This window comes from Poecilia mexicana, unplaced genomic scaffold (genome assembly GCF_051168715.1).
Source record: "Poecilia mexicana isolate PSO_F unplaced genomic scaffold, ASM5116871v1 scaffold_4, whole genome shotgun sequence".
Taxonomy (NCBI): Eukaryota; Metazoa; Chordata; class Actinopteri; order Cyprinodontiformes; family Poeciliidae; genus Poecilia; species Poecilia mexicana.
Genome location: NW_028263373.1, coordinates 5,895,013 through 5,967,101, shown reverse-complemented (window position 1 = coordinate 5,967,101; position 72,089 = coordinate 5,895,013). Strand labels below are relative to the sequence as shown.

General features: G+C 40.2%; 2 protein-coding genes across 4 annotated transcripts; both read right to left on the bottom strand.

Annotated features, from left to right (window-relative positions):
• Nucleotides 1-16,593: 16,593 nt before the first annotated feature.
• On the bottom strand, nt 16,594-48,406 carry LOC106919634 (protein-glutamine gamma-glutamyltransferase K-like). Its single transcript, XM_014990123.2, has 14 exons — nt 48,340-48,406; nt 34,194-34,483; nt 33,890-34,081; nt 23,473-23,724; nt 21,776-21,894; nt 21,597-21,704; nt 19,588-19,765; nt 19,371-19,509; nt 19,091-19,283; nt 18,847-19,000; nt 18,437-18,721; nt 17,637-17,797; nt 17,379-17,515; nt 16,594-17,261 (listed from the first exon to the last, which is right to left on the bottom strand). The coding sequence occupies exons 2-14, from the start codon at nt 34,480-34,482 to the stop codon at nt 17,102-17,104; spliced, it is 2,367 nt and encodes a 788-aa protein (XP_014845609.2). The 5' UTR covers nt 34,483; nt 48,340-48,406; the 3' UTR covers nt 16,594-17,101.
• A 5,316-nt stretch (nt 48,407-53,722) lies between these two features.
• rabggta (Rab geranylgeranyltransferase subunit alpha) lies at nt 53,723-69,741 on the bottom strand. 3 transcript variants are annotated; one of them, XR_015762647.1, is made up of 17 exons: nt 69,284-69,600; nt 67,985-68,095; nt 66,687-66,811; nt 66,388-66,575; nt 65,034-65,297; nt 64,869-64,952; nt 62,690-62,772; nt 60,926-61,021; nt 57,929-58,034; nt 57,777-57,828; nt 57,603-57,691; nt 56,226-56,314; nt 56,004-56,120; nt 55,794-55,907; nt 55,538-55,625; nt 54,521-54,719; nt 53,723-54,395 (listed from the first exon to the last, which is right to left on the bottom strand). XR_015762647.1 is itself a non-coding variant. In XM_014990125.2 (17 exons), the coding sequence occupies exons 2-17, from the start codon at nt 69,284-69,286 to the stop codon at nt 54,571-54,573; spliced, it is 1,758 nt and encodes a 585-aa protein (XP_014845611.2). In that variant the 5' UTR covers nt 69,287-69,322; nt 69,653-69,741; the 3' UTR covers nt 53,723-54,570. The 3 variants fall into 3 exon arrangements, 2 of the variants coding, with proteins under 2 accessions (XP_014845611.2, XP_014845610.2); XM_014990125.2 differs by adding an exon at nt 69,653-69,741 and having other exon boundaries at nt 53,723-54,719; nt 69,284-69,322; XM_014990124.2 differs by having other exon boundaries at nt 53,723-54,719.
• Between the last annotated feature and the right edge of the window lie 2,348 nt (nt 69,742-72,089).

The window sequence follows — 72,089 nt, the reverse complement described above, 5'->3', positions numbered from 1 at the left end:
ATTTTAAAAGTGTCGCTCCTCTGGCTGTGTCGGGTATCCAGAATAACATCAGCGTTGCTCAAAATGATGGGTTTTTTTTTCGTGTTTTAATGGGAGCCAATGCGCATGGCTAATTCTGAGGGAACAAGTCATTACTTGCAAATATTGCAACGTCTTGCATCATGGTATTTGTTCTGTAGGAAAAATACGATGTTGATTAAAGAAATCGTGAACTTCTTGTTTTCAGGTTTTGGGAAGAAAAAAGCTGTTAAAATAGTGAGGAAAAGGTAAAAAAAATATTACAAGGTCAAAAAGAATTAAATTATTAAATCAATTCAATTAAATTGAAACTGCTAAACCAAATCAATGCTTGTAATGCCTTTTGTGAATGAGTGAGTAACTGTACGCCATGTCACAACTCTGGATTGTTCGGTTTATGTTTTGTATGGAGGACCAAAACTGACATAGTTAAAAATAAAAGCAGAAATATATGTATTTTCTTTTTCCTTATTCATGCATTTTCATACAAACATTTGTACTTTTTATTTTATTTTTACATGCGTTGTCATCCAGAAATGCATGTATTTTGCTTTTCCTTTTCCTTATAATTGCATTGTTGTTTTTCCATTTTCTTATCTCCTCTTTTTACGTTGCCATATGCATTTCTGGCTCATTATGCAAACGAGGAGGGGCGGCATCTTACCAAAGTATACCAACTTGTGTCTACTGGTTGGTCAGCGTTGTGCTCTGCTGGCTTCAACAAAGATGGCGGCCTATGATCAGCTTATCAGAGAACGTCAAGTTTATATAATGCCTGTAAACATGACTCCGGACTATCGCACAATGCCTAACGTTGCCTCTGGTTCACGAATGCGACATTTGGTATTCATCTTCTGGGATTGACAATCCTGTCGAGGCTGCAGGTTCTCCTTGTTGCTGGGGAACCTTTTCCTACCACACTTCTTTCTTCCTTCCACTCAATTTTGTGTCGATATGCGTGGATAAAGAACTCTGTGATGACCTTTTGTGGCTTAGTGAGTTTACTGACCTTAATCTACTTTTACTTTTATCTTTTGTTTGTTTTTATGATTGGTAAAGTTGACCTAAATGACTAGTCTTTGGCGTTTTTTTAGTCCTGAACTAAATGTATAGCTACTAGCTACTAGCCAGACCAGACCAGACCAATGGATGGATGGTTAAAAGTCACTTCATTACATGTGCTATTGAACTTCATGCTTTCACTGTCAAATGAACGGTGAGTGGCATTGAAAAGTCGAAGAATGTGACAGGAAAAGATCACTTTAGGGACTCTAACAGAACCTGAAGCAGAATGCAATGAGAGCAACGAAGGACAAAGTAAAACAAACAATCGTTGGGCAATAAAAGGCCGTTCTGCTTCCCCTCCACTGTAATAAATTCCACCTCAAGTTATCAGGTTCTAACATTTACAGTTTTATTACCTTTCGAGTCCAACGAAATCAACCTTTTTCCTCCGGGTTGCAACAATGAGAAATATATTTCTTCATTCAAACCTCGAAACAATCTCCATGTGATCGACTTTCTTTTTTTTATTTTTTATTTTTATTCCTGCTGTATGTCACAGTGGGTTGACAACCTGTAATGTTTTTGTAATATGTGTGACCAATTAGCCACCTGCTATTCTTGATTGCTTCACTCAGCTTTACGTTCAGTAGTGACCCAGGCAGGCTGTGTGAACGTTCAGTTCATAAATCACCATGAAGCCATGAAGAAGGATAAATAATAGACTGCGGTCAAAGAACGTAAACAGATTTTAAAAAATGACTTCTAGCCTACATTGCGTTTGCTTTTCTATATGTATCCTCATCTTCTATTCTGACTCTTTTTTTTTTTTTTTTTTACCAAATTTGCAGTTCCAGTGAGTCGGTGTGTTGATGTTGTTAAGCAACTGGACTGGCTCGACTTTTCTCAAAGCAGCAAGTGTTGCACAATACTCAAAACACGACTGCTGCTGTCAATCAAAGTTAGTCGATTACAAACAGTGACAGTCGTGTTACATTGGTTTCAAATGGTTCATTTAAAAAAAAAATCTGAAAAAAGTAAAATTGCGCATTGATTTTGATCAGATATCAACAATGATGGCCTCAGTTGCTGCTGTTAGAGCGATTGATTCCTCTGACAGTTTGCCTTCCCGCTGCTACCTCTCCTCTCCCCCCCTCAGATCGTCTCGGTCCCACCGAGCCTTTGTGGCGAGAATAAACCAATAACTTTCCTTTCAGCTGAAGAAGAAGTGGATGTTGGGTTCATGTGCAAATCGATCATGGAGGAGAGGGTGGGGTGGGATTCAGGAACGCTATAGCGTAGCGAGCAGCGAGTGAACCAATCAATCAAATTTGCGTGGCAAAGCCCCGTAAAACCTGGAAGGGCTGAAGGCGGAGGGAGTCGGCACATTCACATGGCGAACGTGTTGTATGATACATCCTGCAGCCAACTGAGGTTTCCTGTCTGAAGGCTTCTGAATCATTACAAGCTGAGAAACTGGGCTTTGGTCTTATTGACTGCTGTGTGACGAGCGTCTGCCACTAATAAACACAACCTTTCCACAAACACTGCCGGGGTCAGGCTGAGGGTACTTACTGAAAATGGAAAGAAACAGACCGTCTTACAAGTATCAGTGACGGATGAGTCCCAACTCATCTGGGCCACGAAACATTTTAATGTCTCCTTCCAAGTGTTTTGAAGGGCACCCTTAAACTGTGTTTCTTTTTTATTAATTTAAACAGAAAAATTCAGTGCCTGACAGAGAACAAGATGGGAAAAGACAAATAAAACTCCACAAAGAGAGTGAGGTTTGAATAAATCCAGCATCTCTCATCTCTATAATTTCAGTTCAGGTCTGACAAGTCCATATAGACTCTGACATTTATGCTTATCTAATGTAAACAGAAAGCATGAGGGTTTCTTAAATCCCAAACTTTGTTTTGACAAATCGCTGCTCGGTGCACAATCACGTTTGATCCGCCCAAGAGTGGGAACTGGAGATAAACAAAATGCATTTCAGACTCATAAATGAACAAGAGAACATCACTGTAGTTTGGTGCTGACTGGAAGATTTAGGTTTAAAGTTATCTTTTATTTTCGCTGACATGTTTCATTGGAGCAAAAGTGGTATAAGGAGGGAAATTTCCAACTCGAACATGACAATCTGTGACAGGAGATAAAGATTAGGGTGATTGTGAGGAGTCCTTCCAGCCTCAGAGGGTTGGAAATATGACAAAAAAATAAACGGTCAAAACAGCAGAAAACATGACAAAACTCTCTGCTCAGCAGTTACTGGACGGGTTTGATGGCTACAGTGCAAACGGTTTCCTAATTTGATACTGAGATGTACAACACGCTATGGAAATGGAAACAAATAAGATCTAGTCTTTTCATACTAGATCCTCAATTTGCCATCTCAGAGAAGCTTCATTCCCTTTTAGACTCAACTTTAAATAAAAAAGTAACTTTTTTCTTTTGTTTTTGTCATAACTTCAACAGGGGGCCTCGCATGGCGCGGCTACCATGTGCTGGTTCTCGCTGCGACCATCCACAGTCTGACTCCTAACCTTGGGACCTTTTGCTCCTGTTCTCTCTCCTGACTGTTTCCTGTCTGATTGCTACATCTCATCTAACCCAGAGTTTAGTGTGTGTGTGTGTGTGTGCGTGTGTGTGTGTGTGTGTGTGTGTGTGTGTGTGTGTGTGTGTGTGTGTGTGTGTGTGTGTGTGTGTGTGTGTGGATGCTTCAGTCTCACAGTTGAAAGGAGCTGAGATGTTTCTGCCTTTCAGGGGTTTTTTCTACCAGACCCCAGGACAGTGTGGGGTTTCACTCCTGCAGCTGATCTTTGACTCGATCTCACACAACCAGATAATAATGAAGAACGGAAAGAAGGTCTGCAAGAAAATAGCTCTGTTTTCAGTATGAATGCATTGCTTTTTGGTGGCAATTTAATTCAGTTTTAATATTTAAAGTGGCAGCATTATGAATTTTCCAGGCATCTGGTGCCATTTAATAGCACAGTCATGTAACTACGATACCTTAAGTTGCTGTATATATCAAACATGGCTTGAAAGAAATTTGATTTCCCAATTAGACACCATGAAATTGGCCTCTGTCTCTTTAAGAAGCTCCTACTCTTTCCAACACTCCACCTTTAACACGTCATCACAACAGATTCAAGGATTTGTCAAACTTGGATCAAAGCAACGCTCCAGGTATGTATTTGATTCTGGAATAACATAACATGATATGAATACCGCCCCTTTAAGTTCTTATTTCCAAAGTGCTTTGTGATTCTCTCGTTATTCTTATCTATGCGGCAGGTTAAGCTGGCCCATATTTGCAGTTCCTCCATAAAGCTCCTCTGCTTCTTTTGGAAAGGAGCTGAAACTAAAAAGGAGCTTGGAGGGTTTTAAAAGTCTAGTCGATATCTGGGACGACTTTTCTACTTGTGGAAAGAAGGGCAAGTGGATAAAAGTGCTGCACAGACAGACAGACAGACAGACAGAGGAGCAGCTGGCTGCTTGGTCTTCAATCAGCATATAATTTAAGAACGAATTTAAAGGACGTCACCGACTCTCCTCCTGACCTTACTTTCTCAAGCAAGTCGCTCCTCTACTTACTCCACTCCTTCCCCCCTTCAGCCTGCCCACCATCTTGTTCGACATTCCAGCGCCGTTCATGCCAGCTCCGCCTGTGCTTTCCCACACGAGTCAACACACCGAGGGCGACGTCGACTGCGGGCTTCCTGTCTGATGAGAATGCAGTGAGGCGCCACAACAAGTGGCTCTTGGCTGCTCTCTGCTCCAACTGTGTTCACTGAGCTGATCAAACAAATCCCTGTGTGCTTGCAGGAGAACCTCTGCAGGAAAACCGCCTGGGGGTCGGGATGGTGTGCGGCATCTTGAATACAAACCTCCACTCCCCCCTGTCGAGTCACCTTTTGTTTCTTGTCATGAACCGATGGAGCAAGCGCATTGCGTTTGAAGAGCATGTTTCCCCGAGACGAGGCAACCGGCTGAGAGACGGGGAGCTTTTTTTTTTTTTTTTTGTCGATTAAAAACATCCGTCTGGAGGTAGAGAGTGGAGCTCATGACACAGGTAATCCTGAGGAAAAATAAAAACAAGGTCAATAGAAGGCGAGCATTCATAGAGCTGTGGAGAGGAGAGCTATAGCATCTCTGACGGATCTGCATCGATTGTTAAACTTGTTGAAACACGAATGATGCTGTTCGGCTGTCAAAACGTTATATCAATGCAGCACAGGAAGGATGTTTATTGTCTGTAAAAATCAGCAGAACTAAGATATCTGCAAATCAGACTATCTATCTATCTATCTATCTATCTATCTATCTATCTATCTATCTATCTATCTATCTATCTATCTATCTATCTATCTATCTATCTATCTTGTTTTGTTTTGTGACATTTTTGTTAGTTTTACTTCTAAAAAAGTTTTTGTGAGAAGGCTTTACTTGCAGAGTTTTCAGGTGGGAACGGAGATGACGCTCAGCCGCTCCCAACCAGCACGGCAACCCTCCAGGAAAACTTCCAGAAAACCGCAAAACTGCTGAAACACAGAGTTCCTTTAAACTAAGAATAAAACCCCATCTACTTGGAGTTGCTTTGGATTTCTTGCAACTGAAACATTGATCTGTACAGTTGGTTGATAATTTTGCTGATGACATTTGACAAAATGTGACGTTTGTTGCCGTATCGTGTTTTTATAGTATAGAGCACATTGAACTGCCTCGTTGCTGAAATGTCTTATATCAATATACGTGACTAGAAGTGGTAAAGTTTCTACATTTTTTTGGATTTGATTTTCTTCCATTAACATTTACATTTGCTGTCCTGTTTCAGATCTCAGGGTGCATTGTGGGTACAGTAGTCCCTCCGATGAACAGAGGGTGATATTTCTCAATGCAGCTCACCTGGATTTGACTCTCTGTCTGGGCCATTCGTGCATATTGTCCATTTCTTTTTCTGCCCCCTTTTCAGTCTGCACAGACTGTCAAATAAAGCTTTAAAAGCAGTATGCATTAGCCAGAGGCATCCCTAGCAGAACACTGTAAGTTATACAACCAGAGATCTTTTTCACTCTGAGCTACAAAAAAAATGTTGTAGCACAAAAATGGGAAAAAAAAGGCTTTAAGGAAAGAAAGAAGGCTAGCTCAAAGAAAACGCTCCTCCTGGACCACTTGAATGGATTTTTCAGACTTGTAGCTTTTCTTCTCCAGGTTTGTCCGCGCCGGCAGCCTGGCCTCCCTCTGTAACGAGTCAATGAGGTGGCTACCTGATCCGAGTCGAAGACGTGGAGGAGTGAACAACCTACGGGAATAATTAATGAAGGCTTTTGGTAATTGCTATCATTACACTGCTCACAGTTGTGGGGTTTTTAATTTAACTAGATTTGACAGCGATTTCATTGGAGGTAACAAACTGTAAAAACCTGCAGCTGCCAGGCTGATGGCTCAATCCTCCACCAGCGCGTCGGAGAAACCGAACGGAAGTGATTACGCAGTCATGACCGGAAGGTTTTGGCAGGGACACGAATATTGTGGCTTAATCTCCAGTTTTATCGTTTTCAGTCGTCACATTAATATGCGGAGCGATTAGATATTTACAAACTAACTGCAATAACATTTATGCTTGCTTAATTTATTTATTTATTTTTTAAATAGATCCACAGTCTTTTCACCCTGGCACTCAGTTGTATGGAGTCCTCACCTCGGGATATTTATATCATCAGCATCTTTGAATACCTGACAGAGTTCAATTGAAATCAGTCTGTTAGCCTAATTAGCAGACGATGAAAGCTATAAATCTAATTAGCGGACTATGGATGCCAAAAGAACGGTGAATGTGCCTGAAATCGGTGTCTTGTGTCAGCAGCAATTGCTTTCAGAAGAAGAATAGTGTTCTGCCATCACTGATTTGCATCAGAAAAGCCTCACATGGCAGAAAATTGCTGCTAAGAACATTGCACCTGAACAAACAGCTTCTTGTGACATAAAACTTCACAGTGAGGCCGGTGAAAGCGCATCTGGCTTCCAGACGAATTCACGACTTACGACTGTGTTCTCCTGAAAGATCTGCCGCAGAACCGAAAGGCTGTTTTGTGGCTCCATCCGCATTCCTAATGGACATCGACTTAAAATAGGAAGGAAAGCAAAGACTCTTCTTTCGAAGAACCAAAGATGGACTGAAATCATTTGAAAAGTGCAGGGGATGAATAGCAGTAGAGCGATTTAAGCCTCCCGTTTAATACGCCCCCTGATTATTTGGAACATGTCGAAAATTATTTATCCAGACAAGATTAGCAGAACTTCAGTTCAGTTCTCTGTCTTGGCAGCCAGTGGAGGGAGGATAAAACCTCACTGAGGAGTTAAAATCTACCGCCAACACAGAGAGCGATGCAGTAATCAGTTCTATAGCTGGTCAAAGTGTGCATATCGTAAAAAAGGCTTAACCTTAGCTGGAAGGCAAATGTAATGAAAGCTTGATTTGAGAACTGATGTCGATGGTGGCATCCTCACCAAACAAGATGTACCAAGTCTTTTATTTAATCAGAAACAACACATAATGGTTGAACCACTGTTCCACTGTACAGATACAATGTTACTATTAGCAGGTGTTTGAGATGGGTAGATCTGAAGATCATCTGCGTAAAAGAGAAAGGAAAGATGACCTGTACGTTTCTCTTTCTCTACCATTTGTGGCAAATGTTCCTGTTTAGGTCCTGAACTTCCTGTTTAGATGCTCTGATTCTGGATCTTGACAGCAGCACAGCCGCTGAACTGAGTGGCTGTGCACCACAGTAGGATTACTGCTATTTGCTTTGTGAATCAGGTAGCAAACAGGTTACAGGAATAAAAGCTGTGGAAAACACCGGCACAAATCCACATGTAGAGCGACGCTAGTGACTTTGAGAGAAGTTAAACAAGAACAAACTTTAACATTTCTGAGATTTTATTCCAAAAGTGCAACCATTTTTTGTTTTTGTTTTTTCCTTTGGCTTAGATGTTCTTCCACGAGTCGATGCCGCCGTGTTGACACGTCCAAACATTTTAGCCATTTCCAATAAGCACCAAGAACAAAATAAACCATCTATCTCTGTGGGAAAAGTTGAACGACTAACTCTGAAATCGCATGGCTCGTTTTAAATCACAGAAATACAAATAAGCTGACCTTTCCGGGGAGGCTGCATGTGAAGGCCACAGAGAGAGACAGAGAGAACCATCCGGCAGCTCATTAACAGCACCACACTGGTTCTGCAAAAGCTCCGAGGCAATCTTTTATCTACAACTGGTTTGGTAAATAACACAGAAAATAATCAAAAAAAAAAAAAAAAAAAGGTCAGGACTGTCAATGCCAGTATGAAAATCCAAATCCTCCCAAATCATGGAAGACAGGATAAAGTAGATTTGCAAAAGTGACTCTGTTCCAGAAAAGCAAACAAACAAACAAGTATGTCAAAATGTAATTGCTTTATTACAGCAGAGAAACATCAGACATAAAGATTTGCTTTGTTGTGTAAAAGTATACAAGTAAAAACCTTGATCAAAGTGCAATCATCTCTCTTCATATCTTGCCTCAGTCTGCAGTCGACAGCTTCTCGCATCAGATCAACGCGCGAGCTTTCAGCACACAAACAGATTAATACATCAACAGACTGCAGCCAAGACCAACCAAAGGTCCAAATCGTGCCTGAGAGTTGGGAGGGACTCTTCCAGCGTCTGCTCATCTGGACAGAGTGAGATATTACAAAAACGAAAACTTTGGGAGGAAAAGGCTCGGATCATTTTCACAGCGGAACAGCGTTCCTGTTATCGCAGGCGACAATTTGCAATGCACAAAGTCGACTAAAAACAGTTGTGACACCCTGCTGAGCAAACCCGTATGCCGTCAGAATCAGGGAACGTTTTCCTACGAGGGGAGTGGCAGAATCAATTTATCCCAGCTTGACTCACTGTCAGTGTTGTGACATTATTCTTACCCTTATTAGCTCTTGCTTTTGACAACTTGTCCTGAAAGATTACTGCCTGGAAGGAGAGCAGGAGCAATTAAAATCCAGCAACACTTGGGAAAAAAAAAGAAAAAAGGTTGTTTATTTGCCTTGTGACGCAATGACAGAACCGGAGTCGTCTTCATGAACCGAAACACAGCGAGTAATTTGTTATCTGAATTCTTTATCATCTAAAATTGAGGAAATATCATCAAAAGCATGATAATTTAAAACTCAGCATCCGCCTTTCCGTTGTTTTACGAAGCGGACAATCAACTTTAAAGCACTTTTCTGACGTTAAAGCAGCTCTTAAAGCCACACTTTTCTCAAAGCCCCCCCCCCATGTATGGATGGATAAGTAGCAGAGGGTTACAACCTTTTATCTTTGTAAACAGAAAACAATGAGATTTTCAAGAGCAGCTTCTTTATGGCAGCACAGAAAAGAGCATAGTGACTAAATTTACTGTTTCAGAAGATGAGTGGAAGAAAAAAATCGGTAAGATTTGTGAACGTAAAGCGGACAGATTTCACCTCAATCTCAACCGGAATCAAATTTTTAACTTTTTCTTTGAGAGACAACTGCTCTACACACCGGACTCCAGTCACGCTCTCCAAATATTTCCCCCAGACAGAAACCCAGGACAATTAGCTGCATCAACTACTCGTCGTATCAGAGGGCAATCAAAAAGCAGATTAGATATCATCATATCCACTTAATGACTTCCTACTAGATCAAAATGACTCTTTAGGGCAAAAATAACACATAAGAAAACAGATGGAAAAACATGTCCTTGAAATCCCGTTCCAACACCAAACACAAGTAAATCTTGGACTAAGAGATTTTCAGCTGCTTCCATTCACCTTCATTAACCAGAAACATTGTTAATGCTTGTTTGCATGGCAGAATGAATTATGATTTAAAGGCAAATCAGTTTTATCAGCGAGCTTTAAAATTCCTGAATCCAGAAAGGTCTCTAGTTTGTCCAACTCTCCTGCTCTCACATTCAGTCTGGGAACTTTGCTCTCACCATTTTTGTCTTGACCACTGTCTTATGCACTGATGTCCGAGTTTATCGTTTCACTCTTTTGCAAATTTTGCATTCCCACCTGCCCTAAACTTTGATTTTTTTGTTTTACTTTTTTTTTATTAGTTTGGCATGGATGTAGTATAAATCTCATCAGCTACAAGCCAAGACACAATTATGAATACAAAGCTCCAAAGACAGTAAAAAAAAGCCTTTAAAAAAATTGTGTTATTTTTTGAGTATTTCTACATGTGCCTGGCTGCTTTTGAAGAAAGCCAGGGATTTGATGTGAAACACAACGTGAAGCCTAATTAAGCGCAACAAAATGAGACAACTCTCGACAGCAGACCAAAATGTAGGCTCCATTAAATTTCAGTATCAAGTTCTAAAAAAAAAAAAAAAAAATCGTGCTTCATTATGTTAAACGCCAAACTGGATCGCACATCACCGCAGGAGAAGCCACTCAAAATAATAATCAGCGCGCGGGACGGCTGTATGTATGTCAGACCGGAGAGCTCAGGATGAAAGGCCCGACTCAAGAGCTCCTCGAGAGACTTCACTGACACTTCCAGGTCGATTTAGGGAAAAGGCCAGAGTCAGAGCTCGTTGATAGCGCCCCCATGTGTCATCTCAAAGCGCATCTCACTGGGAGTTAACTGTTCTTTTCTTTTTTCTTTTTTCTTTTTAAAAAAAATCAAATTTGATTTACATCTAAGCTCACTAAAAATGGTTTCCAATGTCTGCAACGTCCAAAGTGTAGCTCGGTTTTACACGGCGAACAATACGGACGCATTCAGCCGCCGCCACATTAATTAGACTCATTCAGACAGATTATTTCTGAGTAATCCTGCGACGTTTATTCTTCTGATCCGTGGGTGGCGCGGCGCTGTTGATTCTTAATGGCTCTTACGCAGTTGTTATACGTTCATGTATGTTCTAAACATCTCACATTTAAACGTCGGCAGCCTCCAGACGGCGGCCATGCTTTCAGCCTAATGATATGCAGATTGCTTTTCTCTTTGAAGCGCTTGTAGGGTGTGTTGCCCACAGACCGCCTGGCCGTCAGCACCGGCGTGTTCCTGACCTACATTAATAAATCCAGTTTGATTTCAGACAGTATTTAACGTGGTGTGCGATTTAAAAATAATGAAAATAGAGCTCCTTTTTTTATTTTTTTACTTACTGATGATATACATCTTGACAACCTCAAGTGTGTCCATTTTATGTAGACAACACAACGAGCTTTTAAAACTTCTAGTGGATGTTCATTCAGAAAACTGTGAGACAAATGTATGTCCTTTAAAACAGTGTAGCTCTGCCTGAAAAAGAATAGCGTGAATTCAGCAGCTCTCTGTGAGATTACCTATGACCAGACAAAGGATTGACATGAGAATGAGTGAAACATTCAGGAATCTGTTTGACTGATGTCAGAGGAACTGTTGCTGTACTTCAGGTAAAGCAGGTACAGAAGATGATTGGGGCCATTAAGACCACTGAAAAAAAAGAAAAGAATTCTGACTTTCTTCTCAGAATTTTGACTTTTTTTTTCCTGAAAATTTTTCTTTAATTTTCTGAGATCAAGTCAGGATTTTTTTCTTTTTTTCAGTGACTCTAAACCTTTTCCCAAGGCATGAGATGCCGTGTCTCCAGTATGTCTTTATACCCTCATTGTGTAATTGTATTATTTACCTTTTGTTTTAATGGAGTAGGAAGAAGTTGAACCTTAATAAAAAAATAAAAAATAAAAATACACCATTGCCTTCCTTTGATTTTGACATAGTTTTACTAATTTTCTTCCCTGAAAATAATTCAGTGGCAACTCTACTTTTTTTTTATCAGCCCTGAGATTTAAATGTTGCAGGTCTGACCCAGTGCTGGCTTTACTTGATCTCATTCCATGCTATGCAGACATTCTGTCTGCACTAATGAAGATTGGCTCACTTGAACATGTGGAATGGCTGAATCTGATCTACTATCACTTTAATTTGTCTAACATTTGTGATGTTATTTGGGAGAAGTCTTTGACATTTCACTTCCTGATTGTAAGCCAACTCTTGCATCTGCAAAAAATAAACAAAGTCGGACACCTACACCAGAGTTATATACAATATGCGAGCATCTATGGTAAAATGTTCTGTTGTTAGAACATGTTGCCTATTTTTACATGGTAAGCAACGTGTTACTTATTGCATAACCTACAGAGACGTGTAAAAGGCAAACTTTTTGTTGTCAATATAAACCAGTAGAGGAGACTGTAACCTCCTGCAGACTGTGAGCACTGTAAAGTTACTGCCTTTTCAGTACTTTCATTTTATATTTTATATAAATGGGTAATAACTAATCAGATAATGACTATTCCCTTCTGTTCCCCAATGTCAAAGTTCCAATCGGACAATAAATCATGCCAATAATGGGCTAACAGTCATGCCTCCAACTGTAAATGCACATTCAGTTTTTTGACACTCTTTTCCATCCTTCCAATGAAAACTTTTTTTTTGTTAATATTGCTCTTTTTTCTGTATGAATGTGTCTTGCCTCAGATCAAACGGCATCAAAGCCTTTCTTCAGGTTAGGCCCACAAGCTCAGTGTCACAAACAGCTGGTGGTCCCGAAATGTTCTGCTAGAAATGAAAAGAAAACAATGAGTGACGCTCCATGGCAAGAATATTGTTCCTGTAGAAATTGATCTGCTCTGTTATTTAGCTGTAAAGTTCACGCACACGAAACCCCAAGGCGAGAGGAGATGAAAGGGAAACGAGGCACAGGAGTAAATGCAACAAATGCTTTCTTCATTTTTGTTTTACTTTCTTTTTGTTGGGACAAGTCGAAGGAACATCCCGGGTGGAAAGGCGACGCCGTGCTTCCCACTAGGAATTGGACTTTGCAGCGTGTCCTTCAAAGAAGCAGGTGTGTGATGACTCAACACGAGCCAACGCAGAGCTCCTTGAACAATACACAAACTGTACATCGGCCTCTGTTCTTGCACCAGTCGACGTTTGGCACCGCAAAAACTCAAGGACGTCGTTTATCAAGGTCGTTTGTTGATTGTATGTGTGCTTCTCTTCCATGCCGACATCTATCCTTCTCAGTCTTTTAAAACGAGTCAGACCTGTCACCAGCTTCATTTCTCCTAGCATGCAAAACATGATGTAAAGAGAGATGAGAGCAGCTGTGAAGAAGAAGACGTAAAAACATAACGAACATAATCGCACACATTTATACGCCAGAAAGACGTAACCTAAGAAAACGCAGTCAGCGGCTTTAAAATGATGATCTGTTATTAGGGGAAACAAGCCGCTCTGACCAACCCTGCCCTGTGTGTAGAAGTAATTTCCCTCTAAACCTAATAACTGCTTCTGTCACCCTTCAAACAGCCACAATTACGGATTCGTGAGAACTGACAATGAGTCCTTTTTACATCTCTGTGGAAGAATCTCCTGTGCAGAGAGACGCCTTATTTCAGCCGCAGCGTAGAGTTTTCAGAGCGTGAACAGTTTTGTGGGGTTTTTTTTAATAGAAAATTTCAACTGGATTCCGAATCGGGGTAAATATGTCTTCACGGCACAGAAATATTTACCCATTTGCTGCCAGAGGTTTTGCAACAACCTCTTCCATCTGTGAAGGAGAGGAGTTAGGGCAAAAAGATAAATAAATAAATAAACATAAAAAATGTCAGAGGCAGCTGGAAGCTTAACAGAGGCTTGAACCTGTTATTTTTTATCTGCCCATCACTTGTCAGTGGCAGGTAGAGTAACAAACACACCCACGTGTGGAATTGTAGTAGCAGACTTCCCACCCACCTTATTTCGATGATGGGAAGAAAAACATAACATAAAAAAAATACAAGCCTTTTCATGCATACAAGTGTGGACCAGTGCGAAATGACTTTTGGCAGACGTTTCTGTTTCCATCTGGGTGTATTATGCCCACAGCGCATACAAACACCCCGCATGATTACAAAGCCACGACTGACACTAAAAGGAGTTATTGCCACAGATAACACCACACTCAGATTGTTTTTAAGCACCTTATTTGTGTATGTGGATTTTCTCCAGTTGCTCAACTGTATACATATTTAAGTATCTTGCTGTCTAGTTCAACTCATTCCTTCCTCTTGACTGTTTAATTTGCCATTTTGGAAAGAATCATCTCAAAAAGAGTCACAAAACCTGTTATTTTCCACTGATAGACAAATCCTACCTTCGCTCCGCTCGGCTCCGGCGCTGCTGCTGCTTAAGTTCTTCTAATATAAGGAAAGGAATGCAGGACGACATCGATTTGACTGAACCTCAGACTTTATGTACCATTTCTGCAGCTATGGTTACAGTGCTGGAGAAGGAGTCAACAGTCAACTTTGTCGAGACTTGAATAGAAGCTGTCTGACAAGAAGATCATGGTTCAAGAAGGGCATCCTCTGTGCCAATAGGAGGAGAATGAATTTAAATTGCAGACAGTCCCACTTTGGCTTTTTTTTTTTTTTTTTGGTCATGTCAAAACTGCAAACTTCAATGTATTTCTTTGGAATTTAATGTTATAAACCATCGCCATTCTCCGTTCATCAGTAATGGATTTTTGATCAAGGAGCTGTCTCGACATGGCAAGGTGATGTCACCCATTGAGAAAGTCCCATCAGGGTGAAAGTCACCACTATTGAAACATGTCGTCTCTCACAGGAGACAACTTTTCACGTCATTAAATCAACGTGACGAGGAGCTTAATTTGTGCTTTCATGTGAGAATAGATGAGCTTGATTACATCTTGTTTGCAGCATCCTCAAACATGTATATCTATATATAGATATGTTAGCCTACCCTTCAAATATCACCATCAGCCGCCACTGACAAGGGGGTATCAGGTTTTACAGATCAGGAAGTCTTAAACCAACATCCAGCGCTTTGAAATAACGATCCGTCGCTTTGCGGTTGTGCCAGAGCCTCTGAGTCGACATTTGAAAGACAACACAACACGAAGCTTTTGCTGAAGACTTGGCCTCTTTCTGTCAATGAGGCGAAGGCGGAAGCTGTGGGCTGTCATAAAGAAATCACACAGGGAGGGAAAGTGTCGTGTGCTCTATGTGGGAGCAAAGGGTTTTATTAAAGGTTGGGAAATTGCTTCAGCTGCGAGGTGAAATCGTATTTAACCTACATAAAACTAGCCTTTTTGTCCCCTCCCTCGCATTCCAGTTAGTTTTTATAGAGATATGACATAATGAGTGCTTTTTAGACTTTTTCTTTTTAACCCTTTCGACTTTGAATGTTTACACTGTGTTTTTTTTTTTTACAGGAATAATCACTTTTGTACTATACAGTCTTAAAACATACATTCATATCAACAGTTGTGTCAAAGACCAACACAATTTGCTGGAAATTCAGATGGAGTGGATTTTCTCCGAGACGTGAAAAGAATGAGGACACTTTGTTTTGTTGCTCGTCTTTTAATTGGACAAATAGTTACTGACTCTGAAAAGTGAAGTGACATAAATCAAATATAGGGTTGGGATATTTGTGTTTTGTTTTTTCTTTTATGTTCACCTGCCTGTGTTCATTGTTAGAGTATTTGGTGACAGGCATTACCAAATGAGTTAATTCCTTTGTGTTTAGTTTCTTTGTTTACTCTCTTCTTATCTTTGTGTGTTTAGATTTATGTGTCTTATCCGTATTTTTCTTTTCCATTGGTTTTTTCACTTCCTTTGCGTTAGCTCTCTCTCTCCTGTTCCCCTGCTCTCAGTCGGCCGCAGCTGTTCCACATCTCCTCTGATTAGCTCCTCTGTCACTTTCCACCACAGTGTTTAAGTTGTTTTCTTCTGCCCACCACAACCTGCTCTCTGCTGCTCCTCTATTATTACCTTGTCGTTCAACATTAAACGATCGTGTTGCCACAGTCGGTCTCTGAACTTGGAAACAAACTGATGAAAACACCTTTTAAAGTTTTCCTTAAGATGCAATTAAGGAAATCAGCTTCAGCTGAGGAATAAATTAAGCCGCACCCCATTTTCATGTCACTTAAAACGAATACAACCAAACGTTGCATCAGGTAACAACTACTCACTCAACATTGTGAAGGATGTTTGCTACGTTTCAACCTCAGACATTTAATTTGGTGCTCCTGACTGTTGAAGAGAGTCGACGCCAAATGTGTGTATCAAATGTGCGGAAGATGCTCTGCAGGTGGAAAACGTTCAGGGCAACTGCCTCAGTCTGGTTGTCTAAGCAAATGTAGTTAAAGAAACGAGATTCAGGTCCTGATGCCGCTGAGATGCTAAGGGGAGACTTGAAACAGGCTGTAAATCCCCTCAGAGAGGGGCAAGCTTTCTTCAGACTGCTGTCAGGCTCTGACAGATGGCTACAAGTAGCTTCTCACTGAAGTTATTTCAGTAAAAGGGGGTAACACTGACAAATACATGGGTGGAGGGAGGGGCATCCTTGTCTTTGAGATAAACAAGTCTTTGCATGTAGGACATCTTGTGACCCGGTCCCTTTGTGGATGAAGATACAGAACGTTTTTTTGCTCATAGTTGCCCTCAATGACGCGGAAATCTATAGTTAAATCTCCAAACTCAAGTCTGTAATCTATTGCTCTTTTATTAACACAAATAAATTTGAAACAGTGAGTACTGTAGATGTTGTTTTTCAGGAATGGTAAATTAACTAAATAAATAGATTGCATAGATGAATCATAAAACAAGACATAAATACAGATCTTGTTTTAGCTAAAGCACATTTCCTTCATTAGAGTTACTCTACCGGTCCAACCTCCGCTGGTCACGTCAGCTGCATTTATTATGGTTCCTTATATGTTGCGTCGCCCATATAAGGAGTGACGCAAGCTTCACACTGGGCTTCATCCGATATTAAAAGCGTCCGCTCTTTGTGGACACGTATCAGATTTCCGCCAGAAATCCTTAAATTTGCAATTCTTGTGCAAATTTAATCGGCGCTGCGGGTGGAATACATTGCGAGATCTGAATACTGGCTTCACATATAAATAAAATGGAGAGAGGAGTTCACGGGTTGGCGATAGGAATCAGCCCACAGTACGCCGGGTAATTGACTGTCAGAACTTGGCAGGTCCCTACGAAGTCGCGCTGCTTTTGTCCTCCACGTTGATGTCGCTCACGCCGTGGACCTGTGTGAGCTGCTGGCAGTCCAGAGAAGCCAGTAATTTCCTCGGTCCGGGAAGGGTGGGGACGAAGTGCTCCGTGAAGGAGACGGAGGCATGTCCGCCGATATCTCTGCAGGGAGAACAGGAAATGACAGTAGCAGACACAAAAGGGGGAAGAGGCACCAGGTCATTAAAAAAAAAAAAACACCTCAGGACCGATATTAAGTTTATGTTTCTCTTGACTCACGCATAGGGAATCTTTTTCCCATGTAGGAGGCCTGTTCCTTCCAGGTGAAAAATCACTGCTTTCAGCACCACAGGTAGAGGGTTTGTGAAAGAAATCTCCACTTTCATCTTCTGCCCCACAACCGCCTTCCCAACCGGCTGTGTGACGGTGAAACAGAAAATACGACAAAATCAGAGCTGGAACTCCATCTCCTGCTGCTTTGGTATAATTTCCTGGCTTTCTGTGAAGTTTTTTTTTATTTTTGTTGTTGTTTTTTACCTTTATAACGAGGTCTGGGGTCCTGAGTCGGAAGCCGAACTGGGTCGCCAGGACTTGTTGTGTTTCTCTAACCCTGGCAGAAAGCGTTAGCATCAGGGCAGCCTGATCTACCAGCTGGTTCTTGTACGTGTCATAATTCAATTCCCAAGCCAATTCGTTCACTGTATGCAAAAAAAAAAAAAAAAGAAAGAAAATAGGGCAGATATTAGAGAATGTTTAGGTTGGCAGGCATCGGCGTCTCAAGATGGTGGAATTAGTTGTTTTTGGATGAGGAAGTTTAAATGATTTATTCCATCAGTCCTGTTTGTGTAGAGCTAGCGAGACGACAGACGGTGGTTTTAACTTTTCGCTGCCTTGCAGAGATATTCAAACATCTTAAACTTTTTTTGCATCATGTCTCATTGTAAACCAACACTAATTAGTGGTTATATATATATATATATATATATTTTTTTTTTTTTTACAAAAAATAATCAGGAAAGTGCGGTGTTGCATATTCAGCCTCTTTGGCTCATACTCTGCCGAAACGCTTTTGCTTCAATTCCACGTATGTCTGTACCACGTTTGTCTTAGCGCTGTAGTATTTAACTTTTATAAAAAATTCTGTTTTCTTCAGGTTCTTATTTTACAACATAACATATTACGGCCTTTCTTCAATTTCTACTTGTGTTGGGATATTGTGCATACAAACAAATGAAATGAAATAAGTTAAAGTTTTTTTTGGTTGCAATGTGCAAAAATATGAAAAAGTTCAAAGAATACTTTAGTGAGGCCGTTTGCGAGGAGCCCCAGCTGCTCACCCTCATTGGGCAGAATCTCCTCGTCTACTGTGTCCTTCTTCACCGTGTCCTTGTGGACTCCGGTGTAGTACATGACGGCCAGCTGGCTGTGCAACGTAACGGTGCGCAGCTCCGAGCTGACATTCCTCAGCCTGATGGTCAGCTCTGCATTCTCCCCCATTCTGGGACCGTCGCCCTCCATGACCACTTCTAAAGAGACGTCTTCCGCTGTTGGAGACGAGTAGGCGGCTGCTTTGGAGCCGTAGCTGCAGGCGGTTTCCACGGCAATACGTTCCTCCTCTGAGCCTGAAAAAAACACACACAAACAGTCATTTAGAGCAAATTCAAAATAAACTGATTATGTGCCGTGACAGCTTTGGAAGTTGCTGGAGTTATTGCATAAGATTGTGTCATAATTTTTTTGGTTTTACCTTCTGGGTGTTTGTAAAGGTGTGTGATGTCCTGGCGTTCGTCTGAGCCCACGGCCTTGGTGCTGATGGAGCGACCCACAGTGTTCTTCTCGCTGTAGATCTGACTGAAGGTGCCATCTTTCTTCTTCTGCCAGTATATTTTATCACTATTCACCTGGAAGAGGCGTGGGACCAGGTCAGTCTTTCAGTCATTCCTAAAATATTACCAGACAAAATTCCTCTGCTGACTGAGAATCCGACAAACCTCAGCGAACACAAAGGCGCAGTCGTGCTTGAGGTAGACCTGACCATTGCGGATCGCGCTGAGGGAAGCCGGGCCGCAGCGAAATACGCCCTGGCTGGTTTCCTGCGGTGTGGCATCGACGGTTTGCCAGCCTCCGTTGCCAGGAGGCAAGTCTGGACGAGACATCCAACAATCGGTCCAAACGTGGAAGTTCCTACGGAAAAAAGAAACGGGAAATGGTCTAAACTTAGAGGCTTTTGTTGTTTTCTTGAACCCCTGTATGTCATGAACTCTGGCGTACCAGATAGAGTCTGCATTAAGGTGTTCTATCGGCTCCATTTCCTCGTCCAGGTAGATGTCAGTTGTCAAGGAGACGTCGGTATCGTGCGCAGAGCTAAAGTTGGTAACCGTTCGAGCAGGAATGCCTAGACAACGTAACACTGAAATGGCACACCGATGGTTAGCGTCTGTTAAAGACGGTCTTGTTGGAACATCAAACCAAAGACGCATCAGCTGACCTGTAGTGAAGACACCAGCAAAGACCCAGCACTGGCCGTACTTAACGGGCGTTCCCCTGCTTTCATAGTACTGCTTCAGGATCTCCACACTTCCACTCCACACGGTGGGGGACGTTCCCTGTGAATAGTCTCCTGACCAGTTTCCTTCCAAAACACCGAGGTCATCGGGAGAGTTTACCTAGAAACCAAGACATAATTACGATTTATTACGATGCAGTGCGAGTTGCGCACAAACCATCACAAGTGCTTCTTTGAGAACTTTATCTAAACGGTGCCGTTTTTCTTTACAGGAGAAACAGAAGTGAGCGCAGCTCCATATTGATGTCTTTGAAAACACTCCATTTTGGGAGTGAAAGAAAGATAGATGTACACAAGGTTTTTCTTCAGAGGTAAACCTTTGATATTTTTTGATGAAAAAAGAAAGATGAGAGCTGGCTGACTGCTGTTTCACTTTTAAGTACACACAGAAAGTCTTTGTGGGGATCCATTATTGATAACGCCTGCCTTTCCAATGCCTCTAAACATGACTGTGATATGCAATTTGCTTTAAGCATAATATAAACTGAAATCCCCAAAACCAAAAGATTAAATAGAGTTTTGTTGTTTTTAGGCGATTTTTCAACTCCAACAAAGAGGCCGATTGATAAGGCTGCAACTAAATGCGTTTGTTCACTTCTAATTTTTTGTTCAGAACGAAACATTAGCTTAGCAACTAAAATAACAAGCTCAGATGTTGTCTGCAATTTAAATCTGCTTACCAGCACACAGAGTTAGCGCAATGAGAAGAAAGTGGAAGTACGAAGCATTTTTTGCAAGGAGTTGATATCTAAGCAAAGCAGCGCAGCGACACAATTGCTGTAACTAATGTCATGTTTTGCTGTCGGACTAAATGACAAAAAAAATGTTTTGATTGTTAGCATGAAGAACAGAAGCAACGTTGTTTACCGCTAAAAAACAAAAAGAAATTAAATTATATGAGATTCAGAAACGCTCAAAAGGTAATGTTGTAATTCATTATTAAAATAGCTGTGATGCACAAGAAAGGTAAAGCTTATTTACCAGAATTACATGATCGTTTGCCGTTGACTGCTTAATCAATATGCACCGCCGGAAGCAGCAGCACTTTGATGTGCAAACTTGTTCACGAGCTAACACGAGGATGTTTGGGACTTATATTTTTACATGAATTTGATGTTGCACACTAACAGGCTGAGCTTGTTGATCAAAGTAAACATTCTGAAAATTAATACGAATGTCATAAAAAATTAAGAGTTTTCACATGAAAATGTGTTTTAAAGAAGCTGAGATGTGGATTTGGCGTAAAACTGGAACAACGCCATTTTAAACCCAGATACTTCAATCTGAAGCATAGCAAATTAAAAAAATTAACAGAAACTGAGCATATCAATCCCTTATGGAGGTGCTGAAGAGAGACTTTTATTGTCCTATAGTCTAAGTTAAATTGTAGAGTAGCACATTTAACATTAAAGTATTCAGATCATTGGGAGAAACATCTCTCCACAGGAGACAAGGCTGCAAAAAAAAAAAAAAACTATTCCAGGCTTGGATCTTTCAGCCCTCGGGCAACCTCGCTTTAAAAGGAGACAGGATTGTGAAGTGGAAATCACTCCTCAGGCTCAGAAACACTTCTAGAAACCCGGGGGAGTGAATCTCACTGTTATTTTCAACCGCATGTTAAATCTCTGCCCTGCAAAGTACAAAAACTGGCAAAAAAAAAACCCCACCCCTCACATGTACACTGTTTCTATATTGTTTCTGATTTATGTCGACGATGTTGTGACGTTGCTCTGTGCAGCAAAGAGAAGATTTTGTAATTCTTCACCCAATTCTTCAATTTAGGCCTTCACACAATGAGCCAAAGCTTAAATACATACTTAGAAGGAATTTTCCACTTTAAAGCAAGCAGATTTATTTTTGCATAAAACGGAAATGGTTGTTGGTTTGGTTGGAAGATGAAGGAGAGAACAGGTGATCGGCTCCTTCCTCACCATGGCTGAGATGATCCGCGTCACATTAACTGGGTCGCCCCAACCGGAGTTTGGGGTTCGACTCCGATCCAACACGAAGAGGCACGCGGCAAGGATCCCGTTGTTAAACTGGGAGAAGGAGAGCAGAGGTTAGTTTTGATGGATTCCGCTCAACGGGGATGCTGCGTCGTCTTCCTCACCTGGCCGTAGTTCCACGTCCTCTCTCCGATCTGAAGATCTGTGCCGTAGTAGATCCGTCCAACGTCGTTGAGGACGTACTCCTGCCTCTCCTCCTCAGAGTCCAGGAAGACGGAGTCATCTGGGAGAGCAAGTGGGGACAGTCGTCCAAAAACCGACGTTAAAATAAAAAATGACCAGAAGCCATTTTAGTTTTTATTTGGCCAGGAAGTAGCAAATATGGTAACAACTCCCTCCCAACCACGTTGCCTCGCGTCCGGGCAGATTAAAAGCATCATTTTTTTTTTCTTGTTCAATCTGAAGGCGCCGCATTTTACGCTCCAGTTCGACTGGGAGCTTTTGTTTGAATTATTGCCGAGCAGATGTCCTAATCATGCATAAAAAAAAAAACATCGCCTCCTACATGTTTGTTCAGAGATGTAGTGCTGTGACTGAGATAACATGAAAAGCTTTTAAGATGCGAGGCACAAAACAGATGTTATTTTTGCGAACATTTTTTTTATTTATTTATTGACAAATTTAAATTTCTGACCAACTAATGAGTTTTATTGGGATTTTATGTAGTAGAGTCTGAACTTGCAAAGTGGAAGGAAGAGGATTCATGGTTCTTAAGTGGATTAAGGTCTAGACTTTGACTGGGCCACTCAGAACACACAAGTGTGTATTGATCTTATCTATTGATTTTTAACTTCTGGATAAATGTTAAAGGTGTTCGTCCTGCCGGAAGGTGAGCTAAAATGTTCTCTCAAAATGTCAGCCTGTATTTTACCCTTTCAATTTTTCGTTGTAAGAAAAGCATCCCAGCTGCATGATGCTGCCACCACTATGTTTCAACATATTGTCTTCATGTTAATCCACAGTCCCGATGTTTTCTCTACAGTAGTTTTTGGCGTAATGCTGAAAAGTGACATTTTGATCCTATATCTAATAGGTAAAAGAACAGCTGCTTTTATAATATGGCCGTCAACGACAACGCATTTAACGCATTAATATCACATTATGCAGATTAATCGCATTACATATCTTGAGCTAAAAGCCTCTTTCCTGCTGAGGGTCACTAGGTCACAGTCAGTCTTGTACTGCGGTCAGAAACATGAGTGAAGAGATGAGAGAGGAGAATCAAACTGTTGAGCCCTGCAGCGAATTTCACTTTAAAAAAAACACAGTGGTGGAAACTTGCATAACACCAAGGTAGCATGTAGCCACATGTTATAGCCGACATTTCAAAATTAACGTTTAAAGCAAAATGACTTCTTTTAAAAACTTCCTTGACTATGAAATGTTTTCTTGAATATTTTTTTAAAATGTGTATATTTACATTTTAAGCTTAAAAAAAAAAGCTTAAAAAGTTACCGCATAATGATTAATTGTGATTAATCACAGCCCTGGAGTGTGATTAGTCAGATTAAATGTTTTAATCCATTTACAGCCGTTGTTTATCCTGAACTAAAGTAAGCATGATGCTGATGCCACAACTTCTAGGCAACTTCCTGAAGCAGTCAGATCCACTAGATTTCATTTAGAACCGTCACAGTCAAGGAGAATGAACACAAAAGAGTTTTCAAAATATGTTTGTGAAATGTTCTGAAAGCCAAGCTGATATGGTTAGTTTATCACAATACAGGAATTAGTGGTACATGGACTGAACCCGGAGGGTTTGGAGTCACTTCATTCACCAAGTCCGTCTGTCATAGATTACCTTCACACCAGGGGTTGAACAACATGTAGATGTCATTGGCGGGGTCGTGTTTGGAGGTGGCTGGGCCGTTGGCGCAGCTCGTTTCCACGGTGAGCTGGTACCTGCCCACGACGGCTGTGGGAGGCGAATTCACAGACAGCTTTAACCTCTTGTCGTCCCGCTGGATGACCGCGGCCTCCCAGCGACCGTCCTCCAGGTCCTCCACCAGAGGGACGATGATGTGGGTTCCGTTCGACACCGCAGGGAGGGGACCTGAGCAGAAAACAGCAAACACACATACATGTGAATGGTGTGAGGGACCGAGTGACATGTTGGAACAGAATCTGAGCTTTTGTTTGGCTCAGGAAGGCTGCTTTTGCTTTTGCACCCCGACTGAAGCCACACCTGAATACCTGCTGGGTTTGAATCAACAGAAACCAAACAGGCAGGAAACTGAACACACACACACACACACCTGATGAGACAGTTTTACCTCAGACCTGCTCTGCCAAAGTTCACAGAAGACATTAGTTTTGTCCGTGTTGGTGTCATTGGAGATTATTGATCTGTTAAAGCTAATTCCTCTTCTCCTTTGACATTAAATTATGTAATGCTGCATTGACAGCTTATAGAAACGTAGCGTTTCTTCCTCTTCTCTAACAAATCCCCTCACAGGCTGCAGGTGCAGAGTGTGAAAAAGCTGCAGCTTCCTGTGATTTCCGTCCTGTGGCCTCGTCTTAATTTGCTGTTCTCAAATACCAAAACAAAACCTGTTTGCCGCTCCGGTCAGGAAACGCCACATTTCTCCTCGGCTCCGGTCATGACCAGACGGGCGACCGATCGGACGTCAGGAATCGGGAGACTGCTCACAGTAGCACGAATAAAAAAAACAAAAACAAAGGGAGCATCCACTGTGTCTGAAAACACATCGAGCTGCCGACTCGCATCGAAGCGGCAGCTGGCTGTGCACCGCCGGGCTCGGCACCAGAGATGGGCTCTCTGGTGGAAAAATCTTTAAAACGGACACTGGATACTGTAGAGAAGCAAGCCGGTCGATGCCACGGCCCAGTCAGCATGGTCTGAATACGCAGAATATAAAAGGTCAGAGTTTCCCTGCAGCATCTGAACAGGGCTCTGAAATCCAAACGTATTCAGTGCCCCAGGAAAAACTTGCACACTCCCTTAAACTTTAGCATGACTTCTGAACCGCACAAAATATTTCCCTATCTGTATTTTAATTAAAATTTTTCTTGGTTAAAAAAAAATGTAGAAAGAAAGTTATTTTCTTCTGTTTCACAATAATAATGCATTATGATATGTGTAACGTGTTATCTTTATTATTATTTTTTTATTACCGTTGGTTGATCCAATTTTATTTGTAAAAAAAAATACAGTTGTCAAGAAGGTTAAAAATGCACAAGGTGTTGAAAGAAGAAAATTCAAAATTCTTTGAAGATGAGAGGAAAATGTGATTTAAAGTCTGTGCACGAGTTTGTGGAGGGATTTAGATGATGAAATGTCTGAAAAGTAAAACAGTGCCCATTTAAAGAGAAAAGTATAACAAGTAAGGTGTGTAAAAATGAATGAGAGGGAGGCAGGGTGGGTGCTGAGCGGCGTACACACAGGCATGACTGACAGCGCTAAGACCCTCCTCTTGGCCCTGATTGGTTGTTTCCGGCTGGCACTGAGGGAAGGCAGAGGTGTTCACGTTTTTCACTGCTCATCTGTCTCATATTAGGTTGTCACGACATAGTGACAATTTCAACAAAAACGTAAAAAAAAATATTTTTATAAAAGTTACTGCAGCTTTAAGCTCTGATCTGTAGATGAAACAGCAGATTTGTTGGTGCATTGATGTACATTTACATATCTATATGTATATGTTATTATGCATGTGTTGAATTTGTAGTTTCATTCAAAGCTTTCATGAAGACTTGGGACGGAACCGGAGAAGCCTCTTCGATCGCCTTTTGGTTTTGTTTTACAAAATATGTTGCTGGAAATTTTGCTACTAATGTTTTTTCTCCCATGTGGAAAAAAAGGTAGTTCAAATACCACAGTGGCTTCTCAGTAAACCAGGTGCTGCATGGTTAAAATCTCAAAGTGTTGATGGGAGACGTGCCATCAGACCATTCCTCCTGACTTTCAGCAGTGCTTTCCTGATAGCAGCTGAAGGCTACAGACGATTACTTATCCCATCTATCGAGCAAAACTGTAAATAAACTACAGCCAGTAAGCTTTCTTCACACACACACACACACGCACCCACACACACACACACACACACACACACACACACACACACACACACACACACACACACCTCTAAAGCCCAAATGCCAGCTTTGCATACAGCTATACCTCATATCTTCACTTCCCGTCTCATAATCCACTGACGCCACCATCGAAAGATTCAGAGCCGCGTTTATCTTCCCCAGGGCTGGTGGGTCCATTTTGTCCATGGCAATTTGTTTAAGACTCTGTAAGAGTGCAATCACAGCTCTCTCTCTCTCTCTCTCTCTCTCTCTCTCTCTCTCTCTCTCTCTCTCTCTTTCTCGCTTAAACCATGTCAGATATTAAGTGAAATTTAGAGCCACTCTGAGCTGTTAATGGGGGGTTTTCAGGCCTCTGAAAGCAGAACAGAACCAGGCGAACATTTAGCTGTCAGAGGCTTTCACCTGGGTTTTTACAAATAACTGTTTGTTTTCGACTCGGCCGGCTTTCTGCCTTCCTGCAGGGCGGCTTGTTTTCCAGAGCTGAAAGTGCTTGGAGTGAGTCCGGTCCGCAGCGGGTACAAGCAGGGAACAGAGTTGTGGTTGAAGAAAAACCTGGTTGAATGAAGAGCTTTTTTTTTTTTTGTCTTTTTTTTCTTTAATCACTTAACGTGGTCGATTTTGTACAAAGAAGTCCTGCACTTAGCTAATTGGGATGATATTATCAATTTGTTTTATTTTATTTTTTTATCTCATTCACTGGATTAATATGAATAGTTAATACAACAACTAGAAGAAATCATGGATGAAAAGAAGCAGAAATGTATAAACTTATAACAGCTGCTGTCCCGTATTCACAAAAAGAATATTAGCTGTTCGATTCAGAAAACGATTATTTCAATTACACAAAAACATACACAACATAACATCGGCTTAGTCTATGCCATGTCGCTCCGTCATAACGAATTTCACATTTCCTTTAAATGTGGAAAGAGATATAAATTTCACTGTCAGTATTGTTCCATAAACAGACACCTTGAGCTGAAATGCATCTTTACGTCTTTGATGTTTTTTTTTTTAAATCTCACTTCCTTTTAAGCGAAAACCCAAGAAATGAAATAATCTACTTAAGTATATTTTGAACAGGCTGCATTTTTCTTAAATAAAATTGTACTTTTATATGAAATATAAAAATAAAATAAAATATATATATTTAAAAAAGATATATAGTATGTTTAAAAACGTATATTTACAATGCACACTTTAAAAATCTACCACAAATATACATAAATATATATAAAATACTTTTCTGAAGTTGTACTGTAGGTAGCATTTTCAGATAGACCTAATATATATATATATATATATATATATTTTTTTTTTTTTTAACTTTAGTGTTTAGTTTGTTTTTTTTCTGTTATCTCACACGTACTGTATATTTGATGTTGTCTGCTTATGACACTCTTCACGACATGCTGCTAGCGACTGCAGGCTCTCAGCAATATGTCAGCACTCCTGCATGTTGTTTCAAGAAAGTTCTGTAAATAAGAACTAAGGGCTAAAATAAATGCGTAATCATGTCAGAGGGGAAAATGCAATGCATAATCTGTCCACTGAACTGAGCAGCACAGCTGTTTCTGCAGTAACAAACACATTCAATAAATGAAAATGTTATGGGAAAGTCAGGAAGTTTATCCCATTATGTAGATTAATTACACGCAGCTGAAGGTTTGAAAGCCTTTATTCCTGCTAATTATGGTGATTTTCTGCATACTGCTAATAAAAGCATGACAATTTAAATTAGAATATCAGATCAAACCAATTTCTACAAACAGAAATGTGGGCTTGATGAGTAAAGTATGTTTAATTCCTGGTTAAAAACCGGCATGCTCAAATGCTTTTTAAATATTTTCAGGTACCTGACAAACGAGACTTCAAGCTTATTATGATAAACTTTGTAATTACTTACAGTCAGACGCACCAGAATGAACAAATGGCTCGTTAGCAGATCTCTGCAGAACCTTATGACACTCTGTTTGGTTTGGACAATTTATTTTACTTATTTCACTTCTTCTACTTGATAATCCATCATTTAAAAACATCTCTTTGTGTTTACTCGTGTTTTCTTTGTCTCATAGATTTGCTTATACACCAGGAAAAAAGTTTTCCACAATTACCTGAACACCAGTCCGGACTGAGAACAAAACCAGCATCAGCACGTTTGTTAAAACTCAACGCACAGCGATTAGCAGAACAGGCATGTCGGCGCCAGGCGCAGAAATTAGGATAATGTTTTATTTTTGCTTTTTCAAAGCAAACAATGACCACACACACACACACACACACACACACCCCCACACACACACGCACACACACGCACACACACACGCACACACACGCACACACACACACACACACACACACACACACACTCACTTACATGAGTCAGCTGGTTAAACCAAGCTTCCCAAATACGTAGGAGCTTAATTTTTTTTAAAAACATTATACAGGTAAGAAAGCATAAGCGACATAAAATTGGTCGTAGGTGAGTTCACCGGATTGGAACAAAAATAGATGGAAGGAGGGGGAAATGAGAGAGAGAGAGAGAGAGAGAGAGAGAGAGAGAGAGAGAGAGCTCCAGACGTGAGAGGCAGAAGACTAAATAGACAACAGGCAGGAAGAAACAACTTCACTAAATTAAATCTGACTGGCCGTACAGATCGGCTAATTGCGTGAAATGCTTTGGGGAAAGAAAAAAGGAAGATTCGTTTTTCAAAAGCATTGCAAAAAGTAGCTTTATCAGCAGTTTTTATCAGAGGTTTGTTTATCGCCGGATTCATTGACATTTTTAACTCCAGTGTAAATCCACAAACAATGTCATTTCCTATAAATAAAGAATTCAACGGGGGAAGCAGGAGGCGTCCGAGAAATGAGAAATGAGGAGCTGAATGAGGGACGGATGAGACTGAGAACTCACCAACAAGGACTTTTTATATATATATATATATATATATATATATATATATATATATATATATATATATATATATATATATATATATATATATATATATATATAGCTATATATGTATACTGCTCAAAAAAATAAAGGGAACATTTCACTTTAATTTTGTGTGTGGCTCCAAATCCAGGCCTCCATTGGTTAATACATTTGATTTCCATTGATGATTTTGTGTAATTTTGTTGTCAGCACATTCAACTTTGTACAGAACAAAGTATTCAATGAGAATATTTCATTCATTCAGATCTAAGATGTGTTATTTGAGTGTTCCCTTTATTTTTTTGAGCAGTGTATATATAGCTATATAAAGTAAAATTGGCAAACAGGAAAATCAGTGGCTGTGTTATTTATTTATTATTATTCTTTACATTAGTTTGTCACATGTTATTTACTAAACATGTCTTATCCTTAAAGGTACTTTTTTTTTCTTTCTGCCTGATCATGACAGAGGACACTTCCTGAGTGACGTCATAATTTACGTATAAAAGAGCAAAATTTAACAGAATCATTGTAATACATTTCTTCTGTTTTTTCTGAAAAACTAAACAAGAGAATGTTGCCATCTTTGGACAGATCCTTCCTTACAGTAGAAGACATGGTGTAATTACTCCCATCCAGCGCTCTGGCTGTAATTGAGAGCTCTATATCTGTCTGCAGTCAACACCAGGCAGAGGGAGGGTTAAAAAAAAAAAACACGAGCAGCTAGGTCTGCAACACCTGCTACTGGGAGCATTTTGAGCAGACATTTGAGATTCTTGGGTCTGCAACACACCAAACAACTGTATCTTTAAAACCCAGGAGCATAGCAACAGAGCCGTTACCAATGGTAACCAAAAGTCCCCCTTCCTTCCTCTGCCTCTTCCCCTTTTATGTAAATTTACTGTATGTGGCAGAGTGTAGGTCCTTCTCCCTTTGTGCTGAAAACGTTCGATGTGCTGCAGGAATCGCGGCGACAAGCGTTTAATTCTCCCGCCGGTTTGTCAGAAGCCTTCTAAGTCGTGATGCAGCGTGTGTTGTGCAGCCATGTTTGTTGGTAGCGTCACGAATGCAAACAAGTTGATGAAAACTTTATGTGGTTTGGGACGATTAATCGTCGTGGATTGATTATTGACATGATCGTCAACTGATTTAGTAATAGAGTAATCGCTAACAGGAGTATACAGAGGCTCAAACATGGCCAAAAACAACATGACTGATTTGTAATTAAGCCAAAACTGATAGATTATAATTATAAGTAAAATTATAATTATTTACAGCCTTTTTTTTTTTTTAGTTGTTCCTTCTTACATATTCAAATCAAACTTTTCCTTTGATGGTTTACTTATGATCTGGAGAGAAACAAAAAGTTTATTTTACATTAAATGGAAGCCATCCTGCCATAAATCACTGAAGTTTCTACATCTGGATGAACACACAGGTCAGGCTGCGGCTGGATTGAACGCTTTTCGACGTCGTTTTGTCAGATTAAGATCTCGTCTCGGATTTTCCCAGAAACTTTTGTACTTGTCATCGTCCGTTTTGGTGAACGGTAGCCTGCCCTCTGAAGGCGTTTTGTCTTTTCATCCCCGCAACCTACACGGCTCAAAACCAGGCCGATGATCGGATTATTACAGGCGAACCTTAAACGTGGCGCTCAGCGTTTAGGGATTCAGATTGTTTTCTTCTTCTTCTCCAAAGGATGGGGTTTGTTTAATTAACCCCGGGTTGAAATTACCTTTTGTGACCAACCGTCCCACATTTATCTGTTTGAGATAACGATCCATAATCTTCCTCCTGAGCTCCTTAAGCAGCTCTCGTCTGCCTTTGCTCAGGTTTGTGTTCAGTGTGCCGCGCGCCACGATGCCAGATGACCCAGCAGGAAGCTTGTTCCTTTTAAATGTCCTGAATCACTGATGAAAAGCTCGACGGTACCTGTGATACTAATTAATGTTAAACACTTAGTCTGAAACGTGGTTGGAATGCAAAGGCCGATACATCCGACCCGTTTATTAGCCTGTCTTTGTAAAATAAGCAAGGAGATGAAACTATGAAACTTTAAAGACGTGAAGGTAAGCAAGTCTTTTTCTTTGAGCGTCGGTTCGGCTTTTTTTTTAAAGTGACGACCTCAAACAAAGTCATCTAGTTAAAAACGAAGGGTTGATATTGCCATTTTGAGTAAATGCATATTTTTTCCATCATAAATTTCACTTACTCCTTTAATGAAGTGCAGCTTACTCAGGCTTCCATATTTAACATGAAACCGAAAAAGATTATTTATTTACAGGGAGTGGCATGATGCACATACTGATGTGTTTATCCATCTGACAGGGCCGGCCCAAGGTGGTGTGGGGGGCCTCGGGCTGAAGTTCATTATGGGGCCCCTCTTTGCCAACTTTATTTAAATGATGCAAACAAGTGATACAACTTAAACATATCATGTTAACTTGTCACAATGAATCAAATTAAATTTATCCAAGTAAATTTATCAAGTTGTCATGTTAGACATGACAACTTAATAAAGTTGTCATGTTTGTCACACTTATAAAGTAAGTGTGACAAACTTTATTTGATTACTTGTGACTAATTAACACTATTTTTTTAAGTTGGAGCCTCATTCTCTTTTTTTTTAAGTTTCTATTTCCAAGCTCCAATACAAATAAAATATGAAACGTATTGTATCCAATTGATCAGGAGATTATTATTCTTTGAACTTTTACAAGGTAAATTTGCCAAATTCCTAAATTAAAAAAAAAGAAACAAGTTAAAATATTTTAATTCATTCACGCTGAAATGTGAAATAAAATGAAAATATTATTTAACAAGTCTAAAAAAAATTAGACCTATAGATCTAGTAGTAGTTCACTTATTCTTTGGGCCGGCTCTGCGTCTGTCTCCACCACAGTAAATTATGATTATCTTATATTCTGTTCTAAATTACTAGATTAATTAATCGGTTGATGACATTGAGCGTCCAGCCAACCAGAGGTTGTGGTTTACATCAAAGCACACTCTTGTTTTTGGGAAGAAGAATGAGAAAAACAATAAATCAATAATTACAGCCGAGGGTGGTTCTACAAAATTATGACTCCCGGGGTGGAATATAAAAGCACTTTAACACTTTTTAAATTTGTATTTGTGAAAAACATGGGAAAACCATTTCCCTTTGTTTTGCACTTGTTTGTGTTGTTCTGTTGCATAAAATCCCAACGATCAATGTCGTTATTCGATGAATACGGTGACGTTTGACGTTTTAATGTGACAATAGTAACAAAAAAGAAAAAAAGTTAAATTAATAGTTTTGCGCACTATTAGCAGAAAGCATCTCGGATTGTTTATTATTTCCCGCAATTAACCGCAAAAAAACAAAAGCAATTCTGACTCCCTCATTTAAGACCCTCTTAAATCTGACAGGGTTAGAAAATCACATCACAGATTTCTGAGCCTCAAGAATCATTATGGGGAGGAAAAATGTGTCTGCACCACTTCCTGCTTTGACTCTAAAACAGAGGAATTAACTGCGGAGCAATTGTAAGTGTACATTTTGTCAAAAAATTTATAAAAAAAAAATCAACTTTATGTCCATGAAAGTAATGAGCTGTTCAGTTGAAAAACTTTTTTTTTTTTCTGTTAATGTTTCATCGTTTTCTTTGTCTCAGATAAAACACAAAGCAGTCAAGTTCATTTATGCCTCCACCGCAAATTAATTCATTTCTTGCTGCTGAGAGCCCGATCAGGGAGACATCTTTCATGTTTTGTATTGGGACGACAGTAACATTTTTCCGATTCTTGTTGGGGAGACGGCATTTCTTACACAATCACCTCTTCTTGTCAACATCTCATTTGATTAATATATAAATTGCTTTGCATCCATGCTTTACGTTGTCCTCTGATAAAACCTGATGTGGCTCAGCTGGCTCCAGTAGTCGCCACGTTGAGAATTTGCGTCCAAACCGTAGGACGCATCCTCATGAAAGGTTTTAAAGAATCCTCTTTATTCGAATAGTGCAAACACTTTAACGTGCTGCGGTCTGCTTTAACGCCACCCAGATTATTAAGCAGTCATGAGATTCTTCCATTTATGTAAAGCCTGACTTTTTTTTTTATGAAAATGATACTTGAGCTTCTTTCTAATCTGACCCTCCCCTGCCTGCTGTCAGCAGAAACCTCAGCAGTCGCGTGTTGCTGTGCAGCACCAGCCAAGTTTCACATATGGCTTTTGAAGAGTCAAGTTTAAGGGTGGAGAACGCGGCTAATTAGCAAGCAGGGGGAGGGGGTTGTTTCTAACAGGGATGTCATTTTTAGACCGTTTTCCTTTTGTGAAATCCTTTTGCTGGTATGATCACATATGTATTTATGAACCTTGAGTTATTTCTTCTTGAATGTCTTTTTTTATTTGGGATTTCGTGCGATTGACAAGCAGAAAGACTAAAATAACTGGAAGTGGAGAATATTAGGATGTACGGTTTTAGATGTTTTCTTTACAAATTGATATTTGAAAAGTGTGTGGTGCATTCCCTTTAGAGAACCAATGTTGTCCAATCAAATCCTTCACAAGTTACCAAACCAGAGAACGGAGTCTATCTAGACAGTAGAAATCTACATAATAATAAAAAAACCACATATACAAGGTTGAACATAGAAAGCAAAACGGTTCAACTTCTAGTAGCACCAAACTATTTTGTCAAAAAAATAAAAGGGAAATAATTTCATTCTGTAGTTGGTGGAGACACGAAAAGTAGCTTTGGGTAGTTCTGTCTCGGGAGATGATTGACACACTTCTCAGATTTTCATTGGTGGAAAATTCAAAACCATATTTTCTTTTTTCTTCCACGTTTCAAATTATGCATCATTTACTAAATAGGTGAAGCAAATGGTTGTATTAGATTTAACTTAGAGGTATCAGAGTAAAGAAGGGTTGAACATTAGCACATAAAATTCAGTGTGCTACAGATCTGTTGCTACAATGTCGTAAAACAAAACAAAAAGTCCAAGTGGCTCAGTCGGTGGAGCTCAGGCACCAGGTGCAGAGAGTCAGACACGGTTGTCCTTGGTTTGACTCCCGGTCTCAGGCCGTTTTAATCAGGGCCGGTAGCGCCAAAAAAAATCTTTTAGAAAAAGCCCTGAGTGACATAAATGCTTTAGACAAGGCGCTGCAAAAATCCCAAGTTCCCTTTGGGATCCGTGTCGTGGTTTTGAATTTAGAGTTTGGATTTATTCCACCAACCTGTTTTCAGCTCCAGATGAAGCTTGTCTGTGTTGGGGTCAAAAGGTCGAGATAAGGTTATCCACATCTGGAAGGTCTGCCCTCTGCGGATGACGAACTTGTCGCTCTGGTAGAGGTTGGTGTGATGCTCCAGCAGGTTCGCTCCCGTCTTGCTTTTCATCAGATCTATCGATCGGACGTTCAGAAGGAGTTCTGTGAAAAGCACACACACACACAAAAAAAAACTTTGAAAGTTAAACTTGTGGCTGTGTATAAATTTTACTTTTTTTTTCATTTTAACTTGAGACGTGTTTTCTCATATTACCATTTAGATTGCCTTCCTCAGTGGTTGGCTTCTCTCCATTTCCCTCGTTCTCTTTATCTGGATCATCCACCCCGGTGACCACGGTCTCCGTGGCGTCGTCGTCATCTGCCCGTTTATAACAGCACGGACACGCCTTACGCAGCCACCGCAGACAGGCGCTCTTCTTGTTAACGTCATTCTCTGCCGGTTCCTCTTTTTCCACCTCCACGTCTTCCACAAACGGCAAAGTGACAGTTGGGAACCGACCGACGGCGGAGCGGTCTCTGACTGAGTGAATCACTGGTGGCATCCTGAGAAGAAGAACAAGAAGAAGAAAAACTCAGAACAATTAGGTTTCTCTGAATAGATACTGCTGAGCATAATTCTCTTAGTGGTTCCAGGCGCAGCTGATGCTCAAAAAGAAGAAAAAAATCATCACATCTAATTAAACTACAGCAGCTAACTATTCTAATTTATTGTCCAATTAATTTCTGCAGAGAGGAAATTGGCTTTCCTTCGGAGCTGCAGCTGAGTTTCGCTTCATTTTTAATTCTTTGAATCAACACATTATCCTCTGATGTGGACTGACAGCTTTATTACAGAAGACTCCCATGCAAAATGTTTTCTCTGAGCCGAAGAAATTATAGTTAGATGCAATTGTGTTTTTTTTTTTGGGGGGGGTGGTGTGAATATCTGTCACCTGAAATGGTCATGACAAAGCAAACATACAGACACATTTTTGTAGCTATACATAAACTAAATGTGAAAAACAAATAAACAAAATAGATGAATTCTGCCTGGTTATGCCTTTTGTGCCTTGGCCAGACATTGTTTTTTTTTATCCATGTGAAGCATCAGTTTATTTGAAAGTGGGGAAGGGGACGTCGTAAAGCCCCGACTGTCTCTCTAATCGCTTTTTCACAGAAAGCCTCAGATTCATCTATTGACTTCCTGTCCTCTGTTTGTCCACAGCTTGTTTTCGTCCTCTGTGTGGATGAAAGATGTGCTCCACTTTTACCTCTTTCCTGAGCTGCTGTCACACGGTCTCTTTTTGTTTCATCTTTGTTTACCTTCCCACACGTTTGGCGTGTCTAAAAATGCTGAAGTCCAAAAGTGGAGAACTGAAGCACATTTTGTGGACCATCAACTCTGGAGCCTCGGTTCTGATCACTGCCTGTCCTGAATGTTGTGTAATTTGGGATACAGAGTGTAAAAACAAACAGCTTTTTTGTTTTCTCCCCTCTGCAGGATGATTATTCTACCCACTGAGCCACACTTGTCCAAATTCTCACCTTCATTTTCTGGGACTGAAATTTATGAACAGTCTAAGCTCTAATCCAAGTGGTAAAAATAATTATAAAACAAATAATTAGTCGTGTAAAACAGAAAACAGCCCAGTCTGCCCTCTTGTTGGGGCCACTTTCAGAAATAAGCATGCTGAGGCGAGTTAATCTTCATCAGCGCAGATGGAGCACCAGCTTAGCATATAGTGGGAGATAAGGTTGTGTTATAGAGCTCTACTTTTCTTAATTTCTGCCAGCGCATGCAGAAATCATGCAGACCTGCCAGTAAATGAGGTAGAAAGGCTCTAGGCTTGCCACAGCTATGCCTGAATAAGACGCCAACTTTTCCTCTGGTGGCTGATGACGAGCGCTAGCGCCGTGTCTGAAACACAAATGTGTGAGTTTAAATCTGTCGCCGCCATGAGTTTTAATGACGTTTTACCCGCTCAGACGCATTCATGTGTGATTTTAATTTAATTTCCTATTTAGTGGAAACACCACAGTTGCGAAACTGTGTTTTTTCTGACATTAGCGAAAAAGTTTACCACACATTTGTAAAGAAAATGCAGCTTGTGACATCGGTAAGACCATCTTCTGACTCTGACTGATTGTTTCTGTGTATTTCTGCAGATGGCAGTAGGACCACAGTGAGGAGAAAAAGGAGTTTGATTTTATTTTCAGACTATCTGTCTTGTATTATACTGTCAGGACATAGAGAAAGTTTTAAGAAATAAATATATGTGACATACATATATTTATAAAACTCACCTACTGCAGCTTTAAGGTATTTTTAAGTTAATTTTATGAGATTGAAAACAAGTGCAGTGTTAAATTGAACTAAATAAAATCCTATTCCACAGACTGCACAAATGTAACCACTGCACAATTGATTGGATAAAAATCTTTAACTATTTAAAATGCCAAGGAGCTGAAAGGGAGCTGAACATTTTAAGTATTTGGTTTGGTTTAGATAAACACCTCTAAATATTAAGAAAGCTAAACTTATTCTGCTTGGATATCAAAAATAAATGCAAGATAACAATGAATTAACTGGGCTTGAAACTGATAACACAAAATACGGAAATGGAAATGAACTATAAAGACTAATTTATTACATCAGCACGTAAATCCAGGGATGTACTAAGACTTTGCATATAATTTACTTCTCGCTGATGCCACATTACAAACCTCATGAACTTTGGGGGCTGAACCTTTAAAACATCTTCAGAATCAATCAGTTGTTTTTTGAAAGTGTGCTATTGGAGATGCAAATGAAACGGTTTCTATGCTCACACAAAGTCACAATTTTTAATTTAAAGCAAGAAAGTTTGTGTGATCACCAGCAGGGCCTGAATAAATAACTTTAGAGAATAAATTGAAAAGAATAAACATGTAGAAGTGTTCATATTTAACATTCTCTTTGGAGATATTTAGATATGATGCATAAAAACGTGATATATTTTACTGAGAATGTTGCGTATGCATCGTGGGTAAACTTCAGTGAGACATTCATGAACTAATCTCACTGCAACAGAAAGAAGGCAGTGGAGCTGAAAGAGCAGCTATGGTCCAGAAGGGGCGTTGCCCTGGTTTTAGATGAGTCTACCGATAATATTTATGTTATTTCATATTTTTCCACTCAGTCATTTGTTCCTTAATATTTTCCTCTTCAGTGGGGAAGTAAAAAGTCCTTGAAGAATATGTGATTAAATAAATACATGACTTTTATCCTGTCTGAAGAGGATAAACGATGAGATCGTAGCCGGTGCATGAAGTTGAAGGGTTCAAGTCACAAACTCGTTCGACATGTCGGGCTGCAAAAGCATCTGTGGTATCCAAACTTAGCTGGAGGTGAAAGAATGTGCAACAGTTTCACATGCGTAGAGATTTTGACTGTTTCCAGCTGCAGTGTTTGTCATTTAAACTCGAGGCGGGTTTGCAGCAGAGAGACGGAGGAGACGGCCGAGTCTGACTAAATGGCACAAAGCTCATCTCGCTGTTACGTAATGTCAGAACGGATTCGTGAAACTTTGGGTCATTCTTGGGATGAAGGCGCCACGATTCGCATGCAGATCGCCATGGCGATCACTGGGTGCAAAACATCAAACCGTGGATCGGATCACGCGCGTATCGGGGTCGAGAATTTTCGTCGGTGTGAAAACCTCCAGTGGGTTTTCTCAAACATCGAGGAGTGCAGCTTTTAAAATCAAACTGGTCTGTTCTTGTTTCTTGGATATTTCTGAGAAATTTCCTTTTGAAGGATAAAAAAAAACTGTTATTTTCAAATAGTAAATGAGGAAAAACAAAGACAAAATGAAAAGAAGTTTAGATCTCCAGGGTTCCCATGACTCGCTTCATTACAGCCAGGCACTTTACAACTTTACAACAAATAAATAAATAAACTTCTGCAGCCTTGTAATGAAGAATGAAAATAAAGTCGAACTCAATAGATTTAAATATGATGATTTTCCACTACTTTGTAAGAACAGTAAGCATAGTTCTCCTTAGCATATATTCTCCTTGTCACCCTTACTTAATGAACAATAAACTGTTATTAATGATTTATAAAACGTTTATAGATGACATATTTATAAACTACTTATTAGCCATCTATGAAGCCCTGCTGGAAAGTGGCACCAAAGATTTCAACACAGGAATGTGAGACTAGTTAAAAGTATTTCTCTCATCTGCTTCAAGGTTCTTGTATGAAGGTAATTTTAGTCTCCAAGCCTCATTGGAAAGCATATTTCACTTCATTCAACGTGACTTCAGCACGACGTGTTGGAAGAAAGGGGAACTGTGCGAACCGCACGGCGTTGTCAATCAGCGTGTCACAGATATTTTTCATTCATTATGCAACACCTTCCGTGTCCCAGAAAGGAGAAAGACAAACAGAAATCGTGTTCAACTAGTAAAACAAACAGCTGCTTGGTTTTCTAGTAATGGTGCTGTTGTGGCAGGTGCAACAAGATTCACAGCAGACATTACGTCACAAGAAACTTAAAGCATTTCTTGCTTTTTACATGTGAATTACTTTGTTTTGTTGTTTTTTTTGTCAAACAGGACCCCTTTTTTTTTACGACTCAGCTTTTTTTCTGGTGACTGACCCGTGCAGAGGGGAAGTTAAACACAAACTGTCTTTATACGAGCACCAAAGCATTTTGTCTTCCCGTGTCGTGACCAATCCTTGAACCGACCGAAACCGTTTCCCACACACGATGAGAACATTCCTCTCTGGGAATGTGACACCCAACCAGGTTGAGACGAAGCAACGGAAGTGACAGTGAGTTCACGGCTTATTCACATACCAATAAATCTGTGTCAGGCGGGAGAATCAGCAGGCGTGCGCCGTAGCCGGGAGGAGGAAGTCCCCCTCCCAGCTCAGGATTGTGGCGTTCTGGTGACAGACGAGCTGAGAACGAACCTGACAAAACAGCAATCTTCCAATCCGACAACGTCATACGGTTTATGAAACAGACGAGAGCAGACAGTCCAAAGAAACAGAACTGACACTGCTGATTATAGTACATTGTTGTTTTTTCCTTCAGGAATCATAAATTAAAAGTAATCCTACACACCGAAAATGTAAAATAGACTCCAATTTGCTCATCTGGTACCCAGTCGCAAAGCTCTTTGCTGCTGTTTGTTTTTAACACAGACACGCCAGTGAAGAAGCAGCAAAAATGTTTAAAAGGTGAATCTTGTCCCCCAACATCTTAAAGCTGGTATTAGCTGCTGTGAACAATAGCTCTATTGAATTTGATTTAATGCGCTGCATGGTTTACTCACAATGCCCTGCAGATATGCTGACTCCCCTGGTGAAGGTGTGTAAAAAGCTCTAAATTATTTTTTCCTTTTTCTGCAGTTGGCTCATCTCACACTGTCCACCTTATTCCTGCTTGTTCTGCTGGGTGAATGAACACGTTATCGACGGGGAGCGGCACCAGAGTGGATGGTTTCGGGTTGGAAGATGTAAAAACTGAGGCCATTTGCACGTGTTGGTGAGACGCTGTTTACATGTAAAAATGTAGGACTGGTAGTTGCTCACAGGTTTCACTCTATCTGTCACAAGACTAGAAATAATATCTATTTGTATAAGAAGAGGCTAATTTAGTCAAGACAAGAGACTTATTGAAATAAGTCAGGAAATTGCTGCAATAAAATATAACTCCTCAAAAAAAAAAAAAACAACTATAGTAAGTGCAATAATCAAAAGTTTAAAGGGGTGTTCTAAAGTTATTCTTTGAACAAAAATACGCTTGTGTGTTGCTTTAAATTTTCACAAATGTTTGAGAAATCCTTGAATCTCCCGTGGCAACCATTCAGGCATGACGAAACGCTTGCTCCTTGGACTCCAGGCTAATCTCCGCTCCACAGAGGAGGCCTCTCCATGTGCCTCCTCCACTCTGCTCCTCCAGACTAGCGGCAGCAGGAGTCAACAAACACCTGGTGGAACTTTGCATCTGCTGAGCTCATTATATGAACTTCTCGTCAGTCCAACGTTCCTAAGAACAGTTCTAAGCAGTGTTATGCTGTCAGTGCTAAAGGCGGGGTGTCTGAAAGAGCAGGAGCTTCTTAAAGAGACAGATGCCCAATTTCAGGGCGTCAAATTAGGACTTCAAATTTCCTTTAGGTCATGTTTAATACAGCATTTTTATAAAAACTGAAGGTGATTGTGCTATAAAATGGAACTCTGAGCCTGGAAAATACATAATGCCTTTAAAAGAGGGAAAACTGTGACAGTAAAAGCTGGAGATAGAAGCTCGTCTGGGTTCACTGATCAATAAAGCAGCCCTCCTTCAAAGACAGTCTCAGTGGCCTGACTTATAAATCCTGAAAGGCTGGGATTAGTTGAATGGAAGAGTGCAGTGATTATTTATTGATCCGCAAAAGGTTCTATGAAATTTTCAGATAACATTGGAGAAAGCGGGGCACGGATACTCTGCCTAGGTAATGTGAGCGCATGTGTGGAGTGTGAATTGATCCAGACAGAAAAATGGATTTAAATAAGATCCACAGCACTGTTAACCAACAGATCGGCTTCCTGTAGCGTAATTCTTGTAAAAGTTTAAGTTAAAATGTCCAATTAACCTAGATGGGGCTGTTTCTCCCTGAGTGATGTTAGAAACACAGACGAAGTTTGATGATCTGTTACTGGTGGCTGAACTAAAACTGGGTTTACATTTTCTTATTCTTTGGTGCTGGTTGTCTCTGTCGTCGTTTTTTTTTTTTATGGGGATCCAAAAGTGCCACAGTTTGAAAACTAAATACAGTTAACACTTAATCAATTTAATCAGTACAATTGTTCTTTTATTGGCTCGATGGGCCAAGTTAACCAATCAGATGTCAGGGTATTTTTCATGCAGATATGGGATTAGCTGAAGTAGTTTTAGTGTACACAACACAGAAATAAATGGTTACATGCAGACATAACTGTACAATATTTATACGTATTTAAATATGCACTTAATTGTTGACATATTTTAACATTTCTGAATAGAATGACCTGTTTTTTGTTAAATGTCAATATAATTGTAATAACGTCATGTGACAAAATATGTTTTAGTCATTTATTACATAAATTATATTCATGTATACATAAAAAACTCAAGGAATTTTTACTTCCTTCTTTTTTTTTTTTTTGCCAGAAAGTTATCTTGGATCTACTCCAGGATGTTCTCATCAGCTAAGTCTTACTAATATTGTTGGTATTATTTACTCTATTTTTGCTCTACAATTTGTAAGCTTTTTCTTTTGGGCTTTATAATCCTGATGAAACATCTTTTGTTTTTGTTTTATTTTTTTCATGAGGGATTTCTTAAAGCTGCCGTTTACCGATTCTGGATCCAGACATTGTTTGATCATCGTACCTCTCTGATGGCTCTTTGATCCCGTGGTCTGACTCATTTTCTGGCTCTAAATCTTTTATCTTCAAGTGTGATTAGTATTTCTCTGCCTGATTCCCGCGGCACTGATGTGGAGATTTCTGGATGACATGTTGTTACCATAAGGAATCTCCCTTTTTTCTTTTATCAAAATGATAAATTACTGCTTCTCTCGATCTGACGAAGGATTCATTTTAGTTGTGCGCTCGTTCTGAGAGCGGATTCGACGACTGTTCTTGTGTTTTGTTCTACAAGAGAGGCTGCTTCTTATGAGAAGACGGTCAATCGTCGGGGCAAAGATTAATCCCCTATTGAACGTTTATCTCTTTCCGTTGGACTCTGAAAGCTTACCGAACGGTTAAGTGTAAAATGAAAGCTTTTTTTATTCTGCCTCTGTGATCTGAAGCACAGCTTTTAAAGATAACAGTTGACTTATTCCTATGATTTCTTTCCACCATCTGTGCAGCATTTGTTAGAACATTTTTCCTTATCAGTTGACTGTGTTGGCCGTACGGAGAGCTGTCCATGCTGAAAATTGTTTGACTAAACATCGCCTGGCCTTTAGAGTTAAATTAAGTCGGCGGGGTGGATCCTCTGCGCAGCACTCGCCTCGGCGCCAGACGTGTGAGATTGATGAGAAATTCAGCATGGAATGAAGCTGCATCCACAGGCTGCGATTAGTCTGCTCACTGGGCACCTTACATCCAAAAAAAAAAAAAAAACTCCTCAACTGTACCTCAAATAATCTGCCCGGTGAATGCTGAACTGTGTGTGTGACGAGGATGAAGAGGACGCACAGCGGCGAGGAGTGGGACTGTGTGACGGGAGATGAGAGTCGCATCAGTCTGTCATCTGCTGTGTTACAGGCCAACTAAAGAGGGCACCGTTTCTATGGCTCCCAGGGGGCTGCGGCACATGAGCCTGTAACTGTATCGCTGAGCAGCTTACCATGACAAATTTATTGACTCTGATAAAAAAATAAAAAATAAAAAAAAAAAAAAAAAAAAAAATATATATATATATACATATATATATATATATATATATATATATATATATATATATATATATAGGGGTGAGGCTATCACCCCTGGCACCCCTGTTGTTGTGTCCACATGAACAAGGACACAACAACTGGGCAACCCACCAATTGCAGGACGAATTCCTACCACATTTGCCACTGTCGTCCCTAGCGATGGACCGATGAGCTGAAAACGAAACCCTTTACTCGTCCATCTGCTTTCCAAACTTCACCTTTGGTGACCATAAGAACATGACACGTGGCTAACCCAAACCCCGAGAGATACCGTGAGCCTGGAGTAAAGCTACTGCTCTACAGCAGAAGTATTTCATGTAATGCCTACGTGCCTCCCTTTGAATGGTTTTCCAGGCGTGTCCCATTGGGATAAGACCACAAAAACCAGTGGAGACACTATAGACTCACATTGGGATCCCTCAAAATCTGATGGAGATTGTCTCTGGAATTATCAGTGTCAGACATTTCGTACTTTTAGATGTGCTATATCACCAAATTCATCTGCTCTCCTGTTTTCGGACACTTGTGACCTTGAGTAACATCCTATACTAGAATCACCTTTGGTTCACCCCATACAGCAGCAGCTGCTTCATGTTTTCAGAGTAAGTCTTCCAAAAGGTCAAGCAATTCATGACAAAGGTTATGTAATTCATCACAAGGAGACTTAACTGGGTTGAAATATGGATTCTGTGTGGATCAGTCAAGCTCATCAATGCCCCTGCTTTGTGAACTATTTTGCAGTCATGTTGAAACAGAAGCTGGTCATCCAAAGTTAGAAACATTTAATTGGTCAAACTCTCTTGGTGTGCAGGACCATTTAATGCTCATTGGAATGAAAAGGCGCAGCCCAACCCTAGGAAAACAGCCTCACACCATCTACATCAATGTTTACCCTGTTACACCAAGCAGCCATACAAGGGCTGTTCTTCTGAAAAGTGCCAAACCCAGATTTTTTCCTTTGACAGAGATAGCATAATTCACTTCACAGAACATGTCACCCCTGTTCTACGGTCCAGTGGCAATGAGCTTTACACCACCGCATCCGAAACTTTGCACCGCCTGGAAATATGAGGCTAGCTGTCAGTATCCCTCTATGTGCTCTTCTAGAGGTGATCTGAATGCCACATGAAATCTAGAGGTTCTTTAGAAACGGCAGAAAGTTGGCGCCCGTTCACCCGACCCTGTCGTTTTTGCCATACCACCCTGTATCTGATTCGCTGTTATCACCCATCACTTTGTTATAACGCCATTCGCAGTTGACTGTGAAATATTTAGCAGTGAGTGGATTTCATGTCTGGACATATTGCTCAGGCAGCACCCTGTCGCTGAATTCACTGAGCTCCTGAGATTGACCCGTTCGTTCATAAAGGTTTATGAACGAACGGGTCATAAAGGTTCATAACCTTTATGACTGGGTCAACTGGTCATAAGAACCACTGGCAATGCCTTGGCACTGGTTTCTATATATCATTGAAATGGTTGGAACAGTTAAACTGAATTATTTTGATGGTAATATGATGTCAAGTGGAAAGAAAAGATTGATAGTTTTATAAGATTCTCTTCACTGACGTGCGAGGCGAATTGGTTCGTCGCTTCTTCATTAGTTAAGCAGGCAAACCTGTGCACAGTTTCATGCCTCTAACTTCACAAACCAAGCTCACATCTCCAGATTCGGTCAGATTAAGCCTTGAGTTCAACATGTCATTATGAACATGTTCATACCAGCATGAAATAAGCCTGAAATCCAATGGTATTTTTAACAGTGAATGGGTGTGGCCTTTCTATTTAAACACAGTTTTACTGGAACATAAACAGTTCTTATGACAATGATGTTGTGTACCTTTACTGACAATAGGAAATTAGAGGCACATTTTTACTGAATGTGAAGTTAAGATACTCTTCAATGAATGAGAGGAATTTAAATATATCTGCTTTGGTGCCTTTGTTCTTTAAGTGAAGTGGAAACATTTTTGGACACAAAACCCCCTCCCTAAGATAACCTACTCTATGTAACGAACTGCAGTTTTTCAGCTCTGTTTCATTGACAACAGCGTGGGTTCATGTCACCTAATCTCACACCTTTCATCTGTCTTACACAGAAAGAAAACATAATTTAAAAAAAAAAAACTTCAACCTCGTTCTGCTTTAAATGCAAATTACATGTCAAAATAACCTGGCGGCCTGTCATGTTGGTAAAACTACTGCACCACTTAAGAGCTGTAATATCGAATATGTTTTACTCCAAGATAATATGCTACAGGAACCCAGTGGCTGTAAAATGTAGAAAAAAGAAAATCCTGAAACAGCTCCACATTAATGCACACTGAAATACAAGTGTTGAATCATTTCATTCAGGGGATAATTTTAACTTAGTTTCTGAAGCATGAACATTTTTAAATAAAACACTGAAGTTAAACTTTATGCTACCGTTCCTTTCAGAATATTAATTCCCTCTTGATTTTGTTTGTTCACCAACTCATCAGTATTCATCCCATATGTACGTTTCAGTCGCTCTTTTATGAGGTACATCTGTTCAACTGGTTAACGTAAACAGCGAACCAGACGGCCACATGGCTGCAACTCAGCGCATCCAGACGTGCTGAAGACAACCAGCTGACGTTCTCACTGAGGATCAGAATGTGGAAGTAAGAGGATTGAAGAAACTTTGAACTTGGCATTGTTGCTGGTACCAGACAGGGCTGGTCTAAATATATCTACTGATCTCTTTTGCACAACTGTCTTTGGACTTACAGACAATATTATTAATCCCTCTGGTCTGGGATGTCATGCAGCTAGAAGAGTTTCTGCTCACTTTTTACTTTCAAACAGTTGTTATGATGCAGAACTGTAGCAACAAGGTGCTTTTTGGTAACCCTTTATTTGAAGGGGTGTGCATAATCATGACATAACACCTGTCATGAACATGAAGGAGTCTTTATGAATGTTTATTACTGTTGTTATGAAGTGTCATTCGGTAAATAATGACACTTTTAATGCAGAGTTGCATTAAAAGTCCATTAAAAGCGCCAACTTTGTGTTATTTTGTAAGTAATGACACTTTTATGCAAAGTTGACACTTTTAATGGACAAATGAGGTTGATCAGCAGTCCTTGTAAAATGACTGATGATGTAATCCAGTGGAAAATCATCTCTATTGATGAAATGGTGATCAACCTGGCATTAGCGAGGTATTCCTCGTTGACTGTCCATCCTTACCTCTTGTGCCTATTGACAGCTGAGACGTGAATGAAAACTGCACTCAGTTGTTTGTGTCGCCATGTGGATTTTAAATTTGCTTAACTTATATTGCGAGGCAAAAAGGAGACATCGGGGTGAGCAACAAATAACAGCGACCTCTGCCTTATCTGCAGCGCGCAGCCTGTCTATTAGGTCCTGATGCCTCGCGTGGAGATGATCAACAGAGACCGACAGATGTATCGATGGAGCGTGATACATCGGTCTGCGGCAGGCTTTTGGTGCTCAGAGTGACGCAAGAGACAACTATCATCTGGTGCCAGAAAAACAAAATAATCTCCAAACACTTGTTCCCGTAATAAATTCCCTTTCAAGGTGCTCCAAAAGCCCCCCGAGCTTCTATCCCTACACCCTACTGTTACAGATATTCGTAGCATCCAGAAATAATTAAACAGATACGTAATCAAGAAAAGTTACACTTTCCAACTTTTTTTTCTCCCCTCCTGCTTCTACTGAACCACACGAAGCTTAAATCAGTTAAAGATTGTGCGTATGAGTTGCCTGAGCATATTCTCACTCACTCCATCTTCCTTTATAGAAACCAGATATTTTTCTTTTGCAGGAATTATCATGAATCATTTGTGCATCTGTCGGAGTTGTGGGTCTGTGTGGCCAAATCACAATCATAAGGTGGCATTAGATTTTAATAAGGACAGCTAGAAAATACAACCTGGACCGTAAGCTAAAGGAAAAAGCCTTAATCAAAACCATATGAAGGGCAGCATGACTGCAGCAGCGCTCACAGCTCAGCATAACCCCACCCTGGTCTCTCCACTGATGGTTTGACAGCGTACCGGAGCAGCTGGCTGATTTTTCGACATAAGAGGCGGTGATACGCTTTGAAATCTAGTCAAAGGCAGCCAGTGAGCGGACCTTGCAGCACAAGGACAGTGGCACTGTTTTTAAGTTTAAAAAAAAAAAAAAAATGTACCATTCTGCAGCGAATGAGTCACCTGCTCTCAGTCTAATCAGGCTGCATTCACTAAACTTTCTGAAAAGACAAATTGATGTTAAGTCCCAAATAACATAAAGGAACCCAGCTGCAGTGAAGGTGCAGGAAAAACGCGTTCTCTGCTGACCTACGCCACGTATCGCGTTGACATTGTTTCTGAAGGACCTTTGAATCAATATTAGGAGATAAAAAGAAATTAAACCACTGCCTTCCTTTCCAGCTGGATTCTCATCTCCTTTCAGTGCTCCATCTGGGATTTCTCCCATTGAAATCGATTTCTCAAGCTGAATTTCAACAGTCAGCGAACAAGAAGATGTCATTGATCTTTTGTGCTGTTTTAGGTTTGTATCCTGCTGGTAGTTTCAGCGATGGCACCGGGAGAAGAGAATTAAGTCGTTCAGTCGATGTTGGCTGCGCTTTGATTGGGAAAAATGTAAAACTTCAACAAATTTCACGTATCTGAATAGCCAAAGTCCAGACCATCTGTCTGAAACAAAGCGTAGAAAAAGGTGTTGGATTTTACCAGGCTACACAGACGCCACTTGCAAAATCATTCACCCACTCTTTCTTTTTTAAGCATTTGAATTTGGCCAGATCTCAAGCTTTAACCCACTGAGATTTTATTTGACAGACCCACACAAAGCAGGACATGAAAGTCAAAAGAATGTTTTTATATTTGCTTTAAAAAAAAGTTTCTGTGAAGGCACCAGAGGTTTGCTGGAGACCAACACAGCACGCAGGTCAGAGTGGGTTATAAAAAAGTTTGGTTATAAATCATCAATAATTCTGTCAAACTTTTAACACCTCTCAGATGGAGTAGGAAGGCCAATACAGCCTCAGACCTGGCAGCTTGAAAGTTCAGGCTGTCCACCAAAACTGAGAGGCTGAGAATCAAAAAATAACTTTTTTGATTTTTATGAACGAGCAGCAAGACGTTCATAAACCCATCTGAGCCCCGCATGTTCCCCTGAACCCATCACCGTCATGATGAAACACGTGACAGCAGCTACCTCATGTAGCTCCTCTTATATGTCACTAAATTGTTTACAGAAATATCTACGTTTGGTTAATTGATATCTAGTTGCTTATGTTTCAATAAATTGACTTTTTAAGAGAAGGGTTAGATCACATTAGGTTTTTTTCCATCCTTCTATTCCTTTTCTTTCAAAGAAAAATGTTTAAACTGTAAATTGAATGAAGTAAATAGTCATCTTGAACTGATCCTGAGATTAAAAAAAATAATTTTTTGTTCTCTCACCACCATCAGCAGTTGTCCTGTTGTGCTGCTGTTAACAAAAGTCAGATTATTTGCCCACAAACATCGTGCACCCGTGACCCGTTTGGCTTGAGGAGCATATATGCCAACCACATAGCGGCCCCCGCTGAATAAAGAGCATTTAGACAGGGCCTGCTAAGACTTCTTTCTCTGTGAAGCAAAGTTCACTTTAAATACCCTCTGTGGCCGCTTTGCGCAAATGTGAATAAAGGATGGGAGTTCATTTCAGAAAATCGCATCAAATTAAACATAAACGGCGACGTAAAAGCACAAACACCAATGTACAGAGTAATGTATAGTTAAAGCAATACATCATCATATAAAAAAGGCAATAATAAAGTCATGCTGGCCATGAAATTCACTTTTAAACACATAAGTGCCTCTAAGTGAATCTGAGCCAACTCTAGATTAGACATCTGATCAAATACAGTATGTGATAAAAGTTTAGCAGTGGAGCTGAATAAAAACGGAGAAACTCACTCAGTTCATTCGGAGCAGAAACGTAACAATGCGGACCGGAGGGAGAAACAAGCTGTTTGCAGCGAACCAACACTTTGGCTCCTTTAAATACTTGGCTGCACTGCAAGTACACACCCTTCTCTGTGCTACTCTAAAAGCAACATTAGAAATCACTCAGGAATGGAAACAAGCAGCCACTTACACAGTTCACATGAACAGAAACACAGTGCTGTTGTTTTTATTAAGAAACCTGTTTTTTTCTGAGTTTTCTCTGATGACAGAGCAGGAGGTCAGTCAGTCAGTATCTTCATTAAAAGAAAAAATCAGTGTGATTCTGTGTCAGATTGCAGAAACCATTTGTTCACTTGTGCAGATTTCTGAAGAAGTCAGGTTTCCTTTAGTCACACGTGTTTCTTGTTTTAAAGAATGGAGCGTAGTGTCTGAGGCTTTCCTGCGACTTATGTTGAATTACCACCATTATAAAGTTATGTTTTTCTGTTCATCTTTTACAGCAGCGTTCCACTATATCTGTGTATATTTTCACTTTCAGTGTATCCACGTTAACTGTCTCTGTCGTGACAGTGTCATTATCATTGCAGCCACAGCCACGTTCTTTGTGAACACGTTTTTCTTCTTCTCGTTTAAGGCTAGGAATGTGGTTCCTTCATCTTGTCTTAATCAAAGGCCAGTCTAGCAGGTGAACACCCTGGACAGGTCTAAACACAGCACTCCACTAATACTTGGTCTGAATACTTTTATCAGTTGATACGTCAGTCACATGTTTGCCGTCTATCAAATAGATCCTGTCATGTTTCTACCACCTTTATGATCAGACATGCAAACTTAGATTCATTGGTTTTCTCACACAGTCCAAACGTTTTCTAGAAGACTGAGGTCAGACCTTTTGGGAGGCAACTTAGGGACGGTACTGACGGCCTGCAAAGACAGGTTGGATGTGTGTTTGGGATCATTGTTCTATGCGAACACACAACTTTGTCCAAGTCTGAACTATTGCTGAATTTCCATCCACCGTATAATTGCACAATTTGACATTTCAAGAATAAATTTGCTAAATGGAAAACCCGCCAATTAAAAGAATTGGCCATGTCCACTGCAATGGAAACACTTTTCTCCCCATCAAAAAAGCCACACGATCAACAAACAGATGTTACCACTGATGACAGGAAGTAGTTGGAGGATGATGTTTATTAGTGACTTATTGAGTGAGCAAACTTACTCATGTGTGATTTTAATTGCGTTTCTTAATGGAGACACCACAATTGAAAAATGGTGTTTTTTCCGACATAAGCTGGATAATGTCGGAACATTCGCATTGGAAATGCTGTCAGAACATTAGTTAGTTTGCTCAAAAACAACCTGAGAACTAACAAAACTCAGGCTTTCTGTGTAAACTGTGATCTGTAGGAAAAGGAAAGGACGTGTCCACCGTGAAGAAAGGACTGAGAAAGTGACGATCAGGAAAGAAGACCCCGCTCCATCAAGTTTGACGAGAAAAAAATTTAGTCAAGAGAAATGTTTGACCATAGAATGAGTCAAAGGTTTAGGTTTCAGGCCACAATCCAAAATATGTTTAGACAAGGGAAAGTGACCACATTAACTAGTTAACTAAGTTAACTCCACCAATCCTGCCAAGCTGAACAGTCCAATATCTGTCCAGGACTTGCACATCAAGCTGACGTATATTTATTCATCTATCATCCAAAGGTGTAAATAAATAAAACACGTTCATTTCCTGTTTTTAAAGTGAACCGAAACCGCATGTCACATAATGACTCCAGTAAAAACCCAAAGTAGTTACATTTTTTGTGAAGACGTCTACTAGAAGCTGTCATTTCTCCTCGTGAGTCAATGAAAAACCAATCTCCTCGCTTCTGGGCACTGACCATTACGGCAGATTCTGTAAATGATTATAATCAAACGTCTGTCATTGTACGTAATGTAATTTTTCATTTATTAATACGTCCAAGAGGGAAATAACATGTTCTTTTATTTAAAAAAAAAAAAAGGATTTAATAAACAGGCCTCTGCTGGGCTAAGGTAATATTAAAGTTGACAGTGATGAAGCTGCTGAATGGAATGAAATCATTAAGGTAATTGTTCTCACCACGGCCCTCCTACTGTGACACCCAAACTCAGACCTGTGGAAAAAAGCCCACACATTAGTCACACACTACCATACAAATATCACACTTTGTGACAGGGAGCGGTCTTCCTCTCAGTTTGATAGGAAATACTCGGATGATGTCACAGTGACTGATTCAGTACATTTTTCTTCACGGCTTAGCAGATTCATCTTTTAACACACACAATGCAATAATTTTGTCATGATTTGAAAACCTACTAATTAAGAAGTCATAATTAGAGTGCTGTATTGTCTTTCTAATGACACAGACACACAGCATACTTTTAGTGTTTCATTTTTTGTTGAAAAAACTCACATTTACATATTACTAAAAGACTTATTGGTGCTCCAGTTTGATTGTAGGTTTTAGCTTGGAGTTCCAGTAGGAGCATGCTAGCTTCTATGTTAGCCTGGACCTAAAAGTCATCGTTTGCAAATTGCTGCTAATAGGTCTGTAATTTAAAACTATGAGTTAAATAAAGAGAAATGTATTGGTCATATGAAAACCTATAAGTTTATGTATTTCTCTGGGGAAAACACAACATGCTTGCCTAGCTAACTCTGGAAGAAAAGGCAGGTCAAGATGTACCGAAGAAACTCAGGAGACAGGAGGTCATTATGAGTTCATGTCTTAATTTACCAGTCTGGATTTTAAACCTGGTGCTGTAGTGAGTGAAAAATTAAGGTTATTCACATTGCTACTGAAGACGTACACCCAGTGGCGCAACTGCACATTATTCAGGTGGATGCGAAAACATAAATCGGCGCCCCTCCGGGGTGACGCGTGAAGTGTAAAAATCGCTACATTTACCTCGTTATGTGCAAGAGGTGAAGGAGCGTGAGGCGCGCTGAAGTGTATGGGAAAACATAATCGGCGCGTCGCCCCCTCCAGACGGGGTTTTGGCGCCCCCTCTGGTGCTGCACCCCTATGCGTTGCATACGCTGCATATCCACTTTTTGCGCCTCTGCGTACACCCTACGTGAGCTACATAAAAATAAAAAAAGAAGAAGCACACCATCAAAGACTCTGTGCAGTTTAGTTTATTACAAACATTCGATGTTTGGAGTTTCGCCCGATGTTACCGCTTAGCCTCAGGAGACAGTTGAAAGATTTCCAGGAGTTTTTTTAATCACTCTACAACAAATTAAAAGCCAACTGTGTGGTGCTAAACAATTGGAAATTGAAAAAGAAGAAGTAGGAAAGTAAATATCTAAAAGCTATGGATGATAAATAGTTTCTTGCCTCTTGTATAGGATTTCTCATCTCTGTAGAGGTTCTGAGGCATCAATCACAGAAGCCTGAACAAAAATCACCACCCTTACGGATTACTTATGGTTTTACCTAAGCCTGGTTGTTCCAACCCTTATTGACAACTCCCATCAAGCAGTGACTGGTGATAAGTCTTTAAAATCAGTTTATTTTTTGTTGTTGTTGTGCTTTGTATCACGGTCTTTCTGCACAGCCCAAAGAACAATGATGGCCAGACGTCCTCCACCAAAACTTTGCATTTGGCAGCAGAATTCTTGCAAGTCGTCCTGTTACTGCAGAACTACCATCGCCATGTTTGATTGGCAGCGTGATTCTCTGGAAGGAATCTGCTGCTAGGTTTTTACCAAGAAGTCCCAACTTTGTCTCGTCGGTCCACAGAATATTTTACTAAAGCCTTTTCTTGAGTTTTTTTGTGTCTTACTGGACGACCCGTTGAACCCGTCTTGGAGTAATCGTGTTAGGTCAGCCATTGGTAACGGCTCTGAGGTTTCTGTGGCTCTCGCTGCAGTTTGTTTGAGTCCCAAAGCCTTAGAAATGGGGTTAGTTTGTGACTTGTGGGATGATTTAATCATAAGAAGACATTCACGTTTTCACAGAAAACCGCATCACAGAAGAATACATTAAAAAAAACATCCCCAACCCTGTTTCAGCGTACTTATGTGGATAAACGGAAGAAATGCAAGACCAACCCAATCCCTGGAAATCATATCAAAGCATCCGAAAGATGAGTAGCGACATAAAAAGCTAATGATCTTTGTTTAACCTGAAGTTGATGCAATATTTTCCAACCTGTTCCACCATCTGCAGTCAGAAAACGATGTACTTTTACGTTGAGTCAAAAGGTGTGCCGTGTTGTTTTGAATAGGACACTCCCAAAACAGGAGTTTTTTCTCTAAAGCTCCCACTGCCAAAAAAATGCTATGACATGACTGTGAAAAAAAAAGAAAAGAAAAAAGATTTGATGTGTTGCAATGTTAAATCTCTGCTAGTGAAAAGGTAAACAAAGGAACAATGACGGATTTCTGACATTATTGATGGATTATATGACACACCGTTCGACACCCCACTTCAGGCACACCTGTTTATCTGATGGCGAATGCATTCAAGTTCCTTTTCCAATATTACACAATCTGCTTGAAGTTATTGCAAAAGCATCTTCGGAGTAAACTGGAAACAGTTTGACAGTGTGGAAGGAACATATAGGGTTGACTTTTTTTTAACAAAAAAAATCAGAAAAGAGTGAGATTGAATTATTATCACTATTATTCAGACAACAGACTCACCAATTCCAGCAGATATTTTAGGATATCACCAATCAAACGGCTAGACTGAGTCCACCTGCGTGTAAACTGGTCTCGGCATAAATCTGACTGTTCTTTAAGAGCTCAGACGGTTTTTATTAAACAGCAGATCCTAAAGAATCTCCCCGAGCATCGGTTGGTCCATCAGCTGGGCTAAAGTTTCAGATTACTTCTTGAAATATTGTTTCATTTTTGCATTGTTTAACTCAATTTGCTCTCAAATGACGTTTTTGTAAATTTTTTTAAGGAAATGCAAATGTGTCATTAAAGCATCGACAAATAAACCTTGTCCAAATTTTTTCCTAAGTTTGAACTAAGGAAAAAGTTCAGAAACACCCGAGTCGCAGGGGGTTTGATGATACAACAAACTTAAATAAAAATATTGGTATCAGTATTGGTATCAATCATACCAGCCTGGTATTTGCTTAGTATCGGGTGGACACCAAAATACGAGGTACCACACACCTCTAATGTCTTCAGTTGCACACCTATTTGTCTTGGCCTATCATGCAAAATCCCAGCAAAACACAATAACATTTTTGATTTTTTTTAGTGAGAAATACTATAAAAAAAGGTGAAGAAGTGTAAATATTTCCCAAAAACATTCTGTTTCTTAGAAATATTGTTAATCTTTGGGCCAGAAAAAAGAGAAAGAAATAATTCAAATATAGAAAGGACACAAACAAAGGCTTGCTGGAAGGCAGTGACACAATGTGTGCTGTTTTTATTGAATCTACTGTGCAACAGTATATTGTCATTTAATGTCTTTAGATAACCTTTTTAAAAATAATGATTACTACAAGATGCTGCAATCGACCTGTTTGAGCACAAAGCTCAGGGAAGCAATAAACCAGCATTGCTGCATGCCACAGGTGTCGAACTCCAGTCCAGGAGGGCCGCTGTCCTGCAACTTTTAGATGTGCCTCTGCTGCACCACACCTGAATAGAATAATCAGGTCATTAGCAGGACTCTGGAGAACTGATCTACACAAGAAGGAAGTATTTAAGCCATTCCAGTGTTTTGTACCTGTGGCACATCTAAAAACTGTAGGACAGCGGCCCTGGAGGACTGGAGTTTGACACCCCTGCTGCACGCCAATCCATAGCCACTTTACACCTTATTTTTTTCTTCCATGTTTCTGCATGCATTAGGGGGAGCGGACATCCATCCACACAAGCACACAAACAGAGAAATGCGACGTGTTTTATCGTGCATTCACCCCTCCTCGCACACATATACACACACAAACATTTTAAACATTTAAATGTAGACTTTGTGTTCAAGTGCTGGACAGGTGTGTGATGTACGCTCTGAACCATCAGGCTGCCAGAGCTTCAGGGTTGGCTGTGACTGGCAGTCCGCCTACAAACAAGAGGCACGACACACTTCAAAATAAAATAATCAGAGACGGGAGAGAAAGACAGAGAGAGAGAGAGAGAGAGAGAGAGAGAGAGAGAGAGAGAGACGAGATGCAGGTTGCCTGCTACCAAAACATAGCTGAAGATGGACAGACGAGTGAACGACGGGACGCCGGCGATCAGAGCAGGAGGTCCGCGACGGAGGGCAGCAGCTCGGCCAACTCCGACTCCACGTTGGCCGTCTGAGTGACGGGGTTGCCGCGGAGATCGAGGCGCCTCAGCTTGGGGCAGGAGGCCAGAGGCTGAAGGTCTGCCAGCGTGGAGATCTCTGTGAGTTTTGGGTTAATGAAAAATGAAAAAAAAAAAAAAAAAAAAACATCTCACAGAAAAAAAATAAAAGAAAAAGCAGAAGGGAGCCCCGTTCGCCCTGCGGTGTTGAGTAATGGTGAGTGAGAAGAGATGTGACAACACTGGTGTAAAAGCAAGATCTGCATGTCAAATGCAACACCGTGGTGTTGGATAAACTTTTCCCCTCCAAAGCTGAGCTGTCACTGCAAGGAATAATAATAATAATAATAAATAAAAAAAAACAGCCTGGGTGTCATGACCTGCAAACCTCATTAATTCCTCTCTTGTGTGTAAAAGGAAGAGAAGCACGGAGAGAGGATGGGCCTTGTGGCAGTAATGTGTCACTAAGTGTCTCTTCTCTTCCTAATGTCAAGCAGTCTGCCCCCTTTTCACCACATCTCACACACACACACACACACACACACACACCCCGCAGCTTTTAATTACTCGAAGTTTCACGTGAGATAAATTATGCATGCGTCGGGCTGAACAGAATAATCACAAGAGCGATTTTTTTTTTTTTTTTTTTTTTGGCAAACACTGTCAGCACCAGCCGCTGCGAGAAGAACTCCTCCTTCTGCGTCAGCAGCTCGCGCTCTCTGACCACAATTTTTTTATTTTTTTTTCTTTGTAGCACTGAGGCCACTCAGAGCTGATTCTCGAGTCGCCACAACCGCTCGGATGGGAGGAAGACGAACAAATCTGATCCCCGCAGCTCAGCTGCAGACAAAGATCGGCGGCCGGATCGCGTCTCCGGCGGGCGCGGCACCGAATATTAATCCGCAGGTTTAAGGATACTGTTGTTCTTCAAGGAGACCTCCTCCAGTTTGGGAAGGTGATAAACTCCCTCCAGGTTCTCTATAGAGTTGTTATCAGCCTCCACAACCTGCGAGTTGAGACCAAGAGGTTTAATTGCAGTAAACAGGCGATATGCGTCCCCCCAACACCCCTCCCTCACCCGCTCCAGTCTGCTAGGAGGGAGTCAGGGAAAAAAAAACAAAACAGTGACACTGCAGGAGGAGGCAATTAAGAGTGGAATTGGTGGCGTTCTCACCTCCAAGCACTGCAACATCGCAAACTGAGGAGGCAGCCGCCGCAGCTGATTGGACGACAGATTGATGTGAGTCACTAATAACAGCTGGTCCAGGTGGCATAATGTGGTCAGGTTCTGGAAGACACACAAATTGCTTTTCAGCATCTCTTTTTGGCAGAAAGTGTTTGTTTTTGTTTTTCTGGTGTTGCTCATCAGGAATTCAGGACAGACCCTGTCAGAGATACTGAAGACTCGCACTTCGGCGTACTCCATTTTCAGGATGGTGTTTTCAATCATGAACTTGCTGCACAGGTCGCTGTAATATGCAGAGCGCATGGAGTCCACTTCCTGGAGGAGAGGCGGGGAGCGTGCTCAGTCAGTCATCTGAGCAAATACACTTAGTGAACGTACGGCGTGTGTGTGTGTGTGTGTGTGTGTGTGTGTGGTACTCACTTTGAGTGTCTGGAAGTGAGCGAGGGTCTCCTTCTCATACCCAAGAGGGTCTAGTGCCCTCATCAGGAGGATAATGGTCAGCAAGCACCCTTCAGAGGCAGGAAGGTTAGTTAGCTGGTTACTATGAGGGTCGCTAAGCGAGCAGCAGAAAACTTTAACAGCTCAGTCAGAGTTCATTACTGGGAGGACTGCTGCAGTGTCTAAGTGATGCACTTGAAATGTTCTTTTTTTATTTTCAGGGTACACAAGTTTCAAATGAAATACGCACCTACTTAAAAATATACACACTGGCTCAAATACTGCCTCTAAAATGTAGATGAATCTCCTTTAGCATGTTGAAGAGACGACAAACAATTTGTTGACTTGAACAGGTTGGTTTTCTGTGGGGATAAACTGATATGAAAATTTGAGCCTACATTGATGTACAATGTTAATAAAGAAGTTATAAGCAATACTGTATATATATATATATTTCACTACTTTTTGTACCTTTTGACACCTTGAAGAAAAGCATAACCGCTAACAGCAGAGTTAGCATTTATGCTAACACAGCTGCTTCTCTGCTTTAGTTGAGCTTCCTACTATCCTGCGCTGTTCCACTATCACTAGTTACGTTTCCAATGACCGTGTAAATTGTGCAATTTGACATTTCAAAAATAAATTTGCTTCATGGAAACATGCAAATTTTGAAAACAGCTATTTTTTTTTTTTTGATAAATCGTTCTGGCACAATGATGAGGCGGTCGAAATTGTTTTTTTTGTTGTTGTTGTTTTTCCTTTTCTTTTTTTGTTTTTTGTTTTTCTTTATAAAACTGCAAAGGAGAAACTCTTCGCATCATCGCATCACACGAGTCACATGATCAACAAGCGGACGTTGCCACTGCCGTAAACCACAACGAAGAAGACGACAGGAAGTAGTTGGAGAATCATGGCGGCATGTTTTTAAATGACTTTTCATGTGAACACAATTATTCACGTGTGATTTTAACGCCGTTTAATGGGAAAACATTTGAAGTTAAACACAAATAAGTAGCTAAATTTCTAGCTGAAAATGCTAAGACATTGATTATGACTACATCATTTTTATTTACCTGTAACTTCCTAATTACAGACAACAATAACTGTAATAGGACAAAGTATAGGCGCGTGTAGACATTTGAGCTTCAAAACCTGTGTGGATTTGAGAAAATATGCATCAAATTTAAAATCATGCAGCTAATTCTAAGTTTTTAAAATTAACTTAAAGTTGCACGTTACATCACAGCTAAACCCAGGGAGAAAAAAAACTTTTTAAACACATCACCAAAAGCCCAAAATAAACTTGATTTTCAAGTTGGAACCGGCTCTCTGTGGTATAAATTTGCCATCTCCACCTACATTTATTCAGAGGCTCCAGTTCTTGTAGCTGGTTGACGGACTGCAGCTCCGACTGCAACACCGAGGTCTTCTCCACAGAGAGTTCACTCCTACAGAGCAAGACACCGCCATCTGTTCTTTCATCTTGCAAAAACGCGCCTGAATCTTACTGCTGCAAATATGCAAAAGCCGTACCTGAACAGTTCCAGGTCTGTAGCCGTGTCCCGACACCAGCTCTCGCTCCGGCCTTTGGAGGTTAAAAAATAAACAAAGTTCACGGTGAAACGATGGTAAATGTACATAAACGTACGATTTGGAAAAAGTCCAGAGTGTGGGATATGCGTCACCTGTGTAGAGGGCGCAGTCCCGGTGGGTGTGTTTTTCAGTCCAGTGCACAGTGAGGTTGTGTTCGTTGGCGATGTCGCTTATCGTTCCTGGAGGAAGGTCGCAGATCTGAGCAGGCGCTAAGGTCACGTATGGTCCAAGCATGAATTATTCAATTCACAAAGGGAACAAAAGAAAAAAAAGAAAAAAACTGTATTTGATTTGGATGAAAATGTGTCATTTCTGAGCTGTCTAGAAACAGAATGTGAGAGAGCAGAATGTGAGAGAGCATAATCAACTTATGGCGCGTTTCCAGAGGTGAAAAGCAGGAGCACGGCCCAGAGCCAAAAATATGTAAGAAAAAAAAATGCAACTGGTGGTACTCTTGATTTGCTAAAAGCCTCAAAGTAATCCATTTGTTGTTGCAGTAGTATGATGTTTGTGATGACTGGAAAACCAAGGGGGAAATAATTGGATTTTGAGCATTAAAAACACTAAACAACCCAATAAAGAAGGCTGGTTCTGTTCTGGGGGTGACTGGATCCTCTGGAGATGATGCTGCAAAGAGGGATTTTACAAAAATAAATAATAATAAATCAAGAAAACTATGGACAAACTGTTCATGAGACTGGAGCTGGAATTACAACAATATATTTTCTTTTTTGTTTTTTGTTTAAAAAAAAGGAGTTTTTGCATTAGGATGATGGGATTTTTTGGCTGAACCGAAACTGTGATGTTTTGCAAAACTGCCATGGAAGCGCTTTTTTTGTATGTGATCAATGACCGGAAGTTACTACTGGTACTGGCGAAAAAGATGAAGACGACGACAGGAAGGGGTAGGAGGATGATGGCGCTGCACGTGACTGCGCCACCAAACTTCTTCACGGGTGATTTTAACTGCATTTTCTTATTTAATGGAAACACCTCAATTCCAAATTGTGTTTTTTCGACGAATATCGGCAAAGTTTTATGTATATTTGTAATGGAAACACAGTCAGAGGCTTCTTCCAACTCACTGTAACACACACTGCTACAGGAGATCCGTCCTGCATCCTCCACCAGCCTCTACAGAAACTCTTGAAGAACCTTGAATTAATATGAGCTACATTTAAAATTCCCTTTGGGAACAATAACACATTTCTGAATTTAATTGAATTCTAAGAAGCCATTGTTTTACCCGAGTCCCTCATGCAACATTTACTGGCGCCCGGCTGTCAACACCTCATTTAACCAGCTAGTGGAACAATGTTTAGTTTTCCGCAACATTTCACATTGTTTGGGTCATAGAGGGAGAGAAGGCTCTGCTTTCTTCAGCTCATCCCACCATCTTTCTATAGGAGTTAGGAGCTTCTACATTTCTGTGATAATTTGGATCAATAACCTGCTGCTTTTTCAGTTTTCTGGTGAATCCTACCGTTACTTATTTTGTTTATTTTAAGGATCCTGTCGGTTCAGGTCGTTCGTGAGGCCAGGAACTCCAACACGGTCATTGGAAAACAAAAAGGCCCACAGCATCACAGATCCTTTCACGTATTCCTCTTCAGTCTTCTGCACCCGTAGCGTGTTGCTGCAGTAGAAGCTCCATCTTTGTTCTTTTATGAGCAAAACACACAAAGTCCAGTTGTGAAAATCAGAGGAGCTGGACAGAAATGTCCTTTATTGATGTTGTTTTTTTTTGTTGCACCACCCCTAAACAATCGTGGCGTCTTAAAGGTTGTCATGGAGACGTGGCAACCCCGCCAAGATATCGCTCTTTGCTGCTGGTCTCCAACAGCGAGCTTTAGCGATTTTATTGTAATTTTTTATGACCTCCCTCACCGCTCTCCTCTCTGCATGTGGCGGCGAGATAAATCTGAGTCTTTACCCAGACTTTTGGAAGAAGAAAACGGAATTACAGCAATATTTACACCCCAATAAAACAAAAAGTTAAGATTACAAATTAGGAGTTCCTGAAAACATTTAAAAGAAAAAAAACAAAAAAAAAACATGCCTTAGTTACACATTTACTTTAAAGAGATTGTTATGATTAATTGTTCTGTAGGACATTTTGTTATAAACTTTATTCCCGTTGTGTTCCCCCCCTCCCCCCCGCAACTATTCAAAATTTAAGGTTTGGATTTTTCTGCTTTGTTTCCCCTCCCCCAGTGTGAAAAAGCAGCAAAATATGAATTTGTTGAAAATGTTATTTTGGATGTTTTCCCCCCTCATCGGTGTCGATGAACTGCACGGCTCAGGGGGATTCTTTTGAGTCTTTTTCGGTTATTTTTACACACAAATAATGCTCTGATTACCATATTCAATAAAACATTAAATCCAATTTGAGCATTAGTATTCATTCTCATGCAGCTCCTTAAGGTCCTTCTAAAACCCCCTTGTACCGAGTTCGGTTTCGGGACTTGGAATCTGCTGAAGCGGATGGAGACGGAGCGCTGCGGTGCAACAAAAGTAATCCCTGCAATGAATGAGTGGAAATGGGAGAGCCTTACAGTCTTATTGTAGCCTGAGGAAAAATGTAAAAAAAAAAAAAAAAAAATCATTATTGAGAGAATTGAAAAAGGGATCCGGAGAGGATGGGCTGCATATTTAACCTCAGAGCCGGCACAATTTCCCATGAATAAATCGAGACAAAAATAAAATAATAAAAAAATCGTCCAGTGAGGTTTGTTCTCAGCCCATTTTTTAAGATTTAAAAGTCTCATTTCGGCGGCAGGGTGCAGGTCGGCCAAACAGCGAAAGGAATTGGGATTTTTTTTTAAACTTCCTGATTTGAATAAATCACCATAAGACAATTTTCTGCTTTGTTCAAATAAAAAATTGTAAAAGGATAAAACAAGCAGTGAGTCTTTGTAGTGTAGAGTTAAGACAGCCAACAAATGTTAGACATTTCCCTTCTTCTGCACAGACGTGCAGCATCTGAATATTGTGCCAGAGAAGAAGAGGAATGTGAAAAGTGTTTTTTGTTGTTTTTTTTTTACGTTCTAGCAGCGTATAAAGTGAAGTGTTTGTAAGTTAAAGGATACCCAGACTGGACTGTGTTTGAAGTGTGGGTGGACGCTCCGCCACTCCACCCTCTGAGGCTGACCGTCGAGGACCAGCAGCAGGCTGCCCGACTGCGCCTGCATGGTGAGGAGAAGGCCAATAAACCCTGGGTGCAAAATGAAGGCGTAGCACACAAATTCACCAGATAAAAAAGAAAAATAATCCTCACTGTCTGAAGCTAAGTCAAACCAACCGTTTCTTCTTCTACGTCAGCTAGAATTACACAATCGTTTCATTCTTGTTTCAGAAGTTTACACACAGAATGTTCACCGTTTCTTTAAACAAAGCCTGGATGATGACGATGATGATGATGACAGGTTATCGATCACCTTTAAGTTAACTTTAACATGTCTGTGTGGGTGTGTGTTCACACCCACACCTGGAACACGCCGCTTTATTGTTTGACACGACGGGAAGGTCAAAAGAAATCAGCCAATCAGGAAGGGAGATACGGAGAGAGACAGAAGTCCGGTTGATCCTCGGGAATGATTTACCGGAGCTCGAAGATGCCGCGTTCGTCTGTTCAAACAATTATATGCGAGTGCGGACATGATGCAGATGTCCGACCATCAAACCGCTCAGGAAGGAAACGGGTTCTGTGTCCCAGAGATGAACGTGTTTGGGTCCAACATGTGTAAATCAAACCCAGAATTAAAAGCCAGAAACTTTGGTAAAATGGTAAGGCAGTGTGAAACATTTCCTGTACAGACATGGACTAAAAGGCAACTCGGCCAGGAAGAAGCCTTTACTTCAAAAGAAACATAAAAAAGCCAGATGCAAAGATCTTCGTTTTTGTAGACGAGTCGTGTGGCCTGATGAAACTAAAGTGGAATCGTTTCTCCATAACGATCATCGTGACGTTTGGAGAGAAAACGGGGAGGCTTGTAAGCCTGGAAATGGCATCCCAACTGCCACACATGGTGGTGGCAGCATCATGCTGTGGGGCTGTTTTGCTGCAGGAGAAACTGGCGCACTTTATAATCTAGAAGGCATCATGAGGACAGAACATATCGGAATTAATGAAGCAACATCTAAAGAAATGAGCCAGGAAGTAAAAGCTCGAGTCTTTTAAATGAATAATAACCATAAGAATGCAGCCAAAGTCATTATAAAGAGGACGAAGAACAACACAAAGTGTGGTCATCAAAAAGCTCTCCTGTGAGCAAAGCGAGCTACGAACTTGACTCCGTTCTACCGGTTCTATCAGGAGGAACGGGTCAGAAGTCCAACAAACTATTGTTAGAAACCTGAAGGACAAAACCCAACAGGTTTGACCCAGTTCAAAGGCAACACCGACCAAACACTGAGGAAATGGGTTTAGATTTCTGATTCTGAAGACATTAATAAATAAATCTCTGGCATAATTGAAGTAATTTCTCCTTATTGAGGCATTTAGCAACCAGACATCATTTTGGTCACCTAAACACAAGAGACATTTGGTCTGATTTCCCTTCGGACTGTATTTATCGTTATCAGACAGACTCCTAAAACGTAGCTGCTGCTCATCAAATCTCACAGCAGGCTCTCAAAAACCTCAAGACAGCCGTTTCCAAACAAACATGAAGTATTTTTTTAACAAAGACAAATCATCCCCAGATTCTGGAAAATAAATAAATAAATAAATAAAAATATAAATCTTTGAACTAAGGATTGTGACGAAAAAGCAAGACTTGTTTGAGAACAGAGACACGCAGCACAAATGCAGTAAACGACAAAAACACAGAAACAGTGAAGGAGAAACTGACATTGACAGGCCTGGAGAAGGCGACGGCGACTCTCTCCTGCTCCCGACTGACGTACGCACAGCTTATCATCTCCTCACGCTCCGCTGGGAGGAAGACAAAAGAAATGATAATAAATAAACACAGGAGTCAAACTCATAAAACGGCAACGAGCATTGCTTGCGTGCACAGACAAACCGGAATGTACACAGTCAAAAGTCCATCCACTCCTGATCAAAATCTAAAGATCACAACAATTCCAAGTATTCCTAAATCAGGACGCCATGTTAAAGGGGCAGTATTATGTGTTGTTCCATTTTGTAGCACAATCAAGTAACTGTTATCTTCAGTTGTTATAAAAATGCTCTGTATGTCAAATATGACTTAAAAGAAATTTAACTTTGAAACTGGGCTTCTGTCTCTTTAAGAAACTCCTGCTCTGTCTGAAACTCCGCCTGCAGGAAGTCATCATAACATCGCTCCTATATTAACCCTTTAACCTTTTTACTGGTGTTGCACTGAGAAGTAGCTCGTTATGAGCTCAGCATACAGTATGTGCAGTTCTGGCAGATGTTTGCTAATTGATGCTGGCTAGTCTGAAAAAGCGGAGAGGGGGAGTTGCAGAGGAGCGCTGCTCTGTGAGGCCGAAGCCCAGAGGCTTGGAAACTGCATCCGAAGGCGGAGCTAGGTCCACCAAGGCGTTGTGCACAGCTGAACGGTTGCCACGGGAGACTAAAGGCTTTATTAAACACGCATGAAAGAATCAAAGCAACACTCCAGGTGTGTGTTTGATGAGGGATTAACATTATAACATTATGCAAATCTCAAAAAAGTTGATTTTACATAAAATTACCCCTTTAAGTTGAGCTCCAAAATACAAAACAAAGAAACAAAGGCAAGAGAACCATGCAGAGAGGGCAAATTAATGAAAACTGCATTGAAACTCAAATAAGCCGTTAATTAGTTGGTAAAAAGATAAAACTCATCAGCCAACAAAAAATTTAAATCAACAAATGACTGGGAAAAAAATTAGTCTGCTTTTTAGTGTAAACCTTACTTATTAAACATTTTCAGTGGGATTCCCTTGCAAAGTTCAAAAGGAGTTGTGGAAGGAGACGCAGCCTTTGGAGGAATTTTCATTTATTATCATTATTTATTTATTTATTTATTTCCATTTCAAAATTCTACCTGCAACCTGGTTATGATCCACCGTCACAAAACATGAAGATTCGTCATGTCTTAAAATTCTCATCAGGACTGAATTCTACCCTGGGCCAAACGAGACAAAGAGCAGTTTCAAAAGCTGAATGGTTAAATATTTAAACGTTTTTCAGCCTTTGATCATTTTAAAAGGTAAAAATAAAACAAGAAGAACAAGATTGGTTAAAAATCAGTAGCACAAAAAAAAAACATGTTTTAGAGACACTTCACGTCTCTTACATCTTGTTTCGGTGGGCTTGTGTAGTTGAGCTCTTTGCAACCGTTTTCTAGGAAGTTCATCGATTTTTAGGTCAAGGAAACAAAAAACTGTCCTCTACATACTTATGTGTGCTTACATTTTTATATGTATGTGCAACGGGAAATTTCCTTGAACCTGTCAACACCCATATTGCTAAATGTACGTTTGCTGGTTTTGACCTGACGGTCTTTCAGCATAATTCATATTTGATTCTAATCAGGCCTGGTTAATGAAAAATCTGATTCATCAGTTCATTTAGTGGTTATGGTTGATTTGCATAGATTTTTGTTTCCTTCAGATAATTCCTCGTTTGTAAACTGATATTTGTATTTACTCAGCTGTGTTTGATGATCTGAAACATCTAAACGTGAGAACACAGAAGAAAGCTGTAAGAAGAAAACAGCTTTCACAGGACTTTATGCACGAATAAAACTATTTTACTGTTATTGATTAAACTCTTTTTTTAACCATGCATCGTTTTCTTTTCACTTTATAACTATGCTCTAAATTTCTCTTGGTTTAGGGCGTAAAATCCTGATAAAATACACTGGAATGTGAATTTTGTACATGCAGAAAATACAGAAAGAATCTTTTTTTTTATTATTGTGTAAAGAAAGTTTCTAAACTTAAAAGAAAAGTTTCTTATTTGTTACATAGTTAAATCTTTGCCTCATCAGCAGCAGTAATAGTGAGGAAATCCAACACCTTTACTTTTCAACCCCATTTAAAGGTGCAGACTCATACCTCTGCCCAGGAGCCAGCGGTAATAGAACCAGGCACTCTGGTCGTTTGGGTCGGTGAAGAAAGCGTTCTGAACCAGCTCATACTCTGAAATGCAAAGAGCAGCTTAAATCAGGACGAGACTGCCCCCTGTCTGCTGCCGCGCTGCATCGCCGGCTGCGGTCTCACCTTTGAGCAGCTGCTCTTCACACACTCGGTGGAAGTGGGTCTGAGGGGAGGGCGGCGAACAGGAGTGAGGCGGGTCACCGCCGCAGCGCGAGGGCGGCGGCTCGGGGGAGCCCGGGTGGAGCAGTGGCAGCAGGGTGCTGCGGTAGTGCCAGCTGGAGTAGTTGGAGAAGTTGGAGCCTATGAGGCGGTCAGTGAACTCCAGCTCCTGCTTCACCGGCACGCTGGACATTTTCACCACCGTCCGGCGGTAATCCCAGCAGTGGACTGGGAGGGATGCGAGAAAACGAAGTCAGGGAAACAGGAACGGTGCAGCGCCGGTGTAACTTAGACATGAGCTACGTTTAGGCCTGCAACTAGTGATTATTTTAGTTATCGATTAATCTATCTGACGATTAATCCGATAAAAAGATCAGCACATTGTGCAGATTTTTCACTGAAGATTTTTTTTATGCAGTATTTGAAATACACACAAAGATGCAAATAAATAACTCAATTTATTTTTACAATAAGAAAATAAACATTTTATTGCCTAAAGTGCAACAACACAGCTTTCCTTTGATCATTTACAAAAAAAGGGTGCATCTGCAGCCACACAGACACTTCTAACATCAGCATGTGAAAAGCTGAGGCCTTTCTGCTTGACTTAGAGCTGTGTAGAGATGATCTGGTGATTATTTATGGATTGCCAGATCAATAAACTCATATTAAAAGGTGTTTAATAGGAGAAAATAATGTTTTTTTTTGTTGTTGTTTTTTTACTTGAATGTAAAATATATATACTGCTCAAAAAAATAAAGGGAACATTTCACTTTAATTCTGTGTGTGGCTCCAAATCCAGGCCTCCATTGGTTAATAAATTTGATTTCCATTGATGATTTTTGTGTGATTTTGTTGTCAGCACATTCAACTTTGTACAGAACAAAGTATTCAATGAGAATATTTCATTCATTCAGATCTAGGATGTGTTATTTGAGTGTTCCCTTTATTTTTTTGAGCAGTGTATATATATATTTGGCTTAATTGCTGCTATGAGGGTGTGGTCCTTTCAGAAAATGCCTCTTTTTTTGGTTTGTGTAGTCCAGTTAACAATTAGTCAATTACTAAATTAGTTGACAATTATTTCAATAATTAATTTATAATGATTAATCGGAGTTTTAACCATTTTAATATGATTAATCATTTTGATCCAATTAATCATTTAAAACTGATTAATCATCTTTATCCGATTAATCGCTTTAATCCGATTAATCGTTTCAGCCCTAATTACTGCCCTAATTTTACCATTTTCCATTTGAAAAGGAAAAAATATTTATGTGAAAACCAGAAAAACATTCAACTTCCACTCGTGACTCACAGTTGCGGTCGTCGAGGCTTAAGCAGCGATCACACAGGCTCAGCTCTCTGGCCCAGTTGGATCGAGGCAGACGGGCCGAGACCCACCCTCTGTGGTGCCAGCTGCCGTAGGACTTTGGATTCACTTTCAGGCAAGACTCCAGAAACGACAACTCAGCCTCGTAAATCTTCTGCGCTTCATCCTCGTCTCTGAGGTGGACATGGAGAAACAGAGTCATCATTCTAGCTCCAGCGTCTCTCCTGCTGGCTTCAGACACAACAACAGGAAGAGAAAAAAACAAAACAAACAAAATTGCTAACTTGACAGTTTCCAGGTGCGTCAGGATCTCTCGTCGGTAGTTCCAGAGGGTTGCAAAGTCAGGGTTTGCAGAGAGGAGCTGCTGAGTCAGCTGCAGGGCTTCGTCATCAAAAACACCATCCTTCCTCTGACACAGCGGAGACAGGGAAGGAGGAGAAACAAGAGTACAAACATGGATTACACTGCAAATAAATGGAAAACATCTGGATACATCAATCTTCAAACCATCCCTTGTAGCTGTGACTGGATGTTCAGGGTTGTTGTCCTGCTGGAAGGAGAACCGCCCTGCAGCGCCGTCTAACACGTTTCTACTCAAACATCTCCCTACATTGAGCTGAAAACATCGTCTGAAGAAACGGGACCTGTTGTCCCACATCATGCTGCTAAAGTGCAGTGTTAGTTTACAGTCACAGGAAACGTTTTGAAAACAGACCAAAAAGCTTAACCTTCCAGCTGTGTTCCTCGAATTGGCATTTATCATATCGTTTATCATCATGATAAGACTTTTGATTTATTGTTGCCATGATAAATTGCAGTTACCGATAAATAACCAGCAGTTTGATCAAAAATGTTGTTTTTGCTATTTTCTCTGCCGTTTTCACAAGACCATCAATAAATATCAGTACATTTGAAAAATTTACAGTGTAATGAAATGATTCACACTTCTTTAAATATGTGGCGTCCTGAAGAAGTTTATTTTAGGTTGGAACGTTTTTCAAGAAGGATATTTGTGTTTTGTGGTTCTAGATCCCATCCATTACCTAAAAGAGAAGCAATATTGGAATATGGCGATAAAAGTCCACATTGCTCACTGCTAGTGCGGTTTGTTCACTAATGTTCTCTGACAAACATTTGTGGCCTTCACTTAAAAGCTTTACCTGCACAGAAATTAATAAAACCACTGATTGATTAAAAACTAGAAGACTTCAGAGAGCAACTGGTTGCTCTCACTTTTATTCTACCAGATTAATACAAACACAGGCCACACTTTTCAGATTTTTGTTGATGGAAAAGAAAAAAAAATCTGACTATGCATCCCCTTTTCACCTAAAAATAGTGCACCGTAGGACAATTTTAAGAAGCTTAAATACGTTTACAAACCATTATAATATCCCACATTCAATAAGTTTTGATTTAGCCAAACGTTACCTCAACGGAGATGGTTAAAGTTTAAAAAAAAAAAAAAAAACTCATATTTTTCCAGTTACTACATCACCAATTTTTCAAATTATTACAGAGTGATGAAGCTGCAAAAACGCATGATTTTACAAAAGTTTTAAAACGGTGTTGCTGAAATCACCTTGGAAAAGCAGGCGTCGCGAGCAGCCACGTAGACCTTCAGCTTCTTCTCCCGCTCCTTCCTTTTCTCCTCCTCCTGCTGGGCTGTGGTTTTAACCTTCACACGGCCGTGCTAAAGCAGGACAATGAAATTTACCTTATGAGGCCAGGCTGCTTTAGTAGCTAAAACATGTTCAGAAGCGCCTCAAAGTACATCTCTGCTCAGCTCATTCAATGCTTTTATTCCTGCAATAACAAAAAATAAACTACCAAAGTGGTTTATTAATCTCTGAACTCTTCACATACATTACATTAGTGATTTAAGCGTAAAAGCGACCCTGTTAATTTATAACATCCATATGGTTGAATATATATCTACATCTGGACGTGAGCAGGTCATCTAGAACAAGAACCGGCTCATAGCGTTGCTTAACTCCACCTATTCTGGTTCTCTGTAATCACATGTGATTTATCTGTTAAAGTGCTTTAGGATGGAATTTGTCGTAAATTCTGCTATATGAATAAATTTACCTGAATCTAAGAATATCCTCTTTTCTCAGGATGTTTAAGTTTGAGGACCAACCATTCCACATTGTTGATGGTAAAATTGAATTGAGTAGCTGAATTTATTTCACTTTATTTGCAATAATTCAGACTGGGCCTGTCAAGATAACAAATTTTGCTGGACGATAAATTGTCCCAGAACTTATTGCTATAAACAATAATATTGTTGTTTTGAGACCATTTTCAAGTAATATAATAGTAATAAAGGCATAATAATGCAAGAACATATTCTCAAGGATCAATAACCTTTAAATTATAATAACATTTAAACACTTTAACTGGAAGACATTTGAAATATCCAAAATTATCTTTAAAAAAAGGGATAGTTGAGACCAAAACACCAGACTGACGACTTTTATCATTCAGTTTTTGGTAAAAAGAGGGAGAAAAGAGAAAAACGATAAACCAAGCAAATGAAAATTATTGAGTTTCTTTTAATTTATCATGTGATTAACTGATTAACTGTTTATTGTGACAGGCCTAATTCAGCCACTTGTTATAAATTTTCATAACATGACATTCATATCTGTTTCAATACACCTTGCACACAGGATTACAACACATTTACCAACTTATCAGTTACAGGACAGTAGAAATAGATGGATGGCATTTAGCCAAGCAGACAGTGATAACAGACTCAAAATATCTAGTCAAATCCTCTGATACAATAAAACCTAAAGATCTCAAATGAGTTTATGCACTCAAATGTGTGCATTTATAGAGTTTGAAATAAGCAAAGAGCGAAAATGTTTCCTACCATTGCTGCTGATGTGTAGGGAGAAGCTCGTTCAGAAATCTGTTTACATGTGAAGAGAAAAACAGGATAAGGCCTGAGCAATGACCAAAAGAAGAAGAACAACAGAGAGTATAACGAGCTAACACGGAAGTAAGGAACAAGCATACTATAAAGTTTCAGTATGATTGATTAGATCTGTAAACATCCTGTCTATGAGCAGAGCAGACTGAAGCTGTGTTGTAAACGAGCCCAGATGTCAGTGAACGCCACGGGGCAGGGCTCCTTCACTGTTCAATGAAAACAGCATGTTTTAGCAGAAAGAAACGGAGGAGAATATAGTTCCGACACCGCACCACGAACAGCGCGGTATTAATCCGACAAAACACTCACCTGCTTGCTTTGTAAGCGAATGAGATGTTGAATCACCGTGCGATTTGATTTGTCATGTCAGGGTTTCTGAACAACTACAATTTCCTCTCTTCCGGCTCATGAAAATTACGTCACGCGAGAAGGGGGCGGGGCGAAAGGTTCTTTTTGGAATGTTAGCAGCGACGCTTTGTTGCCCTCTGGTGGAGAAAACTATAAACAGCAAATAGCAGGAGTTTGATATTTGGTTTTGTGTAAAAGTATTAAGATTAAATTAAGGCTTCCCACAATTTCACAGTTCACCATTTTGATCCGGCGTGGAGAGTTTTGGCCTTAATTCGACGCCATAACAAGGTAGCAAAAGAGCTTATCATTTATATTAGCAACCACTGCATTGTTTCTGCACGTAGCAATATGGATACTGAAGTCGAGGTTGGTCGACGAGTTCCAACTTTCCCACTAAAATTTTCCAATTAAGGGTGTGTTCTGTCAAGGATATAGGCTATGTTAACTTGAAGATGGGATTTGTGCGTCTTTACAACGCAATTTCAGAAGTTCCGCAGCAAGAAATCTGAACTTGTACAGCTAACTACTTGAATGAAAAACTCACTAGCATGTAAAATCAAATTAAGTGAAATTGCAAAAATAGTTTTAAACAATTTCTGAATTTAAATTTGACAGATTTACGCAATAAATTGATTATTTATTTGCATTCTTGTTTAACTTATGAATGTTCAAAGTAAAACTCCCAACTACTATCATATTATGCTTTTTTTGCTGGAATTGTTTTACTACTGCAGATGTTCTAATTAACAAAATAATAAGATCTCTGGCAGCTCTTCTTTCTGCAGGGAACAACATGATACAATTCAGAATATTGAAAAAAAAGAAAGAATGAATCATTGTATGAATCATGGAGAGGAACACATGGCTCCTCACTGTGTGCTCATTAGCAATCATGTGACCTGTGTAGTGAATCATGTGTGTTTAATTCATTAGCTAACATTCAGAAATAACATATGTTCTGCAGCAGCAACTCTGTGTTGTCTACATATACTGTTACATCTGAAACCTCTGCCAAATGAGTAGAAGTGTGTGTAAACAAAGATTTCAATAGTTGGAGGGAAAAAAATACATCAACAGCTTTTGTGAAGTGTATTATATAGAGTAAGAAGTTAGAGAACCAGGGTTTAAAAGCCTTGAAGTCACAGATTTTAAAAACATTAGGTAAGCTGAGCAAGCTATGTTTTATTTGCTCAGTATAATACGTGAATTAAGTGCAAGTAATTGTTAGCTTGTTAGGTTTAATGATTTTTTTGGTAATTTCTGTAGATTCAATCAGGATGGTCTTCAACTCAGTTTTGCAGAAATACTAAAACAAAAACTGGGTTTCTTGTCTGCATGATGTTAGAGGTATGATGCTGTTGTATAATCTTTTTGTCCTTTATGTATGAGGACGTATTACATTAGAGAAGAAATTGAATCTTGCATTTGTTCTTGAAATACACGTTTGAAGACAGTGAGATATTCTTTTATCACATTGCAGTGTTTTCCTGTTAGTTCTCATTCCAAAACACAGTTCCACTAAGTATTCACATTTGTCCCAGACCCTTTAACATAGTTGCTAATATTAGCCAAACTCCTCTGTCCCTCAGCTCCTTCACAAACCCTCATTCTCATATGCAACAGCAGCACCACCTAGTGGTCAGTGGCACAACCGTTTTTGACTCACCAGAGAAATGTGAAAATACTCAAAATTCACACAAGAGGAGATAGTAAGATGGATTGGAAAGTGAAATGCTCTCTCCGGAACGTTGTCCTACTTCTGGGAGCCAGCAGGGTCATGATAGAGGAAAGTCAGAGAGGGGAGGCTAGTACTATGCAGTTTTTCTGTGTCGTGATAGTAGGAGATACCTGATGCCACACTGCAGGTTTGATATCTGCTGCTACTCAGCTTACACATTCAGTGTGACCTGAAGCACCTCTGCTCTGCTTTGCTCTGGTAGCCGCATGTATCCTCTGTCACTACTGCCACGACAGTGGCTGTCACCAAAGACCAGGTGTCCGGGGTCAGAGATTGGAGCAGTGTGAGTGTGTGTGTGTGTGTTTTTTTTTCACACCCAAACCAGCTCCAACAACAAGGGGAGTTTGGCTCTGCAAAAGGACAAACTGTGAGGTGGATTTCTGAATCTGAAGGATGCCGTGAGCTCTGAAGGAGCAGAGAAACATCTGTGACTGGAGTTCACCAACCTGACCTACTCTGGTTTGATATTTGAGCTTTAGATTGATGAGGTTGCCATAGAGATCAATGTTATTAAGCTTAGGTTCGAGTTTCAAAACACTTTGCACATTTGTTTAATTAAAGGGGTAGTATTATGTAAAATTGACTTTTTCTGAGCTTTACATCAGGTTATAATGTTATTCCCGCATCAAAAACGTACCTGGTGTTGCTTTGATTCTT

Coding starts and splice junctions, on each gene's coding strand:
- rabggta (XM_014990124.2), bottom strand. CDS start 69,427: ATGCTTGTTCCTTACTTCCGTGTTAGCTCGTTATACTCTCTGTTGTTC. Junction 68,096..69,283: donor CCTACACATCAGCAGCAATG/GTAGGAAACATT, acceptor GTCCTGCTTTAG/CACGGCCGTGTGAAGGTTAA. Junction 56,121..56,225: donor CTCACTTCCAGACACTCAAA/GTGAGTACCACA, acceptor CCTCTCCTCCAG/GAAGTGGACTCCATGCGCTC.
- LOC106919634 (XM_014990123.2), bottom strand. CDS start 34,482: ATGCCACCAGTGATTCACTCAGTCAGAGACCGCTCCGCCGTCGGTCGG. Junction 19,284..19,370: donor CTTAATGCAGACTCTATCTG/GTACGCCAGAGT, acceptor TTTTTTCCGTAG/GAACTTCCACGTTTGGACCG. Junction 18,722..18,846: donor CCTTTACAAACACCCAGAAG/GTAAAACCAAAA, acceptor TGTTTTTTTCAG/GCTCAGAGGAGGAACGTATT.